This window comes from Phalangium opilio, unplaced genomic scaffold (genome assembly GCF_054372755.1).
Source record: "Phalangium opilio isolate 3A_F unplaced genomic scaffold, DU_Popi_V2 ptg000061l_1, whole genome shotgun sequence".
Lineage (NCBI taxonomy): Eukaryota > Metazoa > Arthropoda > Arachnida > Opiliones > Phalangiidae > Phalangium > Phalangium opilio.
The window spans coordinates 4394733-4466821 of NW_028324178.1; the positions used below are offsets into that span (position 1 = coordinate 4394733).

General features: G+C 38.7%; 2 protein-coding genes across 2 annotated transcripts; both read right to left on the reverse strand.

The window, feature by feature from the left end:
* Positions 1-1494: 1494 nt before the first annotated feature.
* LOC149663967 (uncharacterized) lies at positions 1495-9348 on the reverse strand. The gene is made up of 5 exons (XM_089841969.1): positions 9308-9348; positions 8736-8864; positions 7179-7419; positions 5213-6326; positions 1495-5132 (listed from the first exon to the last, which is right to left on the reverse strand). Exons 1-5 carry the CDS (start codon positions 9346-9348, stop codon positions 1495-1497), a joined length of 5163 nt encoding a protein of 1720 aa, XP_089698095.1.
* Positions 9349-62507: 53159 nt separating this feature from the next.
* Positions 62508-63133, reverse strand: LOC149663968 (uncharacterized). Its single transcript, XM_089841970.1, has 2 exons — positions 62905-63133; positions 62508-62838 (listed from the first exon to the last, which is right to left on the reverse strand). The coding sequence occupies exons 1-2, from the start codon at positions 62952-62954 to the stop codon at positions 62508-62510; spliced, it is 381 nt and encodes a 126-aa protein (XP_089698096.1). The 5' UTR covers positions 62955-63133.
* Between the last annotated feature and the right edge of the window lie 8956 nt (positions 63134-72089).

Sequence of the window (72089 nt, forward strand, 5' to 3'; positions counted from 1 at the left end):
ACTGCAGATCTCGTAGTTTCGTCCGGATACTGTGATCTCGTAGATTCGTCCGGATACTGCAGATCTCGTAGATTCGTCCGGATATTGCTGATCTCGTAGTTTCGTCAGGATATTGCAGATCTCGTAGTTTCGTCCGGATACTGTAGATATCGTAGTTTCGTCCGGATACTGTAGATATCGAAGTTTCATCAGTAGATTTCGCAGTTTTGGTATAGTCTGGACTCGTCACTCTGGATATTGTAGGACTTGTAGTTTCATCTTGTACTCTAGATCTTGAAGTTTCATCTTATACTGTAGATCTTGAAGTTTCAAGTTGCACTTATAGATTTATCTGGAATTCTGGTAATTACTTGGAAAAATATACGATTATAACCTGAGATCCTGCTTTAGCGCGAGGGCCTCTTTCTCTAGCCCAATATGGCTTTTTTTAACTAGGTTTCCAAGCCTAATATGGGTTTCTTTAACTGGGTATCATCCAGACAACTGTTGATATTATAGCTTCATCCAGAACGATGTTGATCATTGAAATCGGTTTGAAAAGTCAGATGATGTCATAGATTCTCGGTTATTTAGAATGTAAACATATTCCTTTATGATAAGAATAGTAACATTCCCGATAAGTAGCGCTGAAAATGGTGGATAATTTCTCATCGCCAAATGCTTAATCCAGTTGAGTACCACCATCAGTTGATTGCTTCAAGTTAAGACCTTGTAAAAGTTGAAACCCATTATCAGAGAAGAAATCGATAAGCTTCTTGGTTTCAAGAGATGATGTCTCAAGAAGGTTAATGTTGAAGTCACCAACAATGACGCTGGGAATATCTTCATCATAATACTCCCCCACACATTTTCCAATACCATATATTATGTCGCGAATGTTGCAAGCTGGGGAAGAGTAAACTGCTAGTACAGAAAGGCGTAAATCATTTAACGATCCATACAGCCACAAGCATTCAATATGAGAGGTTGCTGTTGGTTCGGAAGTGTACATACGAATTCTGGTGTGAGTTACAGTTTCTTTGATATAAGCTGATACTCCATATGGTTTTCGTCGAGACTGACGAGGAAGGCATATACCATTTAGCTCCGAAAATCCAGGAATTTTAAAATTGTCAGTTTCTTTGGCCCAGGTTTCCACAAGAAATATCATATCCGATTCCACTATCTTGAGATCCGAGGTTACATCTTGTAAATGGCAATTTAAAGACTGTACGTTATGCACATAAAGAGACATTTTTTGATCCTAAATAGGTAGCATCAACGGGCAATCTTTTCGAAGTCGCTCCATCTCTAAGGCAACAGAGTCTTTACTTTTAACCACTGGGTTAGGCGCCGTGAACATTCCCACGATGAACAAACCGTTTGAAGTTTTGGCTCTGCTACAAGCGACGTATAATTGAGGCCTTTTCATCTTTCGCTTTTGATTAAGATGAACAACTACTTCGGAGTAGGTGTCTCCTTGGCTCTTGTGTACAGTAATAGCTTCGGCAATTACTAGAGGATACTGCTTTCTTGAAACGTAGATTTTTTTTGTCCTGAACGTCTAGTGAAACTTCTGACAACCTTCTCAACAGGCGTCCATAATTCATTAATATTATTGGCTATCATTAATCCTTGAGACTGGGCTCTAGTCTCTTTTCCAGTCTTGTTATCATTAAATTCAATCCAAACTCGAACGGGGACTTGTTCACCTTTTTGATTTTGACCATACTGTATTTTTCTTAACCTTCCAGTTGCACCATTTACTAGACCATCGGCGGTGTTCAAATTATTGGTGATCATGTACCTGATACCAACCATTAGGGTTAATTCTCTTGGTAAACCGCTGGTTTCTTGGGGTTTCAAGGTTTTTACGGCTTCAAGAATTCTTGTTTTGATTTCATTGCTAGCGTCACCCGTAGCCGAGTCAAATGCGACAGAGCATATCTTTTCACCATTTCGTGAACATAACTTTGATTCATTGAACGCATTTACTTCATCATTTGCTGCAAACAAATGAAGGGCTTCAAGAGGTAGAGGCCTTGAAATAGATGTTTCGAGGCTTCGAAACAAGTCAACGTCGGCGGGTGTCATCCCTCCCATGGACATTCGATTTAAAGCCATAGCGAATATTTGGTCATGTTTCTGTCTCATAATTTCGTCAAGCTCATACAACTTAAATTCTTCCCACAGTGAACTTCCAATTAGGGCCGCATAGGGGTTGTTCTTTTCTTTTAAGGGCATAAATGTGTAACTATCCCCAACTGGGGGTAACTGGTTGAAGTCTCCCACGAGAACAACTGAAATACCACCAAAATGCTTTGGAGATCCGAAGATTTGTTGGGCTCTTACATTAATATAATTGAAGATTTTGGCTCCACACATAGATATTTCATCTATTATCAGAAGTTTCAGGCCTAAAAGTGAGCATCTTTTTCTGTTCAAAGTGTCGTTGTCCAAAGGATTCATTTTGCCAGAAAATTGATTTGTTGGCAAGTTAAAGGCAGAGTGAAGAGTGACACCATCAATATTAAAAGCCGCTTTCCCGGTGAATGCCGTTCTTAGAACAGATAATCGTGATGGTTCGGCACCGGGTTTATTCTTTTCATGCCTGGATACGGCTTCAAAAATGGCTTGAATCAAGAGACTTTTCCCAACACCAGCACCGCCTGTTATCAGAATCCTCAGAGGTTCTTCTTGAGATGTTTTAAAATGATTAAGTACGTAGTAGAAAATTTCTCGCTGCTTTAAATTTAGTTTTCGAAGCATGCTGTAATATTCTTCATTGTTGACAAGAGTAATTGTTGGAGTGAAGTCGGCAGCGCTAGACTGTTGAGTATCAGAAGTTACGTCACAAACGGCTTCTTGAAGAGAGTTGACAAAAAATTGCGGGTCATCCAATGTGAAACTTCTATCACGCTCGTTTTGATGTTCAATCATAGGTTGAATATTTTGAACGTCATTTGAGTGTTGGTTTTCTCTTACTTCTTGAATCATTTGGTCCAGATCCAAGTCATCAACTTCACTTATAAATTCCCTTCCTACTTCAGATATTTCCTGCTTATGGGATTCGTAAATTTCTTCTACGTTAGCTTCTAGCAATTCGGTTTCCTCACAACGCCAAGGTAAAAATAACATAATTTCCACTCGACAGTAGTTTTTGAGATCTTTCACCATACTGTACTTTTTGAATCTGATTACTTTAGCTTGCATCCTTTTCCTGACGTATCCTGAAGAATCTTTCAGCTCAAGAGACGTCTCCACAGAAGTCGTTTCAATTTCTTGGTCTTCATCTTCGTTCAAATTTTGGGTTCTCCTATTGCGTTTGGTTCGGGAAAACTCATACCATGAGGCGAAAGCGGCTAGACTGAGATTTTCCAGTTCATCGGGTCTCACAATGTAGTGCTCGATGATTCCATCGGAAAAAACGTTATCATCAGGCAATAATTCCAATTCAGATGGTCTTTTCAAAATGTGTACCCTTTCTTCAGGGGGTGAAGTGTTTATGAAAATATGAGCACGACTGCTCCGGCAAATTGGAATGGAAAGTAGTATGTAACAGCATTCTTGGGCGCTAATTTCTTCACAATGAATAAACTTATTAGCAATAACTTTTAATCTCTCTTTTATACCACTGCCTTTATTTTTCGCTTCCTTGATTGCCTCCCTCAAGAGCTGTGACATCCCCTTTTGGGCTTTGCCGATGTAGAAAACTATATACATGAGACAGGCGTACGGGTCTAGGACGTATTGAAGATCCATATTAGCGCTCCATAACTCCAAAATCTTCTTGTTGTAAGGATTAATTCTTATTTCCTGCGGCGACCTTTTCAGAAGCACAGTGAGCCTTCTAATTGGATAAGTTATAGCTGCAATATATTGCTTTTCCGTTATGTTCAGCGTTTCCAAAAATTCTTCAAATGTTTCCGGTGCAGTTTTGACTTTCAATTTCTCGATACCATTTCGCACCAATTTGCTTAAGGCTTCAACCTCTTCAACGTTTTCGTTTTCATCACGCTTAGAAGGGTCGTAAATAAGGGTTCTTCCCATTGGCTGAAAAAGTATGCCAAAACGACACGATGACTGTCCACTATCGTTCTTCTTACGACAGGTTTTGGAATGCTTGTGAGTTTGCAGCTTGACCAAGTTGTTCCATTTTTCACTTCCATCCCCTTTCGAGCAGGTAATGTTGGAATCAATGAATATGATAACCTCTTCTAGATTGGAGTTATCGCTTCTCAATTGTGGTGCGTTTTTATTCCAGAGTAGAATATGGGCGTGTGGTGATCCCCTCATTTGGAACTCTATTCTAATGTAGTAATCATCAATGATTCCAATCGGTGACTCCTTGCTTCGCAGAAACTCGAAAAATTCTCTCAAACGATAATCAAAATATCGGCTGCAGGTGACAGGGTCCTCGTTGATAAGCTTAGCTCTTTCCATAAATCCCAACGTTCTCACATATTCTTTCGCAGTTTCTCGAGGGTGCCCGGCAATGACGCACAAGGACTCCAAAAGCTCTTCCCATTTCGTCTCAGCGGCACTCAGAGTGAGGAACCACGTAGGATTACCAAGTTGGCGAACCATAGCCAGAAGATTTTTCTCACGCTGTTGTAAATAGCCCGGGGAAGATCTGACGCTTTCCAAAGTTTTGTAACCATCATCGTGTTTCACCAAAGAATCCAAACTTCCTGGCGCTGTTAATGCTCCCGCTGTGTATGCTTGGCCAGCCTTGGACTTGGTTTTTCTCATGTAAATATTAGTAGCGCTCCGTAGTTTTGACGATACTAATTTAACATAGGAATAAAATATTTTTGGAATACTAGAGGCACAACGCCTATCGCTGCATCTGAACTCGCATTTTACTTGCTGTGTGTACGTTGCCTTTGGTGGTAGCTTCAAAGCTTGGCCAGCGTAAATACTCGGGAAAGAAAGGTATTCGGAGTCCTCATCATAAAGAATTGATTGTGGTGTCTGCCCTTCTCCAGGAGCATAAGCAATACTCTCAATCTGGGGTGTAATTAGATCTTCAGATGAAAGCAAAAGGGTATCACTGTTGCCATTGTTCAATGATGTTTCTTCATCAATTTCGTCCCATTCCTGGTCGCTGTCAGGTGCTTGTTGAGGTTCTACAGCAGAATTACTTGGTTGATCTGTACCAACAGGGGCGTGTGCTCCACTTCAGTTGGCATATCTTCCTCATTCGATACGAAATTATTTAGTTGATCTGTACCAACCGGGGGCGTGTGCTCTACTTCAGTTGGCATATCTTCCTCATTCGATACGAAATTTACACTATTAGATTCACTTAACTCCAAAGCCACTTCATCTGGAACTGTAACTTCATGTTTCAAATACAAAGGAGTTGTTATTAGAATCTTTAAAGCATCCAGTATTTTTCTGGGACGAACTGTTTCAAACATATAGTGGTGTTGATATTCCTTCTTCCTCATGAGTTTAATTTGAATAACTTGAGTGTCAGTGGGGCCTCTGGGCAGAATTGAAACAGAAGAGTCGATTGAAACTGGTACATTTACGACATTACCGCGAATGCCTCTTTGCTGATCAACTCCTAGTTTTCTTATTTGCATAAACGGTAATCGCGGAGAAATCATTCTACATTCAAGTTCTGTAAGATCTTTCAACTCCATGAGCAAATCAGGAAAAAAATAGCCGTTTTCTCTAGAGAGTGGTGGTACTTTCCTTCTAGAAACGTAGCTGTGGCAAGAACCACACAACAAAATATGCGACGGAAGCACTCTCTCGTGTACTCCTTCAACTGACAAGTATTTCACCGACTCTGTTTTTTTAACAGAAGTACGGAAAAATAGTCCAGAACAGCATTCGCATTTATAATCTGGACCATATGATATATTTTGCAGATAGGCGTTTTCGAAATATTGTGAGTGTTGTCTCCTAATCTGCCTTGTAGCGTTGTCCCTCTGCATTTCGGCTTCTCTATAGTTGGGATCTTGACGCCTGACAATTCTTGACAGATTATCTCTCTGGTTTTCGGCTTCACAGTACACAGGATTTTCACGCCAAATTTGCCTTGTAGAATTATCTCTCTGGATTTCCGCCTTAGCATAATCCATATTTCCTCTTCTTTTCTTCCTGGAAAGATTATCCGTTTCTAACTCAGATTGAGCATAATTTGAATCTGTGCGCTTTTGTCTCCGTTTCAAAAGATAAGTTGATGGTTCCTGCTGAGTTAAAGAACTCTGACTAGTTGATGGTTCCTGCTGAGTTAAAGAACTCTGACTAGTTGATGGTTCCTGCTGAGTTAAAGAACTCTGACTAGTTGATGGTTCCTGCTGAGTTAAAGAACTCTGACTAGTTGATGGTTCCTGCTCAGTTAAAGAACTCTGACTAGTTTATGGTTCCTGCTGAGTTAAAGAACTCTGACTAGTTGATGAGTCCTGCAGAGTTAAAGAACTCTGACTAGTTGATGGGTCCTGTAGAGTTAAAGAACTCTGACTAGTTGATGGTTCCTGCTGAGTTAAAGAACTCTGACTAGTTGATGGTTCCTGCTGAGTTAAAGAACTCTGACTAGTTGATGGTTCCTGCTGAGTTAAAGAACTCTGACTAGTTGATGGTTCCTGCTGAGTTAAAGAACTCTGACTAGTTGATGGTTCCTGCTGAGTTAAAGAACTCTGACTAGTTTATAGTTCCTGCTGAGTTAAAGAACTCTGACTAGTTGATGAGTCCTGCAGAGTTAAAGAACTCTGACTAGTTGATGGGTCCTGCAGAGTTAAAGAACTCTGACTAGTTGATGGGTTCTGAAGAGTTAAAGAACTCTGACTAGTTGACGGGTTCTGAAGAGTCAAAGAACTCTGACTAGTTAATGGGTTCTGAAGAGTTAAAGAACTCTGACTAGTTGATGGGTTCTGAAGAGTCAAAGAACTCTGACTAGTTGATGGGTTCTGAAGAGTCAAAGAACTCTGACTAGTTGATGGGTTCTGAAGAGTTAAAGAACTCTGACTAGTTGATGGGTTCTGAAGAGTCAAAGAACTCTGACTAGTTGATGGGTTCTGAAGAGTCAAAGAACTCTGACTAGATGATGGGTTCTGAAGAGTTAAAGAACTCTGACTAGTTGATGGGTTCTGAAGAGTTAAAGAACTCTGACTAGTTGATGGGTTCTGAAGAGTTAAAGAACTTTGACTGGTAGAAGGGCCCTGACTAGGAGGAGATTCTAACACCAACTGCCTCTCTCGCAACTTTTTGGCCGCATATCTCTCTAGTCTTCGAGCTTTTTCTCTTTCTCTGTATTCTGGATTCAAACGTAGCCTTCTCATCTTTTCCGCTGACGTTTCTTTCACATTAGATGCCATTTCTGAACTCTCTCGTATTTGTATAACAGCCGCGTTAAACGGCACAAAGTCAATTCTGATTTCAGACCGTTGAAAATGTCCTAACTTAGTTGATGACTTGTTAGATATCCTGAAAACAATCTTATTTTACGCGTAAATAGGCCTAACAAATAATAATATATGACAAAACTACCCGTTCAAAGAAATACTTACTTGAAATTAATTCTGAAAATAAACTATAATTAGTGGTAAATTAATAGGCCTAATAAAAAAATGAGAACTATGGTAACAAAATTCAAAACAAATACTTATTTCGAACAATAAGTTTTCAATTGGCATTCACAAAAAGCAGAAGAAATCTTCCACAGACGTTAAACGCAGAGCTCGCAAGAGAAAGGAAAGGAAAGGATGTTCAAAGCAGTGATGCCAGGTGGGATAAATTAAATTTCCCTTTCTAACCCTTAAAATTTCCCTTTTTGGACCAAAATTTCCCTAGTTCAGGGCTGCCAGATTCCGCGCCTAGAACCAAAAGTTTCACTAGTGCCACCGTGCGGAGAAAACGCGAAGCTTGATCTAGGGGAAACCTGTATTATCAGCGGCAGTGTATTTGACGTTTAAAATTATAATTCAGTGCCAAATGAAAATTAGTACTCGAAATTTCTTGCAATGAATGAACCACAATTTTCAGAAGAGAATATTATCACAAATGCCAAGTGTTGAAAACCTAATCACCCTAATATTAACCAGATTAGTTATGTAAACTCTTAAGCCTTAGTCATAACATGAGTATAAAAATTGGTAATAAACTAATACTGTTTTCGTTTATTTAGTTTTATAAGTTTTCTGTTTAAAATAAATTGAATTGAACTAAAAACTGTTCCATTTTATATAGCTAATACTAAACATATCTTTTTTTCTTCTACTGTTTAAGCCTATGAAATTAGAGTTTAGAAAAATAAACTAAACTTTGAAGGTAAAAATATAAGCTTAATTTAAATTAAGAGAAGTATATAAAGTCAAATCAGAATTTATTTTTTTAAAAAAATTTACAAGTTTTTTTTAAAAAAAATTTACAGAAAAAAAAAAAAGATTTTCTTTTACATTTTTTTTAGCCCCCTACCCCCGCCACCTCACGGCCGGCTGAGGATCTGCACTAGTGCCGAGAACCCATGGAATAGTACGTCATCCCAGTTCTCGAACACTAGTGCAGCAGGCGCCGGCACCTCCAAAAATCGTACCCGGCGGTACAATGCCAACTGCCCTAGCTCGAGGGTTACACTAAGGAAGAGAGAGAGTAAAATTAGTTATTACTTGTTAATATTATGTATAAGAAATGTATTTAGCTTACCGGAACCCTCGGCAGTCTTTAGACTAGGAGGCTGTAATAAAAATTGTAAAATTTGGTTTAAAATTTTTTACCGAATAAAACCTTTTAAAAATACTTACTCATCAGGGATGAAGATCGAATGATTATAATTGACCTGCCGAACCTGATTCAGCAGGTCATTTAAATAATCAGCATCCCCAATGACCTCCGAAAGTACCACCAGGTACAATTGGACTTGGTGAACGAGGCTACGAATAAATAGAAATTATAATTTCGCGTTATATTACCCCAAAGATAAAAGGTTCACTTACAAGTCACTATTGACATTTAAGTCAGCCTCTCCCGGCCGAGGCATGGCTTGCCACGGATAGTGTATGGCCGGGAGAGGTTGATAATAGTGTTGAGGTTCGGGCGTCGGCTGTGGGGTAGGCGGGAGTGACGGGCTAGTCGGTGGCGGTGATGGGCTGGGAGGCTGCGGTGATGGGCTGGGCGGCCGGCGCTGTGGTCCGACGACGCAGTGAGGGCGCCGCTGTAGGGGTTCGGGAAACCCCGAAAGGGATGTCCCCTGTGAGTCGGAAAACTCACAGGGCGAGTACGGGGTGTCTACACCATGCACATAACTATAGAGAAAGATTTTTTAGGTCTTCTCTCTCTCAAAAAAAAACTGAGTTTTAAAAAAGTTTTTTCTTACCTGGCTGAAGAAAGGTCCATTGGTTGTTGCTGGTTGTTCATGGCTGACTTTGGTTCGAGAGAAAGTGATGTCTTTGGGGTCTGAACCTAGACCTTTTATACGTTTTACTATGGTCAGGGCGTGTTCGAGATCAAACACGTGTCCCCAAGATGGTTAGCATGTACAAGGGTAAAACTTTTCGCGGGCAAATTGGTCCGAAGCCATGTCATTGGACCACAGTATATCTCCTTTTAAGGAGATTTTTGAAAAATTCCCCCCAGCATTTCTTTATTTGCTCATCCAAGCTTCTTTGGTTATCAGTACAAGCTTCTTTAACCGTATTTACCATCTCGAATAGTGACAGATCATGTTAAAGGCTTATAGAAGATACTATAGTGAAAGGCAGGACGATGTCAACGCGTTTGTGGTGCTGGCCTACCCGCGTGAACCGCGCTTCCCCGCGAGCCGTTTGGGGGACGTCCGACCGCGTTTAGGGGGGTGGGGGTCGCGAACCACGCGGGCGCGTTTTAATTAATCGCGTTTAAGTATGAATGATAATTACAAATTTGTTTCATTCAAGTATTAGACATGATACCATTCACTACACCTGGAAACTTAATTATTTTTGGTCCTTCGGGATCAGGTAAAACAGTTTTATGTAAAAGAATAATAGAAAATAAGGATAAAATGTTTCAACCTAAAGTTGATTTAGTTCTTTGGCATTATAGTATATATCAGAATGGTTACGATGAATTAAAAGAAATGGGTGTAATTATGCGTCAAGGTTTACCCGACGTCACTATATACGATGGTACTCAAACAACATTAATCGTATTAGATGATCTTATGTTAGAAAATAAAAATAATATTTTATCAGAATTATTTACTAAACAATCGCATCATAGGAAATTATTCGTAATTACCCTTTTACAAAATATATTTGAAAAAAACTTGAGAACAGCTTCCTTAAACGCTCATTACATGATTCTTATGAAAACAGTAAGAGATCTTATGCAATTAGTGGCCCTTTCTAAACAATTGGCACCTAACAACTCTAAATTTATAGTAGAATGTTATTTGGACGCGACAGAAAAACCGCACGGGTATTTACTTTGTGATTTAACCCAAAAATGTCATTCCGATTTAAGGTTTAGAACAAATATTTCACCGGGAGAACAAATAGTCATCTATACTCCCAAGAAGAAAACTATATAATTAAACAACATTTCCTAAATTCAATCATTCTTTACGATGTCACCACCAAGAAAGGTCAAGAGAACATCGTTGAATAAAAAGAAAAAAGTTTAGCTGCTAAAAATATCAATTTAATAGCCGCTTTGGGGCAATTAAAAAAACCACAAAGATTAGCTATTCTTAAAAATTCTAATAGAGAAATTATTGATTCAATTAGCGAGTGTTGTCATAACGCTTTACAAGGCGCCGTCAATTTGAAACCAGACGTTTATAATAAACTGTGTAAGCATAAGAAACATATTCGTAAAATTGCTTGCAAAAATACTCATTGGAAAGACAAAAGAGCTATTTTATCTAAACAAACCGGAAGTGGTTTTTTTAGCGTCCTTTTTCCAGTAATTTCGAGCCTTTTAGGCGGATTATTTGCAAAATGAATAAACAGTTAGTTTACGCTAATAAAATGACCTTAGTGCCTTTGGAACAACAGCAACAACAACACGAACAAAGTCCTAACCCACCACCCCGTCAATTAATAACAACAACAAACAATGATATTTCAAAAAACAATGCAGTGTTATCAGAGTTGGATAAAGAGATGAACCTAATTATCTCAAATCCTACTTTAGATGAAAGAACCAAATGGGTTTTTTACGAGGAAGCCTTGAAACGATACCAGATCATCTTGAAACCACGCCCATCGAATAAACACGACACCTGAATTAATATGTTTCCACTGAAATATAGGGGAGCAGCGAAAAAGATATTTGATCATTTGACAAGTAACACCCATAGTATACGTTGGGATGATGCGGGGGTTCTTTATGTGAATGACCTTAAGATCCCTGATTCAGATAAAGTTCAACTCATATATTTTACTATACAACCTATGCTCTTCAACAAATACAGGGTAACTCGTTCGCTTATGGGGATTCCCCCTACGGGATGGACAGAATTTGAACCTTTTGTTCAAAACTTTCTACCTCCTAAAAGTAAACTAACGCGTCCACCAGCACATCCCTCATCAATCACGACATCGCCCAGCTCTGTACCCTTAAAAAATAGGCTTCGACCACGATCGTATTTAAGAGCGAAGAAGAGATTAACTTTTGACAATGAAGCCAGCCCCTTAATATTAAAGAAACAACCTTTTAATACCAAGGGTACAGTATGGGAGGTCTATCGCAGCTCCAAAAAGATGAAATCTTAAAGGACACTTATCTCAACAGCAAACACAGGTCAGGGTTCACGGGTTTAGCCCCCTTGTACAAGGCGGTTCAACATCTTGACATTTCGAGAAGCGATGTCAAAGCCTTTCTAGAGGCCACTGACGTTTACACACTACATAAAACTGCTAGAAATAAATTCAAAAGACGTAAAATCCCTGTATTTAACATCTCGGATAGAGTCGAAGTTGATCTAGCTGACTTGGGGTCAATCGCCAAGTACAATGATTACTACAGATACCTTATGGTAGGAATTGATTGCTTTTCCCGAAAAGCTTTTGTGGTACCCATGAAAAGAAAACACGCTGCCGAAGCTACGAAAGCTCTCGAAATAATCATCGAACGAAGCAAACCTAAAGCCATCTGGTCCGATTTAGGAAAAGAATTTATTAATTCAAGTACGCAAAAACTTCTAAAGAAAAATAAAATCAAATACGGTTCTATGACGTCAGAAAAATTCCACTGTCCTTTTGTAGAAAGATTAATTAAAACTTTACAACATCGAATATTCAAAATGTTGACTCATTTCAATTCTCATAGATATATAGATCATTTGCCAGACATAGTTAAAGGCTACAATGCCTCTTATCACTCAGTAATAAAAATGGCACCCGATAATGTTTCCCCATCTAACGTTCTGGAAGTCTACAAAAACATTTACAAGCCTGAATTGAGTAAAAAGCCTACTAAAAAAGATGTCAAATTTCGTGTTGGTGATTTTGTAAGAATAAGTAAGCTTAAACCAGAATTTTCTAAAGGTTATGAACATAATTTCTCGACGGAAGTATTTGTCATTTCCTCTATTCTGAGTTTCAGAAAACCAGTGTTATATCGTCTGAAAGATTTGGACGACAAGCATATAAGCGGGTTGTTTTACTCGGATCAGCTCATTCGAACAGTGGAGCCCAAACTGTTTAAGATAGACTCCATACTCAAGAAACGTAAACGTAAAGGGAAATTAGAATATTTTGTATCGTTTATCGGTTTACCTAAATCACAGAACTCTTGGGTAACAGCCGAAAATGTCGAGAAAATCTGAATTCTATTTAACGCTACCTAGCGACGCTAGTATGGACATCTACCCTAATAACACTATGGGTAGTTACATCACTAAACTACCGGATCCTATTAATTTACAAGGACAGTGGGAAATTTCGTTAGTAGAGATAATATATACAAACAGCTTCTACAATGTAATATACAAAAACAATAAGAGAAAAACACCTGAAGATTCATTGGATGATGGCAACTTTAAAAAACCTAAAAACCCCAAGTCATGCGACTTAACATACCAGGTTGAACGAAAAGATGCAAAACTGACCAGATACGAAATCTATCAGCTGCATAATATACCGGCTGGTCATTACAAATCACTAAACCACGTTGTGGAAACTATCAATACTTCCAAAGTATGCGAAAAAACAGCTTCTTTATTTCATATTAATGAAACGACGGGACATGTAAAACTAAAAACCGATGCCACTGGTTATACAAAAATTATCTTCAAGACCCACAAATCATTAGCCGACATCTTGGGGTACAAAGACCATCTCAATATACAAGGTTTGAGTGATAGACCAGCCAGGCTAAACTACCACGTACCATCTCAATTATATATTTATTGCGACCTGGTAGAAGGGGAAATTGTCGGTAACATCCACGCCCCCTCTTACGTATTATACCCATCGAAGACAAGAAACACGGGGATGCCGTGTGCCTTACTTTTGTCTCACCCCATTACGTCCCTTTGTCAAAACATTATATTAGCGAGGTTGGCATTTATATAAAGGATCACATGGGTGAACCGGCTTTATTTCAGTTTGGACTGTTGCACTGTAAAGTTCATTTAAGATGCGCAAGTCCAACGCGTTAGATAACAAAAGATGTGTCTACACGGATTATTATACTCAACAAGCGATGTCAGGTGGTGGTCTGAGTTTTTACGTCGGCAAACAAGGACAACACGGCCACGGCCAAAATGGACACGCAATAGGGTCCTTCTTGAAATCTTTCGGTAGATACGTATCACCTTTCTTAATTAAAGGGGCAAAGTTCCTTGGTAAACTGCTTCTGGGCACATCTTCAGAGATTATAAACGATGTCGCCGCTGGAAAGGATCTGAAAACTTCCGCTAAAAGAAGGTTCACCGAAACGCTGGATGATGTACAACAACAATACGGTAGAGGGGGTGCCAAACAAAAGAAAAGACTAGCTAAAAAGAAAAAAATACCAAAGAGAAAGAAATCTATAAAACAAAGCAACACAAACAAATTTAATTCAGATAAACGTAAACTTTCATTCAAAACGGTTCGCGATATTTTCTCTCCCTAAAAAATGACCGAAGCTTGCAGCACGGGCTTCGATATTTTCGCCACCCCTCCCCTTGAAACGGCCATCGAAAATTCCAAATGGGTTCCGTATCAACCTTTGACTTCCTTGAAAGGGGACCAACCTATTGAATTTGAAGTAACGTCTAGCGGCAGCGAATACGTGGATACAGCCTTAACAATGCTGTACACCAGAACTAAAATTGTAAATGAAGATGGAACCGCTTTAACAGCCACTGACGAGGTTGGACCCGTAAATAATTTCCAACACAGTCAATTTGAGCGTGTCGATTTGGAGCTGGGTGATTGCGCAACAACACCCGCTGCTAGTAACTACGCGTACACGGCTTTGCTTTCGGCTCTGACGTCATACGGTCCGGCGGCTAAAGAATCTCATTTGGGGGCTTCTTTGTTTTACAAAGATACAAGTGGAAGCATGGATTCGCTTACAGAAAATAAGGGTTTTGTTAAACGACAGAAACTCACAGCATTATCAGAGGAAGTTGAGATGTATTCCAGCCTTTACGTAGACATGTTTAATATCCCTCGATATCTGATTAACGGTGTTTCTATGAAATTAAAATTACACAGAAGCAAACCTAATTTTTGTCTTATGGGTAAACTTCCCGCCGCAGGCATTGGTTATAAACCCGTCATCGTGGAAGCCATATTATACGTCTTAAAGTTGCAATTAGCCCCTAAAATTCTAATTGCTCATGAACAAGCCTTAAGTATTAAACCAGCCCAATATAGTTACACTAGAACGGAAACTAAAATATTTACAATCTCGCCTAATATCTTAAACACATCAATCGGAAACATCTACCTGGGTACCCAGCCCTCAAGGATTACAGTAGCTATTGTAAAGCATACTGCTTACAATGGAACATTGGATAGTAACCCTTTCGACTTTGGACATTGGAATGTCAATCATCTAGCAGCATTGATCCATTCCGAACAATATCCATCCAGAGCCTTAAGACCCAACTACAGTAAAAAGCAATTTGTCCGAAGCTATTACACTTTATTTTCGGGGTCAAACTGCCACTACAATGACAAGGGAAACAATATCTCTATGGACGACTTTGCCTCGGGTTTCGCCATTTACTGTTTAGACTTAACACCTGATGGTTACGCGAGTCATTCAGATCATTGGAGTCCCACGAAGCAAGGACAATTAAGATTAGAATTGGGATTTGAAAAACCCACACCCACTACTCTTAGTTGTATCGTATTAGCCGAATTCCAGGCTTTGTTACAAATAGATAAAAATAGAAACGTGTCAATCGTTTGTTACACAAATATTGAACGCCGATCAGATAACACGCTTTCTACGATTCACTCCACATTTCCTAGGTGTTTACCCAAGTGATTTATTGCCCGAAAAAATTGACAAGTTTCCTTCATCCATTATAATAAATTTAGACAATCACTATAAAGACGGGTCCCACTGGGTATGCGCTTACTTTGATGGAAACAGAAGGGGTTATTACTTTGACTCCTTGGCTTTAGGGAACTTTCTCCCCCCGATTAAAGAATTTGTTAAAAGAAATTCAAGAAAATGGTCCTTTAACAAAAGAAGACTTCAAAACTTGTCAAGTTCGACATGCGGACTATATTGTATTATGTATATAATACAAAGAACAAAAAGAAAGAGCCACAAATCATTCATGAAGCAGTTTGGACGAGATCGGTTGAAAAATGACGTCATTGTTACAAATATGTTGAAGCGCGCCCGTAAAGATTAACTTAATCCTTTTGTTAACAAATACTCTTTGTAATCTCTTTTGTATTTTTAAAAAATAAATGTGTCACCTTTTTTTAATACTGTTTTCTTTTATTTCATATATTAAGGAATTTGAGGGGGAAGGTAAAAAAAAGGGGGGGTAGTAAATTTAGGGGGGATATAACTCAGATATTCCTATAAGAATTTTCATTCAGCATCATGAACTCCGAGCTGCAAAGATATCACTCTTTTTACTCCTGGCCACAAGATGAAAACTATAAAAAAGCTTTAAGCAGAGCGGGGCTTTATTCGTTACATACTGATGATCTAGTACAATGTTTCGAATGAAACGGGATTTTGCTAGCATGGAAACCGACCGATAATCCTTACGAAGAACATTTAAAACATTTCCCTAAATGTAATTTTATCAGAGGTAGGCCTACTAAAAATATACCCTCTACCATTGATGAAACAGAGACGTACACAAAAATATAAAAGTCAAGACTGAGGAAAATCCACCGGAAAAACCTCAAGAAAACCCGGAAGAACTTTATCACACCTTTAAAGTCAAAACTAAAGATCTCGAAAGATTAGTTTTGGAACTCTACGTTAGAAAACAACTTAACGCGTTGTATATTAAAGAAAGGCTTAATGACTTACGTAAGATTTAAAAATAATATTAAAATTTATCTTCTTCCTAGTAGTGATAGCTATACAAATAGCCACGGATCCAAGATGGCCGCCACCCCAAGATGGCCGCCCTCTCCTCATCCACCAGACTCAAACCAAACTTCCAGACAAAGATTAAGCTAAATTCCTACCTGATCAACCCTACCTTCCAGCATGCTATGACTCTTTAGAGGGGTTTTACCCACTTTTCCCCCAAAACAAGCTCGGCTAACCCTCGGAGGGTGAAGTTCTTTTTGCAAGATCCCCGTTTAAATTTAAGACCCAAGATTACGTTATTGTATGAGAAAATCTTACCTGACATACCCTGCCTTCCACCGTGCTATGTCACCGTCTATGAATATTAACGGGGGTCGGTTTTACCCCATTTTTCCCCAAACAAGCCCGGATTAACCCTCTAACCAAAGATTGAACCATAAAAATCCTACCTGACTTACCCTGCCTTCCACCATGCTATTAAGGGGGTTTTACCCCCCTTTTAATAGCTCCAGACTACCACGAGTTCCTACCTTGTGTTATTTTCAACACCCATGACGTCATCTTCTTAATCAAAACAAAAACAAGCTATATTCAACCTTGGCGTCATCCTCCAATCTTACCCTGCCTGCTAGGGTGCTAGTAATGGGCGGTACCCCTTTAATAAACCCAAACCAGCCCGGACTTTAAAAAAGCTTACCTCCAGTCCTACCTTCCAGCGTGTTATTAAGGGTAAATGACCTATTTAATAACCCTCCAAACAAGCTCGGACTACCGGCCCTACCGGTAAAGCTGCTTTCAACCTGGGCATCCATGACGTCATCCTTCCAACTCAAACTAATATGAAATTATTGGCGCCATATTTAAAAAACTTCTCTCCAGCCCCGCCTTCTAGCGGACTATTTTAGTAACCATTAATAGCCGTAACCCGTTCAATGGACATAAACAAGTTGGGACCATCCCTACTAGTAAAGGATGTTTTTTTCCCTGGCCAACTATGATGTCATCCTCTCAACTAATATTAAATTATTGGTACCATATTTATTGGCCTTCTAGTGGGCTATTTTAGTAACTATTAAGGTAATTCATCCATAGAATCAATTAAAACAAGGCCGGACCAGACCTAGTCAGAGAGGGTGCTTTCAACCTGGGTGACTATGACGTCATCCTCCAGACTATGACTCAAACCAAAACTTAATTATACATGACCTCGAGCCCTGCCTTCTAGCGGGCTTTTTTAGTAACTATTAAGGGAATTTACCCATGGAACAAATCAAAACTAGCCCGGATCAGTCTAGGTTTGCCTATGTAGAGGTTGTTGCCCACGAAAAAAAAACCAAAACAAACAATCCCTGCCAGCTTGCTATTTTACGCCTTTGACTGTACTTTAATTTAAGGGTTTCCAAACAAGTCAAAACACGCACAAACTTGTCCGGGCCAACCAAGTTTTGTCCAGACAAGTTAAAACTAGCCTAAACTAGGCTGGGCCAACCAAGTTTCGTCCAAGTATAGATTTACCCCCCGTTGATTGGACTAATAATGGGTGGATTACTAATGGTTCTGCTACCGTTTGATTACTTACCCATGTAGATGTTCCAACGATGATGTTTTAACTAGGATACCCCGTTGGCTTAGCGAAAATAAATGTTGTAAGAGGTTAGTTGGCAAAAAGCAAGGTTTTTTAATGCGATTAACGAAGAGGTAGCGGGTTCGAATCCCGGTGGAACAATAAATAAGCCCGGATTAACCTGAATTCGTATTCAGGGTGTTACTGTTTTATTAATTGTACTTAGATTGGATTATTTACCCTGACTACGCCATTAATACGGGTACCCAATTAACCAGTCTTAACTAACCGGGTTTACCTTGACTCGAACACGTACACAACGTCGCTGTTTAAATTTTCCCGCCATCAATTTAGTGTCTTTTATTATTCGTCGGCAAAAAAACTTGATTTTGAGACAAATCAACTTTGTTTCCTTCTAAGTCAAAAGTTAATGAAAAAACAGACACACATTTTAAAAAAAAAAACAAAAGATATTTACTCTTGCGTCTTGTACAAAAATTAAATACAAAATAAACAAATGAGTAGCCAAACAAAGGCGTTATTTGCGTTCTTAAAGTGTCCATATATTTATACAAAGGAATTCATTTCTAAATACCTAAATTTTCCATTTAGCCGTTAAGAGTGAGAAATTTGGAGTGGCGCGAGTTTTATTCGCCTCAATATAGCCAGGGGCAAAAAAAAAGAGATTCTAAAAAAAGAAGGTCATTCTTCGCGTCTTTAGTGAGAGATATTTCCGGAAGCGTTTTACCAATTTTAACGAGACTAGAGTTTTAAACTAGATACAGAATAAATCTTTATACATTTTTTAGCTTTAACAACGACAAATAAGACGGGAAAACTAATATTTTCATCTTTTTGTCAGGCGAAAAAAAAAACCTCAAATATTAGCCAATTAGTACGATCTTTAAGGGAAGATCCTGCTCCACATTCCGAAAACTCAAAACATTTAATCTGCATCAAGAATGCGTAAGGCAGAGCAGGATCCCCCCTTATTTTAGCATTCCTTAACTACTTTACGAGAGCCACCAAAGAACCCTCATCAGACCCCCCTGGATTATGAATCTCGACAAGTAAACAAGCGGGTTTTTTGTCGCATATAAAAAGATTTCCTGTAAAGCTTTTACAGAAAAACCCCATTATGTGACAAGAAACTCGCTTCCTTGCCTATTGAAACTCATAGATTAAAGGTAAATGATAACCCATTGGGGGGCCCGCGTAATTCCCGGAGAAAAAATCCGAGCCACATCTCGACAAAATATTAATAATCCTCAAAAAGCGGGCTGCAACAAAAAGAAGAAATTAGCTAGAGTCTGGTACGTACCAAGTGGCTGTACATACCTAGTCACGCTTCGGAACTTAGCCATCAAAAAATCCCTGTTTTTTTGAAAACTGTTAATATAGAAAACATTTGGCTGCGAATCCATAATTTTGGAAGTGACGAGCCCCTCTTTATCGCTTTTTACGGGCTAACGATGGCATTAAAGTATCGCCAACAAGATTCGCGATACCGCCGTCGAATTCAACTTAAATATTCAAGAAAATTTTCTCACAAATATATATTGCTAAGCCTAAATATATTTCTTTAGTTTACGCGCCAAAAATAAGAGATTCTACCCCGTTACTCACCGATTGTAAAGAGAGACGCATTCAGGGTTTCAAAAAGTTTAAATTGTTAACATTTAAAAAACCCGTATATATACCGGCAAAAATTAGGTTACCCCACCCTTTTTTACGTCTAGTCTTGTACTCGCCTTGATTTTCTTTTTTTCCCCACTACAGAAAACTAGTTTTTTTTCGGAGTAATTTACTTTCTCTTTTAGCGGCGAAAGACTCGCAAATAACCCTGGAGGGAGGAGTGAAATATTTTCGTAAACGTTTACCTTACTACAACATAACTAGGAATGGTTTAAAGTTACACGTTGGGTGGGTCAAAGAAATGGATAAAATAAGGGAAGGATGTGTCTCGCTTTAAAAAAATCACCCATAGATTGCTTACCTGTCCAATTTTTTCTATTACAAGGAATCCCAGTTAGATATTATGCCAGAGGCAAACCTCTGAAATTGATGCCAATGATAATTACGTCAATCATAGAGGTGATTAAATTGAATATACTTTAGGGAGTGGAGGGGGGTTTAAAAAACTGTTGCTTAGTAACTCATTTCTTTAAGCTGTAAAATTAACATGTTGAATAAATTTGTTTCCTTTTTTATTTTTATACTAGAGCTATCTTTGGAGTCTGTAATAAGTATACAAGCCTCTAAGTAAAAAATATTATAGATATTATAGGATAATTCATTTAATCTTTTGTGACTTAATTATAGTCCTTCTAGAGATTATGTTTATAAATATATCGAAATAAGCAACCGTTACTCTTCCAAACAAATAAGGAACATGACTAGAAGCGTAGATAAATATTAAAATAAGCTAGCCAATCATTTTTGACAAGTTATGTACTTTGAAATATAACTCTAAGGTAACGCAAAAGAAAAAATCCTAATGTATTTATGGCTGAAAGGTGAAAAAAAAAAACAAAGCGACTATAATAGAGAAAATTCTTGACATGTCCTATATGACAAATTAATTGTAACACTGTTTCGTGTGTTTCTCAGGTTTTCGAGTATTAACTCGTACATTTTGATTTATGGCAAGCAAAAAAACACCTTGTATAATGGGAGGAGAAAATATTAAATCCTCCGCTAATAAATTCATAATTGACTTTTACATATATATTTATAAAGTTAGAAATCTCTATTTAGCTCAAGGTCCTAGTTTTTTTGTATGCAGAAGCTTGTTTGGGCGTGTTTTGAATAATTAAATTTGAATAAGCCAATACTTTCAAGATTTTAAAATTCAATAAATAGGAAAAAGTTAATTAGGCATAAAATTAGAAATCTCTCCGAGGTCTAAGATTTTTTCGTATGCAAATAATTCAAAGAGATCGTGTTATATAAAAGGTTAAAAAGGAGTTACTTTGATAGAAGCCCGAGGGGACAAATATTATTCGTATGCAAAAGCTTGTTTGGGTGTGTTCTAAATAATTTAATTTGAATAATTCACATAAGATCGCATTATATAAAGAAAAAATTTTAATGAAGGTTAAAAGTTATTATTTTTGGGAGGGAGAAAAAAGGTTTTTAATATGATATAAATCTAAATAATTGTATATTAATATTAAACTATAGGAGTATTTTTTATATAGGCAGGTATGGCATCATCCTTTATAATTTTTAGTATCAACTCCACAATAAATAAAAATGTATTTTTGGGGGGCATAAATAATATCGATTTTTTGGAGTATTTAAGACCAGAGTCTCGATACTTTCTTCATTCGAAAATTTTCTAGACGCTTTCTGTCGCTTTACAAGCTCTTAAACACTTGTAAGTAATGTCTAGTTTAATTCCTTGCGGTCGCTCTATGATATGGAGGGTGAATAGAAAGCTCTATGACAATCCTGATTTAAAGGATTTTACTTGGGATGATTTATTTAGAGATGTTTGGGATAAAAATACTTTAACGGACGCGCAGAAAAGGAACATTTGGCGTAAAATGACAGGGGCATACAATGCTTCTTTCTTAGTGTTTACGATTCAAGACGTCTATAATCACCATTATAGACCTGACGCGAATTTACTCCACGCTCTCGTTAGAGGTTGTTCCAATTACACGGACCATATGTTTTTTAAAGTCGAAAACGATGGTATCTTTACTAGCTGGTGGTTCAGCCCCAACGCGAACAAATTTTGGTTTTCAAACCCATTTTGCATACAGGAGCGAAAAGAACGCGATAGAATAGAAAGCTACGAAATACAATACGATATGGCAGTTGATTATATCTTCAATGCTCTGGAGGATTTATGCTGGTTGAGACTATTTCGCCAACACAGAATCCTGGAAAAACCCCATGTCCAGTTTGCATTGCGGCTCATTTCTAAACACCTTTTCCAAGCTCGCGTTTTTGTCAGCGTAACCCAATTTTTTACGACTATTAACAACCCCCAAAACAATAGCTCGGTCCGAATAAGTAGATTTACAACGTGGATAGTTCCCCCGCAAACCTTTTCTAAAATAGAGTGTCCGTACGGACCCATACATCACGCTTCGGTGAAATGTACAGCGCGTTATTGGTATTACGGAGGCTATTGTTTTCACGAAGAAGCGTTCTATAGACGTGTCTTAGACATGTGTTTTAAATTATGCTTGCTGCAACTCACGAGGATAAATAGACCGTGCCCTAAAGAAAAGACTCACTTTCGACAGTCCTTAGCTAGATGGTATTTAAAGAAAGCCATGTATATAGCGGGCGTAGCTCGCCTATATTGCAATACCACCTGGTGTTTAACATTATCAGACATTATGCAAGGACTGATAGACAGCGACGCGTTACCCTTTTTAGTAACGTTGATTTAAAATAATTGAATGGTCAAGCGACGGTGAAGATTTAAAACGGCCGGCGGATAAAGACAAACAGTGAGCTCAAGAATTACAATAACAAACTGGTCCTTAGATTTGATAATTACCCGAATTATATGTTTTTTAATATTAAGGCTGTTAATTTATTCTGTAGTATATTAGAATAGGGTTATAATTAACTTTGCGTAGTTATATATAAGTTCCAGTTTAAATAGTACAGAGACTAGTTGCGATAATACAATTGTGGTGAAATTTTTTTTATTAGAAATTCTAATCCATCTTTAAAGCGCCTTTATTCTCCAAAAAAAATGTAAGTAATATATTTGATATAAATATATTTGATATAAATATATTTGATATAAATATATTTGTATGTATTTCTTTTTAAAAGTTTGGTGATAATTTAGGGTCAGCGTCGAGAGCTTTGTGGACGTTATTAAGAAGCAAGGCTCTGCCCTCATGCCCCGTAACGGGCATCTTTATTGTCCACATTGCGAAGGGACATTAAAGGATATGCCCGACTATGGCCAATTAAATTACTATTGCACGACGCGCGAATGTAATTATTTTAGAAAATGCGTTTTAGTCCAGTGCAAACAATATATCAGTTTTGCCAAGCGTAGCGACCAGCGGCATTTGCTTAGCACACGGAACTTTTGTTCACTTTGCGGTGAATTTAAGTACCGTGTAAAAGACATATGCCCGTGTTACGAGTGGTCCTGTGATTGACAGGTAATTCTCAATTGGTACTATTATTTGTTTTAAAAAGTGTAAATTTTTGACTGAATGTTACTGTATAAAATTTAGGTTAAGTCTCAACACAAGGATGCTGTTGTTTTTTATTTTTTAATTAATTTTATATTTTTTATGTTAATTATTTTAGTTATTTAAATTCTATTTTTCTATGTTAATTTTTTCAGTTATTGAATATTTTATTTTTCTATGTTAATTTTTTCAGTTATTGAATATTTTATTTTTCTATGTTAATTTTTTAGTTATTTAATATATTATTTTTGTTAGTGATTAAAATATATTAGTTTTAAAATAAATTATTTATAAAAATATGGTTTTATCATTTTAATTATTGTATTTTGACATGCAAATGTATACATTAAAAAAAGGTTCATATTGATACAAGACGTATTAATTCTCATCTAAATTACCTTTATAACCTCAAAAAAAATAATCGCACTAAAGTTTACTTTAAAATTAGACAGATCTTAATGTCTGGAAGTTTTAAAAAACCTTTAATAATCTCTGAATAGCGGGAACAGGCAAGAGGTCTTTAAAAAACCTGTTCTCATTTTTTAAAGAAATGTCTGGAAATTAGTTTAGCCTAAAGTGTTTAAGAGAGTAGTAATGCGGTAAAATGTTGTGTCTCGTGTGATGATTTCATAAGCGAATAATATTACAGCCATTTATAAATACTGGACGACATAACACAGCGATGCATCAGCAATTTGACCCATCATATTAGAAGACGTTTAAAAAAATCTCCAGTTTAAGCAACAAAATAAGCAATTAAAACAAGCCTAATGATTCTCTTTCGGGGACAAACAACTTGGAACTATTTTCTGTAACGAATTGCCTTCAATAATTTAAGCGAGGTCAACTTGGTCTAAATTATTTCGATGCTGGAAAAATTAAATATTAACATTGGATTTCATTTAGAAAGCTTTTCACGCTTCAAAATTTGAATTTAGTTCACAATTGGTCAGTTATCTAGGGTAAAAGTTAAGTAATACTTCAGGCTTTTTCACGCCAGCGAATGTTTGTAAATTTGTTCTAGTTTAGACCGTGCTGCTGACTTGGGTGTAACAATTTTTTCAAATATATTAGTACTTCTTCCGCCACTTAGATGTACAAAAACAACTAAATTCAATTTGATAAAATACGTTTTATGTTAACGGAACATTTATATTCAACAGGGCTCGTTCGTTAAGGTGTTAAAAATTTAATAATAAATGCATGCATTTTTTAAAAAATTGAAAATAGGCAGAGATTTTGCATGACTTTTTTTTCCTTCATTACATTTGCAAGTGTATTTGGAACTATCTTGAGACACAGAACAAAAAATATCCGTACATTCGCAACTAATATCCAGAACACAATGCGCGTTATTTTTGGCTCAAATTTCCTTCCCCTCTCACTCGCAACCATCCTCGCATTTTTCCGTTTTCACTTAAGACCAATCCCGGGTAACACTCGCATTTATAAGTACTGTTATCGGAAGAATTGGGGTTGCAAACGGTTTTGATGTCGGAAAAATTATCATTTCCCTCGATTTCGCATATATCGACGCACTACAAATCGGAATCAGGGATCAAACCAATGGAACATTGGCAATAATACGTGGCGTTATTAGATTCATTAATGTGACATTCCGCATTAAGATTCTGACATTCAATATCCCCTTATGCTTCGCCAATGTCAACGCAAATGCTAGCCTGACTATCATAGTGACCAGCTGAGCATTCGCAGTAAAATGTAGTATTTTCATGACTCGATACGACGCATTCGGCTTTAAGCTCTGAGCAGGCATTATCTCCCATAGTTTTACAAATATTTTCGCATGTTTGGGTATTATCCTCGAACAGTCCAGCATGACATTCGCAGTAATACGTTGAGTTATTAGTTTCATCAACACGGCATTCGACTTTAAAATCCTGGCATTCACTGTCACCTTTTACTCGGTAGATATCACCTCAAATTAGGTTTTTTTTTCATCTTCGAATAGCCCGGCGGGACATTCACAGTAATAGGTTGATGTGTCAGTTTGATTAACGGCATTTTGCTCTACGATTTTGCCACTCACTTTCTTTTAAAAACATTAAAAATCCCCAGCGATTTTTAAAATGCATGAATTTTTTAGCGTGACATTCGGTATTAAGATTATGACATTCAAAAGCTGCTAAAAATTTTATAACAAAGGCATGAATTTTTTTAAGAAAAATTTTAAAAACCCCCGGTGATTTTTAAAATTTTAAAAAATTTTAAAATTTAAAATTTTTCTTAAAAAAATTCATGCCTTTGTTATAAAATTTTTAGCAGCTTTTGAATGTCATAATCTTAATACCGAATGTCACGCTAAAAAATTCATGCATTTTAAAAATCGCTGGGGATTTTTAATGTTTTTAAAAGAAAGTGAGTGGCAAAATCGTAGAGCAAAATGCCGTTAATCAAACTGACACATCAACCTATTACTGTGAATGTCCCGCCGGGCTATTCGAAGATGAAAAAAAAACCTAATTTGAGGTGATATCTACCGAGTAAAAGGTGACAGTGAATGCCAGGATTTTAAAGTCGAATGCCGTGTTGATGAAACTAATAACTCAACGTATTACTGCGAATGTCATGCTGGACTGTTCGAGGATAATACCCAAACATGCGAAAATATTTGTAAAACTATGGGAGATAATGCCTGCTCAGAGCTTAAAGCCGAATGCGTCGTATCGAGTCATGAAAATACTACATTTTTCTGCGAATGCTCAGCTGGTCACTATGATAGTCAGGCTAGCATTTGCGTTGACATTGGCGAAGCATAAGGGGATATTGAATGTCAGAATCTTAATGCGGAATGTCACATTAATGAATCTAATAACGCCACGTATTATTGCCAATGTTCCATTGGTTTGATCCCTGATTCCGATTTGTAGTGCGTCGATATATGCGAAATCGAGGGAAATGATAATTTTTCCGACATCAAAACCGTTTGCAACCCCAATTCTTCCGATAACAGTACTTATAAATGCGAGTGTTACCCGGGATTGGTCTAAAGTGAAAACGGAAAAATGCGAGGATGGTTGCGAGTGAGAGGGGAAGGAAATTTGAGCCAAAAATAACGCGCATTGTGTTCTGGATATTAGTTGCGAATGTACGGATATTTTTTGTTCTGTGTCTCAAGATAGTTCCAAATACACTTGCAAATGTAATGAAGGAAAAAAAAGTCATGCAAAATCTCTGCCTATTTTCAATTTTTTAAAAAATGCATGCATTTATTATTAAATTTTTAACACCTTAACGAACGAGCCCTGTTGAATATAAATGTTCCGTTAACATAAAACGTATTTTATCAAATTGAATTTAGTTGTTTTTGTACATCTAAGTGGCGGAAGAAGTACTAATATATTTGAAAAAATTGTTACACCCAAGTCAGCAGCACGGTCTAAACTAGAACAAATTTACAAACATTCGCTGGCGTGAAAAAGCCTGAAGTATTACTTAACTTTTACCCTAGATAACTGACCAATTGTGAACTAAATTTAAATTTTGAAGCGTGAAAAGCTTTCTAAATGAAATCCAATGTTAATATTTAATTTTTCCAGCATCGAAATAATTTAGACCAAGTTGACCTCGCTTAAATTATTGAAGGCAATTCGTTACAGAAAATAGTTCCAAGTTGTTTGTCCCCGAAAGAGAATCATTAGGCTTGTTTTAATTGCTTATTTTGTTGCTTAAACTGGAGATTTTTTTAAACGTCTTCTAATATGATGGGTCAAATTGCTGATGCATCGCTGTGTTATGTCGTCCAGTATTTATAAATGGCTGTAATATTATTCGCTTATGAAATCATCACACGAGACACAACATTTTACCGCATTACTACTCTCTTAAACACTTTAGGCTAAACTAATTTCCAGACATTTCTTTAAAAAATGAGAACAGGTTTTTTAAAGACCTCTTGCCTGTTCCCGCTATTCAGAGATTATTAAAGGTTTTTTAAAACTTCCAGACATTAAGATCTGTCTAATTTTAAAGTAAACTTTAGTGCGATTATTTTTTTTGAGGTTATAAAGGTAATTTAGATGAGAATTAATACGTCTTGTATCAATATGAACCTTTTTTTAATGTATACATTTGCATGTCAAAATACAATAATTAAAATGATAAAACCATATTTTTATAAATAATTTATTTTAAAACTAATATATTTTAATCACTAACAAAAATAATATATTAAATAACTAAAAAATTAACATAGAAAAATAAAATATTCAATAACTGAAAAAATTAACATAGAAAAATAGAATTTAAATAACTAAAATAATTAACATAAAAAATATAAAATTAATTAAAAAATAAAAAACAACAGCATCCTTGTGTTGAGACTTAACCTAAATTTTATACAGTAACATTCAGTCAAAAATTTACACTTTTTAAAACAAATAATAGTACCAATTGAGAATTACCTGTCAATCACAGGACCACTCGTAACACGGGCATATGTCTTTTACACGGTACTTAAATTCACCGCAAAGTGAACAAAAGTTCCGTGTGCTAAGCAAATGCCGCTGGTCGCTACGCTTGGCAAAACTGATATATTGTTTGCACTGGACTAAAACGCATTTTCTAAAATAATTACATTCGCGCGTCGTGCAATAGTAATTTAATTGGCCATAGTCGGGCATATCCTTTAATGTCCCTTCGCAATGTGGACAATAAAGATGCCCGTTACGGGGCATGAGGGCAGAGCCTTGCTTCTTAATAACGTCCACAAAGCTCTCGACGCTGACCCTAAATTATCACCAAACTTTTAAAAAGAAATACATACAAATATATTTATATCAAATATATTTATATCAAATATATTTATATCAAATATATTACTTACATTTTTTTTGGAGAATAAAGGCGCTTTAAAGATGGATTAGAATTTCTAATAAAAAAAATTTCACCACAATTGTATTATCGCAACTAGTCTCTGTACTATTTAAACTGGAACTTATATATAACTACGCAAAGTTAATTATAACCCTATTCTAATATACTACAGAATAAATTAACAGCCTTAATATTAAAAAACATATAATTCGGGTAATTATCAAATCTAAGGACCAGTTTGTTATTGTAATTCTTGAGCTCACTGTTTGTCTTTATCCGCCGGCCGTTTTAAATCTTCACCGTCGCTTGACCATTCAATTATTTTAAATCAACGTTACTAAAAAGGGTAACGCGTCGCTGTCTATCAGTCCTTGCATAATGTCTGATAATGTTAAACACCAGGTGGTATTGCAATATAGGCGAGCTACGCCCGCTATATACATGGCTTTCTTTAAATACCATCTAGCTAAGGACTGTCGAAAGTGAGTCTTTTCTTTAGGGCACGGTCTATTTATCCTCGTGAGTTGCAGCAAGCATAATTTAAAACAAATGTCTAAGACACGTCTATAGAACGCTTCTTCGTGAAAACAATAGCCTCCGTAATACCAATAACGCGCTGTACATTTCACCGAAGCGTGATGTATGGGTCCGTACGGACACTCTATTTTAGAAAAGGTTTGCGGGGGAACTATCCACGTTGTAAATCTACTTATTCGGACCGAGCTATTGTTTTGGGGGTTGTTAATAGTCGTAAAAAATTGGGTTACGCTGACAAAAACGCGAGCTTGGAAAAGGTGTTTAGAAATGAGCCGCAATGCAAACTGGACATGGGGTTTTTCCAGGATTCTGTGTTGGCGAAATAGTCTCAACCAGCATAAATCCTCCAGAGCATTGAAGATATAATCAACTGCCATATCGTATTGTATTTCGTAGCTTTCTATTCTATCGCGTTCTTTTCGCTCCTGTATGCAAAATGGGTTTGAAAACCAAAATTTGTTCGCGTTGGGGCTGAACCACCAGCTAGTAAAGATACCATCGTTTTCGACTTTAAAAAACATATGGTCCGTGTAATTGGAACAACCTCTAACGAGAGCGTGGAGTAAATTCGCGTCAGGTCTATAATGGTGATTATAGACGTCTTGAATCGTAAACACTAAGAAAGAAGCATTGTATGCCCCTGTCATTTTACGCCAAATGTTCCTTTTCTGCGCGTCCGTTAAAGTATTTTTATCCCAAACATCTCTAAATAAATCATCCCAAGTAAAATCCTTTAAATCAGGATTGTCATAGAGCTTTCTATTCACCCTCCATATCATAGAGCGACCGCAAGGAATTAAACTAGACATTACTTACAAGTGTTTAAGAGCTTATAAAGCGACAGAAAGCGTCTAGAAAATTTTCGAATGAAGAAAGTATCGAGACTCTGGTCTTAAATACTCCAAAAAATCGATATTATTTATGCCCCCCAAAAATACATTTTTATTTATTGTGGAGTTGATACTAAAAATTATAAAGGATGATGCCATACCTGCCTATATAAAAAATACTCCTATAGTTTAATATTAATATACAATTATTTAGATTTATATCATATTAAAAAACCTTTTTTCTCCCTCCCAAAAATAATAACTTTTAACCTTCATTAAAATTTTTTCTTTATATAATGCGCTCTTATGTGAATTATTCAAATTAAATTATTTAGAACACACCCAAACAAGCTTTTGCATACGAATAATATTTGTCCCCTCGGGCTTCTATCAAAGTAACTCCTTTTTAACCTTTTATATAACACGATCTCTTTGAATTATTTGCATACGAAAAAATCTTAGACCTCGGAGAGATTTCTAATTTTATGCCTAATTAACTTTTTCCTATTTATTGAATTTTAAAATCTTGAAAGTTGCAACGGACTACCCCGGGGAAAATTAAACTGGCCGGTCGTGAAAAAGGGGGAATTCCGTTACAGGACGTTAGGTAGCCCTAATTAAATTAAGGGGGACCTTGTGACAACGTTAAGTCTTAAAAACGGGAATTGTAAAGATAGGCCTACTTAATTAACTTCCTCCCGTTGAAATTTAATAAAAAGAATTTCATTCATACCTTCTGCTCATGTTGAATTCGAAAAAAAGAAGATTTTAATGACTTTTTAAATTTACATAAAGAAAAAACTTCGCGAAAGTTTCCCTTAGGATGACGACGTCGCGAGAACAAAACTATCGCGGTGCGAGACAGGGCTTCCGGCGAAGTGAAGTGAAGAAGAAACGAAGAGGAGAGAGAGAGAGAGCCGTGGGTCTTACACGCGCTTATATAGGAAAAATAAAAGGGGGGGTAGAGAGAAGGAAGAAGGAGGTGATGTAGACGACAAAAGGAGCGGACATAATCCGAGGACTCTATCCGTCCCTCTTGTCGTCTGCAGCGGTTTCTGGACGAAAACCGCTGCAAACGCCCCCTCGAAAAAAAGAGAATTAGAATAGAAAAATGTAAGGGAGGAGAGAAGGAAAGGGGTTTACGTAACCCGTTATAACGAGAAATTTTTTTTTTTTTTTTTTTTTTTTTTCATTAAACACAAAATTATTAATAAATTTTTTTTTTTTTTTTTTTTCATGTTAAAGTTAAGTTTTAGTACGCGACGCGTGTGTTGTACATTCCAAGTTGGCGGTCTTTTTGGACGAATTTTCTTGGGCATAGTGATGATCGGTGCAATCCCTCTGCGTTGCAGGCGACGCATTTGTAGTGAGGTGGAGGTCGGGTTATCAATGGAAATCCCTGGGGAGTGACTGGATATAACCTGACAAGGTCTCCTTGTGAAATGTTATCCCACGTGACTGGGTATAGCTCCCTGTTCCTGGGCGGGGCGCGTTGGTATGGTTGTTCTTGCAGAAATATTTTAGCGTAATCGTCCAGTTCGTAGAGGTTTTCTTGGGGGATTGGTATGGGTCCATAGTCCAGAAAGTTGGTCTCTAACTGAGATACGGTGGGTCGACGGACAACAGGGGGAACCGGGATAGTGGCGGCGGCTTCGGTTTGTTCTCCTTCTTCAATGTTTTCCCCGGCAATGGTGGGATTCGCAGGGGGCTCCGGAGGGATTTCTTCTTGGTTGTCAACGGTGGCGACAGGGGGCTCGAGGGGATTTCCTTCTTCCTCGGTGTCGAGGGTGGGTGTACGTTCTACGTCGGTTCCAGCGACGATTGGTGGAGGTTCCCTAGGGAGGTTTCCCGTTTCGGCAACTTCGATTGAGTTAGCGATTCTTATTTCAATGGGGATTCCATCCCTTTCTTCTTCCTCTGGAATTTCCACTCTGGCGGCTCCTGCTTCCATGTCTGGTCCCTCTTCGGGGTCTGGGTGAAGGATTAATACATCCTGAAAGCGAGGTTGGGGATTTTCAGTGGCGTTGATTGAATCTTCTTGGTGAAAAACCCGGGCGGCTGGGAGTGATACTATTTCAAAGTCTCTCACTAGGGGGTCCAATAGGAAGTCTTCTGGTGCGACGGTGTCGGTTCTTTGTCTGCTCATTCTGGGTCCCGTGGTCCAGTACAACGGTGCTCTCGGGCTATCTCTGAAATTTATAACATCATTAGCAATTAAGAACGTAAATACTAAATAAGAATAATTCCCAAGGGAAGAAGTTAATTATGTGTAAGGCTTTTGGATACTAGACGGCCGTTAGCACGGTACGTCGTGGGTGAGCCAAGCGGACTCTCTCCCAAGGAGGTTTTGCTATCGGTATTCGTTTGAAAGTAAAGTCCTCTGGTGCTAAATTGACGATTCCTTGTTCGTGTAAATATTGGGATATCTCGTTTCTCGATCTTAGTATGCGGCTTTTTGGTCCTGGGGGATAGTAGTATACGTCCATGTCTACTTTTCCAGGTTGGACAGTGTGGCGGTAACATAACTCGCGAACCCAACCCTTTTTGAATGGTTTCTCGTAATTTGTCGGAAGTTGGTCAGAAGACAGTATAGGTTGATAAACTTCTCCGCTACTAGGGGATTCTGAAAGTTCATCTACAGGAATTAAACGTTCAGGGGTCGAGGAGATGAGTGGTTCAGGATTTGTTTCTCGATGATGTGGTTCTCCTTCCGGACTTGTCGATAGTGAATGAAGTTTTGGAGCCTTTCTCTTTGGTCTTGTCGAAGAACTCCCTGTTGTTGGAATTCTGGCTCGTTTTCTCCTTTTTTCTCTATCGGCTACTCGGTCTATTTCGTCTGAGGATGAACTTAGTTGATCTGGTTGTTGGGCTTGCGGCCGTCTTTCTCTTCTTTGAATAGGTGGATTTTGAATAATTAAGGGTTCTTTTGTAGTGGTACTACTTGATGACTTCCTTAATTGTTTCTTCTTTCGTCCTATGGAAGAAGATGTGGTCGTTGGGTGACTTCTCTTTCGGAGATCGGGGATCTCGGGTTCGTCACTGGAAAGACTGCTACTTATTGATTTTCTTACTGGTCGTCTTTTAGGTCCAGGAGCGGCGGATGAGGTAGTCGGATGACCTCGTTTTTCCGGTTCCGGTTCGGACATTCTATCGTCATCAGTAGAAGTGCTCAGTTTTCGCAGCGTTTTTCTTCTAGGTCTGATTCCTTCTGTTGTCGTTGTTGTGGGGTGATCTCTTTTCGGTCTTTCGACTATCGGAATTGAAGGGGGATTCACTTGAATTGTCGCTGGAGGAGTTAGAGGTCCTTGAGGCAATGGCTCGGTTTCTGGATGCGTCTCTCCTTGATTGACAATGTTGTCCTGTAGTTCCACTTCCGGCGGGATTTCTTCTGGTTGACGTATTTCTGGTTCTTGAGTTTTCTTTTTCGGTATTCTGTCAACAAATCGGAATGGGCCTATCATTTCTTCTACTTCCTCAAAAGACTCTGAGGAAGGCTGAGGTCTCTCTTCTAGTACTTCTGGGGGTGGTAACCTTTCTGGAGACTGAGTTCTTGGTCTTGGTGGAGAGGGGATCTCTTTTGGTCGAGTAATGTCATCTTCCGGGATATTTTCCTCAGGGATGTTTTCGGCCTGTTCGATTATTTCTTCTCTGGGAGTTTCTGAGTCTTCATTCTCCTCCAAGGGAACTTCTGAAGTTTGGTAAAGTTTGAGTTGAGCTATGTTTATGGGACCTGTTTTCTGTCCAGAGATCATGTCTTTGAGGATGTACACAAGGGGACTTCTTTTTTCTTCGATTTTGAATGGTCCAGTCCACTTTGGGCATAGTTTTCCCATCCTTCCAATATTTGCGTTAGATAGGGGATGAGTTAACTTCCATACTATCATTCCAACGTCAAATTCGAGATCTTCTCTTCTTAAGTCGTAGTATTTTTTCTGCTTGGCTTGAGCCAATTTCGAGAAGTCCTTAGTCAACTTCCATTGGTCCTTTAAGATCTTCAAAGTCTCGGATCTGTCTTCAAATTCCTCTAATGGCATTCCAATGTCAATGTCCCATGGGAGTCTTGGTTCTCTTCCCATATTGAGGTAAAATGGAGATCTCCTTGTCGTTTCATGTGGAGCTGAATTTATCGCGAAGGCGAGAGCGTTCAAAGTTTCGTCCCACGTTCGGTGATTGTTTTCCACATAGATTGAGATGGTCTCTCCGAGAACTCTGTTTACTCGTTCTGTGATGTTCGACTGAGGATGATATGGAGAAGTGTGGATTGGTCTAATGTTGAATAGCTTGCAGGTGTTTTTCCATAGAGAGGACACGAACTGGGTTCCTCGATCGCTCAGGATCTGTCTTGGCGCTCCCCATCGGCAAACAAAGTTTTTTAGAGCTAGGGCGCAAGCATCCGCTGTTATTCTTTTCAGAGGTACTAATTCGACGAACTTGGTCATGTAGTCTGTGAACACGAGTAGGAATTTGTATCCTCTTCGGCTAACGGGAAATGGCCCCATGATGTCTACTCCTATCTTGTCGAAGGGTCCAGTCGGGACTGTGGATATCATAAGCCCGGGAGTTTTCCTGTTGCTTATCTTGTATTGCTGACATAGGACGCATTCTCTGACGTACTGTCTTACGTCCTTGTCCAGATCGGGCCACCAATATCTATGTCCAACTTTTTCCTTTGTCTTGTAGTTTCCTCGGTGGGCGGAAAGTGGATGATCATGGAGAAGTCTCATGGTTTCTCTTCTGAGCGATTTTGGTAGATAGATTCTTGCTGGACGAGTTCCAGATGCTTTTCTGTATATCAAGTTGTTGACCATCTCGAAATCTGGGTGTTCTGGCGGGTTTTCTTGTCGTAATAGTTCAATGATTTCGCGAATAACTGGGTCTTCTCCTTGTGCGGTAATGATGTCATCTCGGTCGAAGATGTGAAAGTTCGCGTGCGGAAATGGAGGAAGAATGTACGCATGATGAGAGTGATCCGAGGGGACATTCGAGTTTTCTGATGATGTTTCTTGATTTTCCTCTTCAACGTTGGAGGCGACTGACATAGCAAACAGTCCTAGTGGGGCTCTTGAAAGGGCGTCGGCGACAATATTTTCGACTCCTTTCTTGTGTTGGACCTTGAAGTCGAAGGTTTGGAGATACATGGCCCATCTGACGAGTTTAGAGTTCGGCTCCTTGAGTCCGAATAGCCATTGTAGTGCTTTATGGTCGGTTACGACGGTGAAAGGTCTACTTTCCAGGTACGGGCGGAAATGTCCTATGGCCCAGTATATCGCGAGACATTCCTTCTCGGATGTGCTGTAATTTGCTTCGGCATTTCTTAGGTTTCTGCTGGCATAGGCGATTGGAACTTCAATTCCGTCTTGGATCTGTGATAGCATTGCTCCTAGGCCCGCGTCTGAGGCGTCCGTAGTTAGGATACTTGGCGCATCTGGCTTGTAGGCTGCTAGAGGCGGGGAACTGCAGATGGCTTCCTTGATTTTCTGGAATGCTTCCTCTTGAGCGGGACCCCATTCGAATTTGACTCCTTTCTTTTTCAGGTGGTTGAGCGGGGTGGCTATCTTTGAGTAGTGTGGTATAAATCTGTGGTGCCATCCAGCCATTCCAAGGAATCGTTGAAGTTGTTTTAACGTCTTCGGTTTTGGATAGTCCTTGATGGCTTCCACTTTGGACGGATCGATGTAGATTCCAGTTTCGTTGATGACGTGTCCCAGGACTACTGCTTCTGACTGGGCAAATCTGCATTTCTTCAGTTGAAGAGTGAGGCCTGCGTTTTTCAATTTGGTCATGACGTATTCCAAAGCGTTCTTCTGCTCCTTCCAAGTTTCGGATGCGATCAGGATGTCATCTAAGTATACGACGATAGAGAAATTTTCTCCATCTCGGAATACCTCATCCATCAGACGCTGGAAAGTGCTTGGGGCATTGCAAAGTCCAAACGGGAGAACGTTGAATTCGTATTTTCCGGCGTGAGTGATGAAGGCGGTCTTTGGTGAACTTCCGGGCTCCATTTCGACTTGCCAGTAGCCTGATTTCAGATCCAACGCTGTGATGTATTTGGGTTTCCCCAACTTACTTAAGGTTTCGTCGATACGAGGAATAGGGTAGGGATCCTTTGCGGTGATTGCGTTTAGTTCCCGAACGTCGATGCAGAAGCGGTACTTCTTTTTTCCTGTTCCGGATCCGTCGTCTTGTTCCAGGATTACGACTGGTGATGCCCATGGTGACGTGGAGGGTTTGATGATACCATCTTTTAGCATATCGTAGATGTTTTGTTCGATGATTTTCTTCTTTTCGTCGCTAACGCGGTAGGCTCTTTTATGTATAGGCTTAGCGTTACCTGTGTGTATTTCATGGACTACCAGACTGGTCCTTCCTAACTTGTCGCTGAATAGTTCCGGAAATCTGAGAAGGAGTTCCTTCAACTCTCTCTTCTGCTTGTACGAGAGAGAGGTTGAATCAACTGCTTCGTTGACGTTATTTACCATTTGAGGTGACGGGGGCAATTTGTCCTCTGACACCTCTAATAGTTTAAGTGTTAGTCCATTTATAGAGCATGTTAAAGTTCCAAAATCGATAATAGTATTCCAATCTTCTAGGAAATCTTGGCCTAATATTGCGTCACATAGGAGTGAAGGGACAATATGAAACTCTTGACTAAAATTCCTAATGATGTCTTGTTCAAATTTTATTTCAAAGTCTAATACTGTTGAGCCTTTAGTAAAAGAGTACTGTCCGTTCCCCATGACTATGCATTCTGATCTTTCTGACTTAGGTTCTAGTTTGTTTTCTCCCCTAAATCTTTGTATGGCCCTCCATTGGTCTAGGCTTATCATGGATACTTCAGCACCATTATCGATTCTTGTAGGTAGGATTGTGTGTTCAAATTTTATTTTTATTAAATGAGGGTTCCTCTTTGGGAGTCCTCTTCTTTGAATTGTGGCCAAGTGAAGTGGCGTGGTCACAATTCGGTCTTCTTTTTGATGGACTATTGAGTCGCGGGAGGGAAACGTCCTCTGATATTCCCCCCCGAGTTGGAGTTTCCCGGAAACTGACCTCGATTTCTTTCCATTCTGGCTGACGGACAATCAACCTAAGCCACCGCAGTTGAAACAGGTTATTTGTCGTGTTCCCTGGTTGTTTACCGGAGGGTTTTGTCCTTCCGGGTTCTGGTCCTGTTGACGTCTGGGAATTGGTGGAAGGGCTAGCTGTCGAGGTTCACGTTCCCTTGGTTCACTAGTTTGATTTCTCGATTCAAAGACTCGTGTTCGGCGAGGATATTCGTCTCGTTGTTGGTTTTGTTGTCTTGGTTGATTTCTTGATTCGGGGTTGGATTGCCTCGTTTGGGGATTGGGTCTCGGGAAAGGAACTCTATAATGTTGAGCTGGGTAGCTTTGAGGGACATATTGGACGTGGAAAGGATTTTGGGATCCTTCCGGAAGAGGGAGGGTGGTGTTCCCATGAGGAATGTACCGCTCAAAGTTTGTGTCCGTGTTTGCGTAATATGGTCCAATTTGTGGGATATACCCTTGGGGAGTTGTTACTGGCGTATAAACTGCTGTTGGGGGAGCTACCTGCTGTATAACTGGTTGTGAAGACATTATCGGGGGTTGGGGTATCACTTGAGATGGGGAGACTATTTGGGGTTGTATCTGATATACTGGTTGTTCTCTGATTATTATGGGTTCCTGATATGTCTTGACTTGAGTCTCAGGGGTTTGTTGAGCTTTTTCCTCATTAGGATTTGTCTTACTTGGGGGTTGACTAGCTTTGGGTTTATTTAAGCCTAAGGTTTGTTCGATTTTTAAACAAGCGTCATGTAAATCCGCGGTAGTGTACAGGGGGATAAACATTAGAAGCCCTTTTAATTCATTTCTTAAATTCCGCTTTATCATTACGAGTAATTCATTATCCGGTATTGGGGGATGTAGATTTTGGTTTACCCTTGCAAAATAACCGAAAAATTCGTCTACTGACTCATTGGGTTTCTGTAGCCTATTATTTAGATCTATTCTAACCTTAGCTTCCTCATCCTCAATTTTATAATGTCGTTTCAGTCTCCCTTTAAATTCGGGCCATCCCATTCCTTGAGGGAGGGAGCGAAACCAGTATAGGGCATTTTCTCGTAAGAGGAGGGGCATAACATGCATTCTCTCGTCCTCGCTAATTTTGTGGAAAGTCGCGTATTCCTCGAACTGTCTGAGAAACTCCGGTACACTTTCGTTTTGCCTGCCGTAAAAAGCTAGTCTATCCGGGGGATCTAAACCTTTTACGCCGCCTTGGCTAGCGATGGCCATATTTGCGAAAGATTGTAAAATAGAGGCTAGAAATGCAGCCTGTTGAGCACCTCCACTACTTGTATTATTCTGTTGGGGTTGAGGATTTGACATTCCTGGGGGCTGACTATAGCCTTGACCAGGAGGGGGTTGTGAAATCCCTTGTGGGATATTAAGTGACTGTCTAGGGGGTCTCTGTGTTTGTCCTACAGATACTGGAGTAGCTATATTCTGTCTAAGAGAGGCATTTGTGTATATCACCGAACTAGTATGTGGAATGGTTCCACAAGGAGGGGTATTAGGTACTGTGATTGGTATAGTAGACATAATTGGGTTATTCATTTGACTAGTTGGGGCCCAATTACTCATAAATCTCTTGGCCCTAGTATATGCGTTATCTTGAGCTACTTCTACTCTGGGTGTGGGTTGACTAGTTTGTAGGGGTTCAGGTACATTTACCAAGTCAGGGCTACTCCCTCCATACCTATTTTGAATGTTATTTGCCCTATAGGGGTTGTAAACTTGGCTTGTGCGACGGAATAAGGCTAAGTTTCTAGCGCGTTTATTCGATTCGTCCTCAACTGACTTGGGAATTGTTTCCTTTTGCGAGGGATTGTCTATCCTTTCTTCTTGGTTGTATAAAAATCTACTTAAATCATAATTACTATCCCATAAGGGTTCCTCATTTTGGTTTGCCGCGTGTGCCATGCTCGTTTCAGTTAGCCGAGAGGGACGTAGGATATTACTAAACACGAGGTTATGCTTAACTTCTGGCCACGTGTATCCCGAATTTTCCGATTCACGGGAGGAAACCGAAGAAATATCCGAATCCTTGCGTTCGCGATATAATTTTAACTTTGGGCACGATTCGGGATGACTCATTAAAATTTTCAAAATTATTTAAATCCAAAAATCTATCTATTCGAAAAATAATTTGGGATATCACAAGAGTTTATTCTAAAAATAAATAATACTAATCTAAATAAATACTATAATAATTAATTTCGATGATTGAAATCGATTTGAAAAATGTGGAAGCACGCCTTCGAATGTTCGAGAAGGAAATTTTCAAGATGGCGGCTATCTAACTCAAACTAGAACTAGCCTGTAACTAACTCGCGAATCGGGCCCGACCACCCCGCCGACGAAGAAAAGCGACGGGACGGGAAGAACAATAACCGAGGGTTCAAAAAGACGGGCACGGCACCATTTGCAACGGACTACCCCGGGGAAAATTAAACTGGCCGGTCGTGAAAAAGGGGGAATTCCGTTACAGGACGTTAGGTAGCCCTAATTAAATTAAGGGGGACCTTGTGACAACGTTAAGTCTTAAAAACGGGAATTGTAAAGATAGGCCTACTTAATTAACTTCCTCCCGTTGAAATTTAATAAAAAGAATTTCATTCATACCTTCTGCTCATGTTGAATTCGAAAAAAAGAAGATTTTAATGACTTTTTAAATTTACATAAAGAAAAAACTTCGCGAAAGTTTCCCTTAGGATGACGACGTCGCGAGAACAAAACTATCGCGGTGCGAGACAGGGCTTCCGGCGAAGTGAAGTGAAGAAGAAACGAAGAGGAGAGAGAGAGAGAGCCGTGGGTCTTACACGCGCTTATATAGGAAAAATAAAAGGGGGGGTAGAGAGAAGGAAGAAGGAGGTGACGTAGACGACAAAAGGAGCGGACATAATCCGAGGACTCTATCCGTCCCTCTTGTCGTCTGCAGCGGTTTCTGGACGAAAACCGCTGCAAAGTATTGGCTTATTCAAATTTAATTATTCAAAACACGCCCAAACAAGCTTCTGCATACAAAAAAACTAGGACCTTGAGCTAAATAGAGATTTCTAACTTTATAAATATATATGTAAAAGTCAATTATGAATTTATTAGCGGAGGATTTAATATTTTCTCCTCCCATTATACAAGGTGTTTTTTTGCTTGCCATAAATCAAAATGTACGAGTTAATACTCGAAAACCTGAGAAACACACGAAACAGTGTTACAATTAATTTGTCATATAGGACATGTCAAAAATTTTCTCTATTATAGTCGCTTTGTTTTTTTTTCACCTCTCAGCCATAAATACATTAGGATTTTTTCTTTTGCGTTACCTTAGAGTTATATTTCAAAGTACATAACTTGTCAAAAATGATTGGCTAGCTTATTTTAATATTTATCTACGCTTCTAGTCATGTTCCTTATTTGTTTGGAAGAGTAACGGTTGCTTATTTCGATATATTTATAAACATAATCTCTAGAAGGACTATAATTAAGTCACAAAAGATTAAATGAATTATCCTATAATATCTATAATATTTTTTACTTAGAGGCTTGTATACTTATTACAGACTCCAAAGATAGCTCTAGTATAAAAATAAAAAAGGAAACAAATTTATTCAACATGTTAATTTTACAGCTTAAAAAAATGAGTTACTAAGCAACAGTTTTTTAAACCCCCCTCCACTCTCTAAAGTATATTCAATTTAATCACCTCTATGATTGACGTAATTATCATTGGCATCAATTTCAGAGGTTTGCCTCTGGCATAATATCTAACTGGGATTCCTTGTAATAGAAAAAATTGGACAGGTAAGCAATCTATGGGTGATTTTTTTAAAGCGAGACACATCCGTCCCTTATTTTATCCATTTCTTTGACCCACCCAACGTGTAACTTTAAACCATTCCTAGGTATTTTGTAGTAAGGTAAACGTTTACGAAAATATTTCACTCCTCCCTCCAGGGTTATTTGCGAGTCTTTCGCCGCTAAAAGAGAAAGTAAATTACTCCGAAAAAAAAACTAGTTTTCTGTAGTGGGGAAAAAAAGAAAATCAAGGCGAGTACAAGACTAGACGTAAAAAAGGGTGGGGTAACCTAATTTTTTGCCGGTATATATACGGGTTTTTTAAATGTTAACAATTTAAACTTTTTGAAACCCTGAATGCGTCTCTCTTTACAATCGGTGAGTAACGGGGTAGAATCTCTTATTTTTGGCAAGTAAACTAAAGAAATATATTTAGGCTTAGCAATATATATTTGTGAGAAAATTTTCTTGAATATTTAAGTTGAATTCGACGGCGGTATCGCGAATCTTGTTGGCGATACTTTAATGCCATCGTTAGCCCGTAAAAAGCGATAAAGAGGGGCTCGTCACTTCCAAAATTATGGATTCGCAGCCAAATGTTTTCTATATTAACAGTTTTCAAAAAAACAGGGATTTTTTGATGGCTAAGTTCCGAAGCGTGACTAGGTATGTACAGCCACTTGGTACGTACCAGACTCTAGCTAATTTCTTCTTTTTGTTGCAGCCCGCTTTTTGAGGATTATTAATATTTTGTCGAGATGTGGCTCGGATTTTTTCTCCGGGAATTACGCGGGCCCCCCAATGGGTTATCATTTACCTTTAATCTATGAGTTTCAATAGGCAAGGAAGCGAGTTTCTTGTCACATAATGGGGTTTTTCTGTAAAAGCTTTACAGGAAATCTTTTTATATGCGACAAAAAACCCGCTTGTTTACTTGTCGAGATTCATAATCCAGGGGGTCTGATGAGGGTTCTTTGGTGGCTCTCGTAAAGTAGTTAAGGAATGCTAAAATAAGGGGGGATCCTGCTCTGCCTTACGCATTCTTGATGCAGATTAAATGTTTTGAGTTTTCGGAATGTGGAGCAGGATCTTCCCTTAAAGATCGTACTAATTGGCTAATATTTGAGGTTTTTTTTTTCGCCTGACAAAAGGATGAAAATATTAGTTTTCCCGTCTTATTTGTCGTTGTTAAAGCTAAAAAATGTATAAAGATTTATTCTGTATCTAGTTTAAAACTCTAGTCTCGTTAAAATTGGTAAAACGCTTCCGGAAATATCTCTCACTAAAGACGCGAAGAATGACCTTCTTTTTTTAGAATCTCTTTTTTTTTGCCCCTGGCTATATTGAGGCGAATAAAACTCGCGCCACTCCAAATTTCTCTCTCTTAACGGCTAAATGGAAAATTTAGGTATTTAGAAATGAATTCCTTTGTATAAATATATGGACACTTTAAGAACGCAAATAACGCCTTTGTTTGGCTACTCATTTGTTTATTTTGTATTTAATTTTTGTACAAGACGCAAGAGTAAATATCTTTTGTTTTTTTTTTAAATGTGTGTCTGTTTTTTCATTAACTTTTGACTTAGAAGGAAACAAAGTTGATTTGTCTCAAAATCAAGTTTTTTTGCCGACGAATAATAAAAGACACTAAATTGATGGCGGGAAAATTTAAACAGCGACGTTGTGTACGTGTTCGAGTCAAGGTAAACCCGGTTAGTTAAGACTGGTTAATTGGGTACCCGTATTAATGGCGTAGTCAGGGTAAATAATCCAATCTAAGTACAATTAATAAAACAGTAACACCCTGAATACGAATTCAGGTTAATCCGGGCTTATTTATTGTTCGACCGGGATTCGAACCCGCTACCTCTTCGTTAATCGCATTAAAAAACCTTGCTTTTTGCCAACTAACTTCTTACAACATTTATTTTCGCTAAGCCAACGGGGTATCCTAGTTAAAACATCATCGTTGGAACATCTACATGGGTAAGTAATCAAACGGTAGCAGAACCATTAGTAATCCACCCATTATTAGTCCAATCAACGGGGGGTAAATCTATACTTGGACGAAACTTGGTTGGCCCAGCCTAGTTTAGGCTAGTTTTAACTTGTCTGGACAAAACTTGGTTGGCCCGGACAAGTTTGTGCGTGTTTTGACTTGTTTGGAAACCCTTAAATTAAAGTACAGTCAAAGGCGTAAAATAGCAAGCTGGCAGGGATTGTTTGTTTTGGTTTTTTTTTCGTGGGCAACAACCTCTACATAGGCAAACCTAGACTGATCCGGGCTAGTTTTGATTTGTTCCATGGGTAAATTCCCTTAATAGTTACTAAAAAAGCCCGCTAGAAGGCAGGGCTCGAGGTCATGTATAATTAAGTTTTGGTTTGAGTCATAGTCTGGAGGATGACGTCATAGTCACCCAGGTTGAAAGCACCCTCTCTGACTAGGTCTGGTCCGGCCTTGTTTTAATTGATTCTATGGATGAATTACCTTAATAGTTACTAAAATAGCCCACTAGAAGGCCAATAAATATGGTACCAATAATTTAATATTAGTTGAGAGGATGACATCATAGTTGGCCAGGGAAAAAAACATCCTTTACTAGTAGGGATGGTCCCAACTTGTTTATGTCCATTGAACGGGTTACGGCTATTAATGGTTACTAAAATAGTCCGCTAGAAGGCGGGGCTGGAGAGAAGTTTTTTAAATATGGCGCCAATAATTTCATATTAGTTTGAGTTGGAAGGATGACGTCATGGATGCCCAGGTTGAAAGCAGCTTTACCGGTAGGGCCGGTAGTCCGAGCTTGTTTGGAGGGTTATTAAATAGGTCATTTACCCTTAATAACACGCTGGAAGGTAGGACTGGAGGTAAGCTTTTTTAAAGTCCGGGCTGGTTTGGGTTTATTAAAGGGGTACCGCCCATTACTAGCACCCTAGCAGGCAGGGTAAGATTGGAGGATGACGCCAAGGTTGAATATAGCTTGTTTTTGTTTTGATTAAGAAGATGACGTCATGGGTGTTGAAAATAACACAAGGTAGGAACTCGTGGTAGTCTGGAGCTATTAAAAGGGGGGTAAAACCCCCTTAATAGCATGGTGGAAGGCAGGGTAAGTCAGGTAGGATTTTTATGGTTCAATCTTTGGTTAGAGGGTTAATCCGGGCTTGTTTGGGGAAAAATGGGGTAAAACCGACCCCCGTTAATATTCATAGACGGTGACATAGCACGGTGGAAGGCAGGGTATGTCAGGTAAGATTTTCTCATACAATAACGTAATCTTGGGTCTTAAATTTAAACGGGGATCTTGCAAAAAGAACTTCACCCTCCGAGGGTTAGCCGAGCTTGTTTTGGGGGAAAAGTGGGTAAAACCCCTCTAAAGAGTCATAGCATGCTGGAAGGTAGGGTTGATCAGGTAGGAATTTAGCTTAATCTTTGTCTGGAAGTTTGGTTTGAGTCTGGTGGATGAGGAGAGGGCGGCCATCTTGGGGTGGCGGCCATCTTGGATCCGTGGCTATTTGTATAGCTATCACTACTCTTCCTTACGAAGATAGAAGGAATTATTTTAGAATAAATCAAATGCATTTTAAAATGAAAATTGAAAAAATATCTTTAATATTAGAACCTATACTTTTAAAGAAAATAAAATAACTTTTTTACTTTATATTATGGTCTTTATTCCTACAAAACCATCTTTTGTTATAAGCTTACTCATACAGATAACTTATTTTATGTTACGGTCTTTATAAATTTATTCCTACAAAGCCATCCTTTGTTATAAGCCTATACAATCAATCAAATGTTGACAGGTAAAGAGAGGAGATCGAAAAAACCCGACTCCTCCCCCTTGAGTGGCCGCCATCTTGTACGGTATAATGGCTGCGTATTCTCTGCTGTCACAGTAATTTATTTAATAATATACTGCAATGGGTCTTGAAAATGTTTGTTACACACAGCAGTTCACGTAAAACTTATTAAGAACAATTTGAATTGGCAAAGGTACACACAGAACCCTATAAATTAGCAAAGGTACACAAAGAAACCCTTGAATTTGCAAAGGTACACAAAGAACCCTTTAAAATTGCTAAGGTACACAAAGAACCCTTTGCAAAACACTCAGATTTCAATGAAGTAAGTAAAAATAAAATGTGGGTAGTAAAAAATAGGCTTCTCATTAACTTGAACAAAAAAAACTGGAAAGAAATAAAAATAAGTACAAACTTTGTATGAAGTTGGTTTAAATAAAACCAACTTTATTTTACAATACTTCTAAATATAATTTGAAGCAATAGAAATAATTATTTACCGGTTTTTATAGGAGAATACGAACCTTAAGCCTGGCATCGGAAAATTGCCTAAAAGTGAACTTTAAAGAGGGCAAAGAGCTAAAAATCATGATGGCGACTGTGTGTTGACACTGGTGTAGAGTAGTTTTACTTGTTAAAGCTGTCACATAAGGGTGTTTTATCATTTTTAACCTGCAAAATTGTAATTATAATTAAATCATAGAATTGAACGTTAGGAAAAAAGTTTATTCTACCTTTGGAGAAAAAATATAGAGTTTGTAGAGTTAGTAGAAGGTGACAGAAAGAGATGTTCTGTGGTAAGAGACCAAGTCTTAAAGTGTAAGTAGATTCACTTAGTAGTTGTTAAAGGGAAGAAAACTATTTGAAATTTAAAGCATTGTTCTTGAAAACAAGTGAACTAAACTGAGATCCTCGAAACTAACGTGTTTGTTGAAAGTTTCTGGAAATTTCAAAACATGCTCCTGCGAATCTGCGCTTTCAAAAAATTTAAACACTGTATTGGACTGCTTTTGTTCGAATGTTTTTTTTGCTCTGTTTATTGTCGAGCTAGGGCTGGGGACAACCATACAGCTCCAAATGGGAAGGAACAGAAATAGTGGTTGTGTAACAAATATACAAAAATTCTATTTTTTTTAAATAGGAACTTTAGCACTGGGATTAATATTGTCACGGGAGGTATCACATTGTTACATGTTTAACATTTTAGCAAAATCATAAGGGTTTTAAACTGAATTAAATGTTTAGGTGGGCTCGAAGTTTCTTCTTAAAATTATTTATCGAGCGAGTTGAGTCCTTAGGAAGGGCATTCCAGCGCGGAACCGTTCGACGGAAGGAGTCTTGCAGGAGACTTGTACGCGAATGGTTAATAAATAACCTGCGACCATGTCCCCGGGTACCTATTGTGTTGGCATGGACGGTAAAGAATGTCTGGGAAGGTTGACAGAGAAGCTTGAAAAGGCTAAGAATGTCAAGGTATTTGCGGCGAGTTGCAACGAGGGGGTTGATACTTTGGATCTCTGTGTACACCTGAGTTCAAAAGAGTTCAGCTTTGACAGTGCATTGAGTTCAAAGCCTTCGGAACTCAGAGTTCAGCTTTGACTGTACATTGAGTTCAAGACATATGTACACCTGAGTTCTCAAGTGTCTACCCCCTCGAGTTGCAAGGGGTTTCAACCCAAGGGCATTCAAACGGGTAGGACGAGGTTTAACTCGCCGTGAGAGCGGAATACGGCTATCCCTTCCAAGCACGTCCTCAAGTAAGTTAATGTCCCGATTAGAGCTAGGGTTCCGGACTTGACTGCTGAAGTCAAGAACTGAACGTACGTAACACTGGAACAACCAGGTTAAGAGAGGCTCGTAACTGGAAGGAAATTACTCAAGGAGCTACCCACCAGCACCGCCTGAGAGCGCCCTGTCAAATAACTAGCCAACCAACTTAGTAAGTAAGGGGAGAGCCCTAGGCTGTAAGCTTAGAAAGGAAACGGGCATGAGGAACCGTATCCAAAGTTTGGCAATGTCTAGGTAAATGGCATCGACCCTTTTTCCAGATTCAAGGGCGGTAGACCACTCACGGAATGCCGACAAGAGGTTGGTTTCAACTGACCGATTGTGGAGAAATCCGTGCTGGTGGGAGATAGATAAGGGGTGACATTTTATAACACAGCCCAACGAATACATTTTTCAAATACTTTGCAGACCGATGAGGTTAAGCTGATTGGTCTATAATTTTCAGGTGCTGATTTGGCACCTTTGCCCTTACAAATTGGAAACAATTGCAGTTCGCCACTTTTCGGGCACAGATTTCACCATTAGAGAGGTGGTCAACAGCTTAAGTAGGGTGAGGGCTAAAGAGTGACAGCAGTTTTTTAATAACCGGTTAGTAAGGCCACCAGGGCTAGAGACACTTTTGAGCTCTCGCAATTGGAGAGTTTTCTTAACTTCAAAAAAGGTGGGCAAGTATTCATCCATTATAGGAAATTGAGAAAAGTTCGAATTATCTGGTGAGTGACAAAAGTTTGCATTAAAGTTTTTGACTAAGGAGTGGTTTAAACATTCGGCCACATCAAAGTCAGAATCATATTTATTGCCATTTGGGAGACGGATTCCCAGTCGACTTGGCAAGGGACGTATTCGCGAACGAACAAAGCGGTAAAAGGCTCAAGGATTATGTTTTATATTTGACGTTTGACGCCATTGCATCCGCGCACGACACTGGGAAAAATGTGACCGAACAAGCAAGAGTTGAGCCTTATATTGGTTAAGGAGCTCATTGTAGTGGGAGATATCACCCGTAGTAGAGGCAGACCGAAGCTTTTTCCAGAGGCGTTCTTTTTTCCATAAGGAGCGTTTGGCCAAGCGCGAGACCCAAGGGCGAGTAGTGTGTGGCCGAGGGGAAAACAATGGGACAGTGAGAGTAATGCACTTGAATAACTGCTCTTTGAAGTAATGCCAGGATTTTTCAATTGGTAAATGATCGAGGGTGGACCAATTAACGTTATACAATAGTGAATTTAGGGCGAGAAAATCCGCACGGGTGTAGTCAAAGTCATGGACAAAGTGACGAGGGGCAACAGTAGCACCCATTAGGGGGTAAAGTGAGCAAATAATCACATGGGCACTGCCCCCAAGGGGTGGAAATTCCCGAATATCAGGTTTTAAGAAGTCAGGTGTTATGACTAAGTCAAGAATATTGCTACCCGGTACTCGTGTCTGGCTAAAACGAGTTGGGAATCTGACGTGTTGATGAAGGGCCAAGGTTGTTATTAATTGTAGTAGTGAGTCATGGTCGTTCGAGGGTTGTGGTTTAGAAGAGAGACTATCCCAGACATTGAGCGGGAGGTTAAAATCACCCATTATGATTAAGTCTGACCTAGAAGAGGCGATAGAACGAATATTGTCGAATTGGACTGAGGTAAGGTCTCGAGAAGTGTTAGGAGCTCGGTAAATATAACTAAGGGTGATCCAAGTTTTGGACGAGGGCGACTTAATCTCAAGCCACAGTGACTCTTCAAATTGGTCATTTAGGGGGAGTTCATGGAAGAGCACCGAACTTTTAACATAAACGATAATTCCGCCACCTGGGCGGCCGGGACGATCTTTTCGAATAAATGAGTAATTTGGGAGGTTAAAAACCGCATCATCAAGTTTACCCGAGGCCCAGGTTTCGCAAATACATATACAGTCCGCGTCACGCGCAGACACAAGGGAAAAGAGTTCGTCACGTTTACCGTAAAGACCCTGAGAGTTTAACGATAAAATTGTTAGACTGGAGTCGCATGAGGTGGGCGAGACGGCGGAGGGTATACGTAGTTTCACACAATTTTAGGTAGTATCGACGTTGCGGGACAGTAAAGACCAGGATCATGGTTGACAAGGTTGAGAGACTGACCCCTTAGGTCCCCGAGAGAAACATACTGACGGATGGTAGGCGTTGAAAAGAATTGAGAGGCCACAGGGTCGTTCGTAGAGTAATGCACCAGTTTCCCTGACGGATACAGATGTCTGTCTGACCTTTGGCCCTTCGATCATTGAGCTCGGCCACAAGGGACAGGTGAACCTCACGTTGCTCGGGATTACGATGATGAGACGCGGGTAATTCAAAGTTATTATACCGACGCCATTCACGAACGGTTTGCACAAAATATTGGCGGTGACAGACAGAACGAAAAGAAAATCGTAGAGGGCGGGTATGTCCATTGGAGTAAGGTCCAATACGAAGTACTCTTATAGCATTACACTCCGGTTTGCAAGCATTTCCTGCAAGATATCATTGGCAAATAATATCTCTGGAATCGTTGCGATCAGGTTCTTGGTAAAGTAAGGCGTTGAATTTGCGAGAGTGAGAAGAGGGTTTCTCATGATGGCCAACAAGATTACGGTGCGGTTGTAAAGTGCAATTTGGCCAAGGGGTAGCAGTTGGCAGATGAGAAACTGTGGCTGGAACTACAGGAAGTTGAAGTTGTGACTCAGTGCTTCCTGGGGTAGGATTGTTCGCAGTTGTGGTACAGTCGTTTAAAACTAGTTGCTTCAGCTGTGGTGACTTTGGACCAAGATCACTGGTATTTTCCACGATGAAGGCTTTAGGCCGAGTGGTAGGAGAGGAATTAGAAACAGACGAGGCAGAAGATGACTGCTCTACCAGGGTAGTGATAGAGTCAGCAAGTATAATGTTAATTACATCGGCTCTTAAGGCAGAGACCTTTGACGAGTCACCGTTAATATCCCCACGAAAAGTGGTAATTTGCGATTTGCAGTCAGCAATATCTTCCGACAGGGACGCAATAAGAGAGGGGATATCAGGGATATGGGAGCATTCTGCTGAGAAACGTGTAGGCTCCGGCGGAGAGACATTTTGGTTAATAAGTGGCAAATCCGAACCTTGAATTCGACCAGCGAGAGTGGAAAACTGTTCGCGGAGCTGTGAGAATTCTTCAGGTAGCGATGACAACTGTAGTTTAATTGAAGAGTAGTCCTCGTATAGTTTCGCCAATGATCTATGAACAGGGGGACCTTTGTGAACGCACGGTGGGCACAGAAATATTAAGTTATCACTGTTAGTGGTGGAGAGATGAGAGTATATTTCTTCAGGTATGTTTGCACAGGAAATATGACACCAGTTTAAGCAGATTTCATATTGCATTGCCTTGTGAGAGCCTTCAACAGAAAGAGTACATGTTATACAGGCGTTTATAGACTTTTTAGATCTCGGTTTGCAAATCTTGCGATTGCGCAGCTTTTTTGGTAAGGTGTTGAGCTTAGGGCGTTTAGAGCAGCTACGTTATTGTTATGTTATGTTAGGTTAGGTTTGGTGTGGATAAGTTAGGTTAATAATATTTTATAAATCATTTAACTGTGGTACGCTTTTTCCAAAATATTGATGTTTAGCTTCATTGACTTCTCAAAAAATATGCCTTTTCCAAAACATTACTGTTATGTTAGGTTAGGTTTGGGTTGGTTAAGTTAGGTTAGTAACCTTTTACAAATCATTTAGCTATGGTACGCCTTTTTCAAAATATTGACTTCTCAAATAATATGCCTTTTCCAAAACGTTACTGTTATGTTATGCTAGGTTAGGTTTGGTTTGGTTAAGTTAGGTTAATAATTATTTATAAATCATTTAACTATGGTACGCCTTTTCCAAAATATTTTGTTTAGCTTCATTGACTTCTCAAAGAATATGCCTTTGCCAAACATTACTGTTATGTTAGGTTAGGTTTGATTAAGTAATGTTAGAAATATTTTATAAATCATTTAACAATGTTACGCCTTTTCCAAAATATTGATGTTAAGCTTCATTGACTTCTCAAATAACATACCTTTTCCAAAACATTACTGTTATGTTCTGTTAGGTTAGGTTTGGTTTGGTTAGGAGGACGTCTCTTCCTCTTTGGAGCGGTTATACACTTCGGCCAGGACAGATAGGATAAAAAAGGGCTTGACCTGGAACATTTGAACATAAAGATGAAAATTGGTACATGTGTTGCTTTTGACCCAACAAAAAATATACTGAAAGTCCCCTGCTGTAGAGCGCGAGCTTTCGCCGCCATCTTGGAAAATGGCCGCCGGGAATGCCAGCTTCAATGTATTCCACATTCATCTTCAAAAATTATGAAAATTGGTGCATATTATGATTGGAACCACCTAAACATCATGGTAAATTTTTCAACTCAGTTTTTCATAGTTTGGTCGCCATATTGGAAAATGGCCGCCGTGAATGCTGGGTGCACTATATTTCACCATGTTGTTGGAAAATTATGAAAATATATTGATATTATAATCAGAGCTGTGTGAACCTCATTGTAAAATATTGAAGCCATTCATGGGATAGTTTGGCCGCCATGTTGGAAAATGGCCGCCGGGAATGTTATTGAGATACAGTTTATTTTTCAAAAATTATGAAAATTGGTAAGTATATTGCTGAAGACCGTCTTTACATCTACTTGAATATTGGAGACGTGTTGCTAATAGTTTGGGCGCCATCTTGGTAAATGACTGCGGGAAATGCCAAATATATTACCGATATATAAATTTTTTCAATATTTCTTAATTGAGTAGATTATTTTCACGAACGCATTAAGCATCATAAAAATTACTATTTCCAAGTCTAAGTTATCGACCCCATCTTTAAAAATTGTCGCTGAAAGATTACTTTCCTAAAATATGAAACACAGAAAACTAAAGTTACATTACTCAGATGTTGATTATGAAATTTCGTATAATATGGGGTTTATACATTCTAGTGTCGTTAAGGATTAGATTTAAGACACGTTTTGAACATTTCGTTCATATTTACTGTCATCCTGAAGATTTTTTTTTATTTTAACTAATGCCTTGACAATGACCGCACATTGCCGAGAAATCCAATCCCGATCGTTTGCATTCACAGCTCTTTAAACAAGATGGTCTGCAGACTTTGTTTACAAGTAGTAAGTGTTATAAGTTCATCTGATGCAGGAAGGAGAGTGGTGCGAATGGGTCTTCGAATTTCGCGATCGCAAACCCATCCCCAATGCTCGGGACTAAATAGTTTCTTAGCTATTGTTGACTTAATATTGTCATTAAAAACTCTCAACGTATTTTTATGATGTTGATTATCTGTCATTACTTCAAACCATGCCTTATCATAAGCACGCCTTATCATAAGCACGCCTTATCATAAGCACGTCTTATCATAAGCACATCCAGTTACAGCATGTAAATGAAAGAAGTGTTCTCGGAACCTTTTTTCTCAAATGTCTCGATTTGAAATTCTCTTCTTCGTGCGGATTTGGTTTCTGATTTAAGAATGAACACGTTCCAATTCGGGTGTGATAGTCTAGCAAAAGAACCAAGATATTCCGCTACTACAAGGGCTAGGAAACGATTGAAACCCCGAAGAATATGGATGGGTTCGCGATCCCGAATCCTAAGACTCATTCACACCATTGAAGGCCAACTTTTAATACTCATTATCTTTAAGTGCGGAACCTCAGGTGTAAAGAACTGTGAATGTAGACGATCCCAATTAGTTTGCTCAGCAATGCTTGGACATTGTCGTGGTACTAGCTTTCGCCCCCGCCCGGGTGTTGCTGTGTTTCATCCCCAGATCTTGGCAACCCTCTGGGGGCCGCGGATACATTCTTGGACCGTATGGCACTGCTGTGCTCGGAGGGAAATCCCCCGTCCCCTCGAGCCTTCTGCTGCCTTAGTCCTGCCCTGTCACCGACCTCCTCCTGGCTGGGCTCGCCGCCGACGGTGTAGCGCTCCCGTCACCTGCTTCAGGGGCGTTTGTCGCGTCCGCTGGCTGTAGCACGCGTGCCTTGACGGTGGTTTCGCAGGTTCCATTTGGGTACAATGATGATAGACGTTTGAGGGTGCGCTGATAAGGCCCCCCAGCTAGGTGCAGCGCCTAATCAAATGTTATCTGATGTGATGGAGCAGAACAAAGGGGCCTGTCGTGGCTGACGGGGCCCGAGTTCGGGGTGCCGGTTCGGGAGTTGCTTGGGTTCGCCCTTGGTTTAGGCCGTTCCATGCCTCGTTCCCCAAGGTTTTTCTCGGCCACTACGCCCCCGCCCAGGTGTTGCCTTTGGCTCTCCCAGCTATTGGCAACCCCCTGAGGGTCGTGGACACTTTTTTGGGCCGTATGGCACTGCTGTGATTGGAGGGAACTCCCAAGTCCCCTCGAACCTTCTGCTGCCTTAACCCTTCCCTGTCACCGACCACCTTCTGGCTGGGCTCGCCGCTGACGGCGCCCAGCTTCTGTCACCTGCTCAAAGGGCGTTTGTCGGACCCGCTGACCGATCCCGTGTGCTTTGACGGCTGTTCCGCAGGTTCAATTTGGAATTGGGGGGGAGGGCGCTGTTAAGGCCCCCAGCAAGGTGCAGTGCCTAGTCAAGTTCTCTGACTTGTAATTATTGTGAAGAAATCTTCAGGCTGACGATGAATATGAACGAAATGTTAGAGATTTGTCTTAAATCTAATGTTTAACAACACAACAATGTATAAACCCCATATCAAATTGTATTCCCATATGTTGAGAATTACAGCTTTGAATAACTTTTCCTTCTTTCAGAATTTCGGATAATAATTTTTGAGGGACCATTTTTAAAGATGGCGTCGGTAATTTCGACTTGGGATGGCAATTTTTTGTGTTTATTACGTTAATGAAAATAATCTACTCAATATAGGAATTTCGAGAAGATTTTTCTTTTTGAAATATATTTAGCATATCCAGCAGTAATTTTCCAAAATGGCGCCAATCTATCAGTAGCACGTCTTCAATATTCAAAAAAGATGTTTAGACGGTATTCAACATAATTATTACCAATTTTTATAAATTTTGAATATTATGCTGCATCTAAATAACATTCCCGGCGGCCATTTTCCAACATGGCGGCCAAACCATCTCATGAATGGCTTCAATATTTTACTTTGTGTTTCACATAGCTCTGATTATCAAAATAGTAATTTTTTTTATAATTTTCCATCAACATGGTGAATATACTGCATCCAGCATTCATGGCGGCCATTTTTCATTATGGCGACTAAACTATCAAACACAGAGCTGTAAAATTTTACTATGATTTTCATGTGGTTCCGTTCATGATGTGTACCAATTTTCATATTTTTTGAAGAACAATGTGGAATACATTGAAGCTGGCATTCCCGTCGGCCATTTTCCTAGATGGCGGCGAAAGCTCGCGCTCTAGAGCAGGGGACTTTTAGTATATTTTTTGTTGGGTCAAAAATAACACATGTACCAATTTTCATCTTTATGTTCAAATGTGCTAGGTCAAAGCCTAATAGTCCTGGGCTATTATGGAATGAAAAAATAAATAAATAAAACCATCAAATTCTGCTCTATTTGAGTCTTTTTGGGTATGCAATATTGGATTAATTGGAATAGGAGCACTGGGATTTGGGTTGAATGAGGTTTTGGGTCAATGGGAATTGGGTGAAATGGGGGGGTAACCTTCAGATTCCTTTTAACTCGAATATGTTAGTTTTCTGATAATGGAAGCTTACCAATTATTTTCGATAACTTTATCTTACAATAGATAAAATACCGCCCCTTTTTGGTGTAGTTCTCTCACCCTTGCTAAACGAGATTTTCACCGCTTTTTGATCTAAAACTCTCAACCATGTTAATTGTCTATGGGATTTTAACATATAGAAATATTTCACCGCCGCTGCACCGCTCTTCCACCGTTTTTTTGATCCAGCTCTCTCAGTTTTCTACTACTCACTTAAATATGACATTTAGTCACAAACCAATAAATTGGGCGCAGTTTCCATGAAAATCTAAAGAACTTCAAAAATATCTTCATCAAATTATCTAGTACTGTTTTGGCTGGATTTAGTTTCAATATTACTGGGAGTCGGACTTCCATAAGAGTCGGCAGCTTGATTTTCATACATCTCCTCTTGGGTATCAAAATTACTTTCAGTGGCTATGGACGCTTCACCAATGACACCAATTATATTGTCTTGCGTCTAGTTGTTCAGAATGATCAAGCCCCTCATTAGTAAATAGGGTAAAAGACATCTTCTATGTTTCTTCTTGACTATCTCCAACTCTTTGGTAAATCGGATTTTTGGGGCTACAGACGCAAATATCGGATTTAAATGTCTTTTGCGCTTCTTTTTCTAGGGGTAAAAATATTCTTTTAGATGGCCGTCTGAAAGTCGCTTTCACAACGGTTTGTAGTATTTTCAATAGTTGAAATAACGTTTTCGTCGTGCTCAAGCGAACCATCATCTGATACCAAGGGCTCATTTAGCGGTTGTAAAACCGTCATGATGTCAAAAATAATTTTTTCTGTCGTTAATGTGTGATATTTTCGCTTGACAATCTCCAACGCATTGTCGAACTGACCTCTTTCGTTTTCGGAGTTGAATGACAAAGCTAAAGTTTTACGACGTGGTGTTATATCCTCTTATGAATAAAATTTAGCTGTTGCATCTGATAAAGTTTTTCTTTGCTTTACGAACTTTTCCAATTTTTCCGCATTTTTCAAAAGCTAAGGTATTTTCCATTATTACTTAAAATCTAACGCGCCAGGCGTTTACTTTCTTCGAAATAAAATTAATAACTGATTTCAGTGAATATCCTGTACAACTGTTCAAGAGACACTAAAGGTTCCAACTCTCGACTAAGAAAGAAACTTTTATTTACTACGCATTATACGTCCGTTACTGTTGAGCCAATAGAGGGAAATAGGATGATAGAAAACCAAGGCTTGCCGCTTGGGTACGGTTGTTAGTCGCGACCTTTCCATAGGGCGACCCATAGGGCTGCCACACACATGGGAATCCCCTTTTCTCCACTTATATTGGTATCGAAATATTCTTTCGTTGGGAGGGGTCATGTTTCGAAAGTGCTTGAACCACTAGTTGTAAACAAGCTAAGAGCATTGAAAACCGTAACAATAATTTGCAAAGTCGAATTGACTTCACACTTCCCAATAAGTAGAATTCCACTCGAAGACGAGGGCATCGCCACACCCTTCTGTCTCGTACTACACTGTAAAAACGTTAGGTTCATCTTTGAATGCTTAGGTGTGCATAGCCCCGACACGGTGGTGGTACGCTTTAACGTTCTAATCTCAATAATTTTTTGCGTTCGAATTTGAACAGAACTCTACACTGTAAAAAATAACGGTTTGAAAAGGGTTTATTTAGGGTTTATAAAATCTCTGAAAACCCTAGATGGTCTTAAAAACGACTCAAACCGGTTTAGTAAGAGTTTACACTAAGAATCCAAACCCCTAATGGTTTCGATTTTTATTTTCAAACTCTAATGGGTTTATATATAGTACTACAGGGAATCTGCTCCAGAAAGGTTTAAAATTAAACCATTTAAGGTTTAATTCAATAAATTTAGACAAAATATAGGAAATGCAATTTATAACGTACAGTATAATAAAAGTTATTATCACACTTGCGTCAGTGACCATTTAGGTGTTTTACCATATTTTCCACCCTCGTGATTTAAATATACAAGTAATACGTTTCAAACTAAATATTGATGTATTTTGTAGATGGTGTGGGTATATTATAGGATATTTAAATGTAAGCTGGATCTTTAAATATTCTTTAGCGATCAAAAATATGGCAGCTTTGGTCTGATTTTTAGTCGTTTCAAATTCAAGTTTGATATGCAAAGACAAATAGGATTATTTTGTTTCTGAAACCTTCCGTTAGGTGGGGTCCTAAGCTAAGAAATTTAACCACCAAGAAACCCTTTTTTATTGGAAGAGGCCTGATCGTTCTATTTTGGGAAAATAATTTCACTCATTATTCGAATTTCTTTCCTGGCAAGTTGGGTAGAATGGCTGATTCCGATCGTCTAGATAAATATGAAGCTGATGTTTTTTACATTGAGCGGAAAATTTTCGAGCGCTCAGAGTCCTTGGGGGGGGCTTCTTCGATTTTTACCTCTCCGAGTGTCGTATGTCACGGAGATGTTCTGTAACGATCGTGTGTGTCTGTCTGTGTGTTTGTGGCTGGGGTACGCCAGGAACAAGTGTGGCTAGATACCGATTAAGCAAAGATTTTCGATAAAAAAATTACATTGGGGCTTTTGTTTGCGGGCCCGGCTCTTGGGAGTATTGGTAAACAGCATTGAAAGAATTCACCCTGTTATATCGCGCCAACCCTCCAATTTGGTTTCATTTGATGGACAGCTGTAGCGAAGCCCATTTGTTGAAAGCGTTTCAAATTAAAATATTTTCTCTTTACTCCGGTGTTTGGGGTTAACGCGGGGACGGGGATAGGAATGCGGGCAAGGTAGCTAGAGTGAAAGATTTATTTTTAGACGGAAGAGGCACTATGTGTAAAGGCTGGGTTGCTGTTTACGATCCGCGAGTGTGTATGTTTGTGGTTTGTGTGTGGAATTTGGATACACATAAAGACCTTTTTAGCTAGGCGTGGTAAGACCTTAATGTACCCCAAACGAATATTACCTAGTCTTATCAGACTTTGGGTTTAACATGATTACACCACGATATTGAAATCGTTCCCTTCATGTAAGCTATGACCAAACGTAACGTAACGATTAGAGTTACGAAATGTCAAACTACTCCAACCAATCAGATTTAGTCGTCGACCAAGGAATTACAATACTGGGCTAACATTTTCCTTCACTTACAAATCATCTGCTGTTCGTGTAATGATGTAGAATGTATATGTTCATGCCAATCAGTAAGTATGTGCAGCCTATTCAAGAACTCTGTTGTTAGTGCCGGTGATGTCAAGGTTAAGCCCTTTGCTTCAGAGCCATCTATTTATTTGCAAAGTAATTCTTAAACGTTGCTTCTCTGAAAACATTTTTTCAGATTTGGAGCGGGTTGCTTTGCGTCATGGGAGTCTTAACGATGATTGATATCATTCACAAGCGAGTCAAGGGAATGCCGGGATCAATGATGTCCGTCGCTGCTCAAAAACTCTTTCTTTATTTCGGAGCCATTTTGGGAAAAGGTAGACTCTCCAGAGTCGAACCATTTATTGGGCCGGGCCGGGTCGGGCTTTTCAAATTTTGGAAATTAAGGGGCAGTTAGTTACAAAATTTTAAAGCGCGAGCCCTGATTCTTATGCCAAGCAGAGCTGCGGTGGTCTAGTGTGACGTCACACAAGCGAATTGTTGGAGAGAGATAAAATTTCGAAGGGAGCGTGAGCCCCCTTGCCTGTCACGCACCGTCGCACGCGTAAACACTAAACACGAAAGATTCCGTATAAATCTATTAATTTTGCACACCATCTATGATGTACGCGAAAAGTTAAAACTACATCCAATCAAAAGTGAAAAAGAAACCCTAGTGGTTTTTCTAGAGAGCATTTTCTATCCATTTTCCACAAATTAGTGGATAAACGATTATTTATAAACAAAGTTGTGAACATAATAAGATTTAACAAGCAAGTTCTGAGAACAACTTTCGAGCATCGATAAAGATAAGATGACGTTGACAATGGAGAGATAATGCCGAGTTCTAAAAAATCCGTCCATATACATTAAACCCAGTATTCCACGCGGAATAGCTAAGGTAGTGAGTTAAAAAAATTTCGAATTTCTCTGAAGTGTGAATGTGGTCCAGAAATTTCGAACACTTTTTGTTCGATTTGCAAACTCTGGTACAACAATGCACACAGTCACACCCACACGTCCATTACAGTAAATGGTTTTAGTCAGTGGATTTCAACCAATCAGTCTTGTTCTATTGGTTTGTGGTGGTGCAGGCTCCGACATTCCTTCGTCACTGGCGATTCGCTTCAGCGTTGGAGTTTACCTCTTGATAGTAGAGGTCTTCGTCAATTTGTTCAACGGAGTCTTGAAAGCCAATTTCTCGTCTCAGAAGAGACAAAACATTAACAGAATTCCCGATTTCAACGGAGTCTTGAAAGCCAATTTCTCGTCTCAGAAGAGACAAAACATTAACAGAATTCCCGATTTATTGAAAATACCTGACGTCAACGTTTGCATTTCTTTCTTACTAGAAGACATTGTTAAACAATCGGTGGAGATTTTTAAATACTTTAATCTCATTTCAATCCTAACAGACTGACGATTAAATGAAAACTCTCTGGAATCAGCGAGCAAATTGCTTTGAACCGAGAGGCTTACCGTCAGGAAAGCAAATATGGTTTGGAGATTTACCTATTTTACAGATGGGCTTGTTAAAACAATTTGATGAGCCAAGGCTGAAACTATTGCATTTCCATCTTGGTTCGGCCAAGTAATTGGAACAACCGCTAGTATTCTCAGTTAACAATGCAACAAGAATCCTAAAGCTCTGAAGTACATCAACCAAAGGTTCGTTTACTTTCTTAATGCAAGACTAGTCTACGTTTAGGTGTTTCTCTTTCGCACATTGACGATGATCTTTCTCATATCAAACGTAGCTACTTGAGTCTTCTTCAATAATGCCGCACCTCAACTGGCGTTCGCGCGTGCATTGACTAATAACGCTTGAAAGTTGCTAATTAGTATAAAATCACGTTTGAACAAAAAAACTCTTTCCACAGTAAGTCCAAATTGTGGTCCACGAGCCTCTATACTTTAGTTTGCATTAAATGATTGATATCTAACCAAAGAGATTTTTATATCTCCAATATATATACATCACTAGGATCAAACGAGGATTGTTGGGAATGTAAACCCTCGCTTTGCAGTCCCCCACCAGTTCCGCTTGCGGTATATACTGCGTGGTATACATTATGCACAGGACGAGGAGAAGAAGCACAAACGTGTTTTTTACCTCTCCGAGTGACGATGACGTCACGGAGAGGTATTACACCGGGCGTGTCTATGTGTCTGTCTGTCACCGCGTTCGCAGTTGGTGAACCGGAGCAAAGGTGTTCGCAATTTCCGCACTGCCTTCGCAAGTCGCAGAAATTGATAATATTGTTGCTCTAACACCACCACAACGCACTAGTTCTCCATCTGTAACACATAGACGCCTTACTCTACTTCCTGGCTCCTATACACCACCACCTTCTGCTCCCTCGTGCATTCCACATGCATACCAGCCTGTATTTACTGGCTCCTATAAACCACCACCTTCTGCTCTCTCGTGCATTCCACATGCATACCAGCCTGTATTTACTGGCTCCTATACACCACCACCTTCTGCTCTCTCGTGCAATCCACATGCATACCAGCCTGTATTTACTGGCTCCTATACACCACCACCTTCTGCTCTCTCGTGCAATCCACATGCATACCAGCCTGTATTTACTGGCTTCTAAACACCACCATCTTCTGGTCTTTCGTGCATTCCACATGCATGCCAATCTGTAGCTTTGGCTTCTACTCCATTATCATCGTCAAGGTTAAGATATACACGGCGATCAGCTAGGGTTACGAGAAACGTCTAGCCTCCCTAAGGTGGGATCGCCACCAAAGGTTTTCGCAGTTGCGCTTTTTCTTATCGATTACTGTTAATCAATCGCCTTATATACCCGAAATTTCCAAAAATTTCGAAGACGGTGTGCGCTACAAGTTAAACCTTAACAATAGCTATGTTTAAAATGATTTTAGGAATAAAGTTTCTTAAATCGACTTAACTAAAATTAAGGTAGAATACTGACGATTAAAATAATTAATACCAATTATATTAATTTATTAATTTATGAAAAACCTCCACTTCCGAAAGACACCCGTCAAAGTTTATATAAAGCGAGTAATGAAGATTGCATCTGAAGTTGAAACACTACGCCTTTCATAGTTAATATAAAGCGAGTAATTATGATGTCTCCCATTCTAATACAAACCATGAGAACTATTCAAAGTTAGTAAAGGACGAGTAATGACATTGTTGACAAGAAAAGTTAATAAAAACCGAGTACCAATGTTTATAAAGGATAGAGACGGTTGGACAAATTAAATCAACAACGAAAGCTATATTGGGATACACTTAGAGCTTATTTAAGGTACTGATGACATGCAAAGCATATGCTTAAGCTATAACATTTTATAATTGTATAAAAGTTTACAGTTTCATTTGTATTGCTATAAATGGAATTTACTCTGTGATTTATTGCTTTAATTGGTGACTCACTCTAACACCAAAACATTTAATCGTTTCCAGGTGTTTGCCGTAATGTTTGGACAATTCTAAGATGTTTTTGTAGCATTCGCAGAAATCAAGAAGTATTATTAGAGCGAAGTATTAACATAATACGTACTATATTTATCAACATTATCGACCTCGTAATCAAAAATTTGTGGAGAACGTAAAACGGTATTGAAAGAAGCATCATTCACAACGCATTTCGTGTTAGAAGTAAAAAACAATCGAAACGTTTTTGATCATTTGGGTTACAATTGACCGACACGAAAACGATCATTTACAATTCCTAAATACCCATAGGAATACATGGTAAAATGAATAAACCATCGAAACGAAATTAGCCCGTTAGGTTACATTTTATCAAAACGAAAAGCGTCATTTGAAAAGCATTTCAAATTGTTAAAAACGTTTCGATAAATTTTAGCTTAATTTATCAAAATTATTCTATGTTTCACCAAAAACACTTTTTAATTTAACAAAATCTCACACACTGATTAAGAATTTGGGATTCATACCTTAACGGTGCATGCTTCAGCTAGGGGTGGAGGTCAATAGATATCTCGAGGGCATAATAAAATGATTGTAAAAATAACTCTCTCTGACACGATGAAGGGTCCGCTACCATTAGGGGCAGGAGGCTGCTACGTTCTCCCCATCCCCATTGTATGTTGTGAGTTGTTATGGAGTCAAGTACTCAAAGGTTGGCAAGAATACGCGAGATCTTGGAGATCAACCCCCTAAAAACTACTTACTTTACTATTTTATTTTATTGATCTTGGGAATGCTGGAATTCCTTAGTCTATGGTTTCAGAACTTTGACATAAAAATACGCCTACAGTCTAACATTGCAATAGTTAAGGACAATAAATATTTCGTAATAGCTACGTAAGAAATTTAGTATAAAAACCCCCTGTCTAGATAGAGTAGAGTATCATTATTCGAGAAGACCTTAAACTTACAAGATGGAAAATCAAGAAACCGGCAGAAGGAAGATAGGTGTGACTAACGAACGTAAAATTAACGGAAGATTCCATATATCTAAAGAGTTGTTCTTAGCAACTGGATTTGTAAACGGTACGTTGGACCCCGAAGTTCGCCTATGTAGGAAACAATCTTTAAAAAGCTTCGCCATTTCAACAAGTACATGGGAAAAGCTGATTCCACGTTTGCACGTATTAGCGAGTTGGACAGCCGCCCATGAAGCCAACAATTTTGATTGAAATCATGTTAAACGATAACCCCAATGAAAAGACAATGGTTGTGGCATACCATAACACATGCCATATTAAAGACATGTTAAAGGACGATTTTATTGTTTTGAACAGTATGGAGACAGTATGGAGACAGCGACCCTGAATCGCGTTTCGGGCGCTGTAAAGGAGCATCTTATTAAGATAAATGACCATGAAATTGTGTTTACACACATGGCCGATATTATCATAGAGTTTTACAACGCCATTTATGAGAACTTATACGGGGATTACGAACGCATACCTTGTTTGGATGGTCAACCCGAGAAATTCGACGCAGTGGTCGGGTACTTCACTAACTTTATAACGTCGCACCAAGTCGTGACGAAATTTAACAATGTACTTGAAGAAGAAAATCTTGAAAACTACTTTTTTAATTATAATTTATTTTCTGTAATTTCGGGTCAAATAACTTATTTAAAAACCCGAATGCATTTATTAACTCATTTTTAATTTATATCTACTTGCTAATTTGCTTTTTTTTGGTGTTTAAAATAAATTGAATTTAAATCCGAAAAAAGTGGTCCATTTGTATATAACTAATACCAAGCGTATCTTTTGTTTCTTTTGCTATTTAAGCCTAAAAAACTTTGACGCTAAAAAATATAAGCTTAATTTGAATAAAGAGAGAAGTATATAAAACCAAAACAAATTTTTTTTATTTTTAAAATAATTTACAAATTTTTTTACATTGTTTTTTTTGCCCCCCCCCTCCACCCTCTCGTTCACGGCACGAGTGCACGAAAGCCACTGAATATTTGGTCATCTCGACCTTCGTACACTCGTGCATGGCCCGCGGGGACCTCCAGAAACCGTACCCGGCGATACAGGTGCAACTGGGAGAGTTCCAGGATAACCCTGTGTGAGAGAGAGAGGGTTAATAAAGTATTGAACGACTGATAAAAAATTAACTCACCGGAACCCTCGACAGTTGAATGCCAGGAGGCTAAAAATTAAAAAAATTAAATTTAGATAAAATCACAAAATAAAAGGGTAAAAACTCACTCGTGAGGAATAAAAGTACAGTTGTTGTACACGACCTGCCGAACTTGGTTCAACAGGTCGTGCATGAACTCATTATCCTCGACGACCTCGGCGAGTACCGCCAGGTACACCGTGATTTGGGATATGAGACTATGAGTAAACAGAGATTATAATTTCATGTTATAATGAATAAATTAAATGAATCACTTACAAGTACCCATTGATGTTAAGATCTTCCTCTCCAGGCCGGGGCATTACTTGCCAAGAATAGTATATGGCCGGGAGAGGAATGTAAGGCGCTGGCGAGGGAGTTCTCGGTGGGTTTGGTGGTGGGGACGGACTGAGCGGTGGGCTGGATGGAGCCGAGCTGGGCTGTGGTGACGGGGTAAGCGATGGGCTGAGCCTTCGCTGCGGCCCAACAACGCAGCGAGGGCGTTGTGGGACTCTGGCCCCGGACTCAGGGGTCCCCGATCGGGATGTTCCCTGCGAGTCCGAAAACTCACAGGGGGAATACGGCGTGTCGATACCGTGGACGTAGCTATAGAGAAAGATTTTTTAGGTCTTCTCTTAAAAAGCTAAGTTTTTAAAAAAGGTTTTTTCTTACCATGTTGAAGAAAGGTCCATAGCGTCTTGTTGGGTGTGGTAGTGGCTCATGGTTCAGAGAAAATGGTGCCTTTGGGGGGTCAACCCAGTCGTTTTATACTTTTTACTAGGGTCAAGGCGTGTTCGAAATCAAACACGTAACTCCGAGGTATTTAGCACGTACAAGGCTAGAAAATTTTCGCGGGCGAATTGGTCCGACGCCTTGCTATTGGACTATTTTTCAGATGTCTTTCTTTATGGATACATTCGGAAAAACAGCATTTCTTTGATCTACCGTACAAGGGTCTTTGGTTTAACCGTATTTACCATCTCGAATAGTGAAAGTCCTTGTTAAAAGCTTAAAGAGGTTACTATAGTGAAAGGCAGGATTATGTCCTTACCTTTGAAAATGATTTCAACGCGTTCATGGCGTCTTACGGCCCTTTTCAACTAGTGTTTGTTCTATTGTGATGTATTTTTTCTCGAAGGGGTTTGGGAGGGGTCGACTATGTTTAGCCTTTGGTATTCTTTTTAAGGCTCTTTTAGTACAATGCAAGTAAAAACATTTTAGCTTCCGATCCCGTGCTTACCTAACATGTATATACCATAAAATGATAAAATTCTTGTAGAAGTCTAAAAAAACGTTCCTTTCGGACATAACTACTTCGCTGTAGGCAAAAATAGGGAATAAATTCGATAACAAGCTAACGCTATAGGGCAAGGCCATATAAACATTTCAAAAAATATAAGATATATAAGAATCAGTTGAGGGTACAACTCTTATTTGTATCTTACTACAAACGCTACAGGACAATACAAAGCTCGAAGAAGCTATAACACGCAGGCAATGGATGCTTTATCAACGCAAGGTTCCACTCTTAAATTAGAATGATTTCAACGCGTTCATGACGTCTTACGGGCCTTTTCAACTAGTAATAATTCAATTGTGATATATTTTTTCTTGAAGGGGCATGGTCGGGGCGAGGGGGGGCTATGTGCTTTGTTTGGTATTCTATTTTAGGATCTTTTAGCACAATTCATGTAAAAACATCTTCGCTCCCAATCCCGAGATTACCTAACAGGTGGATATCATAAAATTCCTCTAGCTTTTGTAGAGTGCTAAAAAGTGTCCCTTTCGGTCATAACCACTTCTCTGTAGGCAAAAATAGGGAATAAAATAAATTCGATAACAAGCTAACGCCATTAGGGAAGGCTATAAAAACAATTTAAAAATGTAAGATATATACGGAATCAGTTGTATCTTACTACAAGCGCTACAGGGCCATACAAATCTCGAGGCAGCAGGCCTGATAGTTGATGTTTTCTCAACGCAAGATTCCACTCTTAAATTCGGTTTACTTTTGATGTTTGGTCGATAGTGAGTTTCTTCAGCTCTTCAATTCGGAACTTATAGAAGATAATGCCTAGTTCTGTGCACCATCTGTGTGTAACAACATTTTTTTTGGAATCAATTGCTTTGCCACCGACCAAAGCGAAAATAATATTTTACATCTTCTGTAACTCCATAAATATGCATGGGAAACAAGATGCCTGGCCACTGTTAAGGCGTGGACCGGGTTTTCGTACTCTCCTCTTTTTTTCTCAACCTGTCAATATTTGACTGATTGTGTAGGCTTATAGTTTTGTAAGCTTATAACAAAGGATGCTTCTGTAGGAATAAATTTATAAAGACTATGATATAAAGTAAAAAGTTATTTATTTTCTTTAAAAGTATAGGTTCTAATAATAAGGATATTTTTTCAATTTTCATTTTAAATTGCATTTGATTTAACCTATAGTAATTTCTTCTGTCTTCGTAAGGAAGATGATAAATTTTAATATTATTTTTAAATCTTACGTAAGTCATTAAGTTTTTCTTTGATATACAAAGCGTTTAGTTGTTTTCTAACGTAAAGTTCCAAGACTAATCTTTCGAGATCTGTAGTTTTAACTTTAAAGGTATGATAAATTTCTTCCTTGTTTTCTTGGAGTTTTTCAGGTGTTTTTTCCTCGGTCGTGATTTTTATATTTTTGGTGTACGTCTCTGTTTCATCAAAGCTAAAGGGGATGTTTTTTGTGTGCCTACCTCTGATAAAGTTGCACTTAGGGAAATGTTTCAAATGTTCTTCGTAAGGATTATCGGTGGGTTTCCAGGCTAATAAAATGCCGTTGCATTCGAAGTACTGTACTAGATCGTCGGTATGTAACGAATAAAATCCCGCTCTACTGTCTCTTCTTTAAAAGTTTCGAAATTTGGCCTCTTAAGGAATTAAATATGTTATATTTAAGTGCCTAGTTGCTACCTGGCTGATGAAATATTTTATTACCTATTCCGTAAACACGTTCAGGCAAGGGCTTTAGGAGGTGGTTGACCAGTGCTATTGTATTGTTATCATTGGAATTTATTTTGGGATTTATTGCTTTTTTTAATTGTGTAGGCTGACTTCTCTCGTACACATTCATAGTGTTATTCATGACCGTGGGAAACTATAGGGTCACACTCTAAGAAATCGAAGTGTTAAAAATGTGTTAAAAGGGTGTAAATTTAGAATACTCTATTTTTTACACCGTAAAAACACCCAAAAAAGAGTTTTATAAAACCTTGAGTTTTTGTGGCCAATTTAAGGTGTAAATTCAGTGTAAAGTAACACTTTAAAAACACCCTTTGAAATTAAACATGGAAATTTATAATATGACTGGTTTCTTAAATAAGGTCTTTCATTTCCATTAATGTTTGAATATTAGAGTAAAAAATTATTTGTTTAACATTTATTTAAAGATGATATTCATGAAAGAACATATTTTTCCTTTAAGTAAAATAACTAAGAAATTGGTAATCAGGCGGTATTGTACCATTATAAAACACTGCTAAACGTGTTAGGCGACACTCTTACAGGTGTTAGGCGACAATTCTTAACGGTGGTAGGCGACAATTCTTAACGGTGTTAGGCGACACTCTTAACGGTGTTAGGCGACACTCTTAACGGTGTTAGGCGACACTTTTAACAGTGTTAGGCGACACTCCTAATAGTGTTAGGCGACACTCCTAATAGTGTTAGGCGACACTCCTAATAGTGTTAGGCGACACTCCTAATAGTGTTAGGCGACACTCCTAATAGTGTTAGGCGACACTCCTAATAGTGTTAGGCGACACTCTTAATAGTGTTAAGCGACACTCTTAATAGTATTAAGCGACACTCTTAATAATGTTAAGCGACAGTCTTAATAATGTTAAGCGACAGTCTTAATAGTGTTAAGCGACACTCTTAATAGTGTTAAGCGAAACTCTTAATAGTGTTAAGCGACACTCTTAATGAGATAAAATAAAACTTACTAGAAAAATTAAAAGAATAGAAAGGTTTTTCATTCTTAAATTCCTTATTTTATATTTAGAAGTTACAACGATTCCCTAATATTCTAATAATTCTTGATGTTCTATTATCTAATCTCATCCCTCATCCCTTTAAAAAGGGAATGACCATCGTCTACTACATGGATATTCACGCCAAGTTTTGCTGCGTTTCAAATTTCGTGGGAAATTTAGGTTCTAAAGCGAACCCCTTGCGTACCCAAAAAAATTCTCGAAATAGGAGCGCGCTCAGGCCTGGATTAAAAATGTTGGCGAAGTTACAAGGTTAGGTTTCTGGTTAATTAACGTTAAAGAGTTACCAATAATGAAAATATTTCTTCAGATGGTCATGTTTTTTCCCTCTCATTGATCAGAATTAACAATGGAAACCAACCTTGGAATGTACCATTTGACCGAACTCCCGCACCTAGTTCGCCTTTCCCAAAGTAGGAAACAGCGTCAAAAGACGACACTTTATAGGCTAATTTCCCTCCGATAATAACGGAGTAGCAAGAGAATACCTTGTTTAACGATTTGCTAGCTTATCTAAATATAAAAGAAAGGTGAAATAAGCCATAATCAATAACATATCCTTTGATATTATTGCAAAATGATGCTTCAAAGGATAAACTTATATTTAAATCGACGTAAATAACCAATTTACAGTAAATTGTTGAGATAATAATGGATTTTTAGTGAAAGGTTTGTTTGTATTTCAAATTTATATCAGCAGAAGCAAGCAATTTTAGATCAGAGTAAATTTTGTTATTATTAGGGTTTTCAAAATTTATTTTATTCAAAGGAAGCCCAGCACTTTGGGCCTTTTAGGAAGAGTGTGGGCGCCGTGTACACTTAACATTAAATTAACCTTCTTTGTTGCACCATCTATATTTAGTTTAGCTTTTGATTTTTTTTTATATTCATTTCCTTGGTTTTGAATAAATATAGACTAAGTTCATTAATATTGGCATTAGGCAACACCAGACGAAGCCCCGGTCACTACACGTGGAAGGCTGGCCAACTACCACTGCCTCTAACGGTGCTTCTTGGTGTGAGGGAAACTACCTCCGATGGCAGCCCTGCCCAGTGGTGTTTGGTTCTCTTATGGCAATCATCAAATGGTCTCTGATGGTTCTAGGTTTTAAAACCACAACGCTAGTATTTTTATTCTTAAAAAAATTAGGATTGAAGTAATATCAATAGTAGCGCCATGAACGCTGAATCTCTAAAGAGACTGATAAACGGGATAGAGACGTTTGCTCTGTAAAAAAATAAACCATAATGCACCTAAACTTAAACTTTTACTGGTATGATGTTTAAGTTTAAACCATGTAGAGACCATTTTTGGACCTCTAGTCTAGTGTTGACAGGCCAAGATTTGGGGCACTAGCTTTTCTGACATGTTTTATTTTTAGAAAAATTAGAGAACAAAAAGGGTTTTGTTTTTGTAAATAATGTTGTTGTTGAAATTAGGTTAAACGCGTTTCTGGTGCTTGAAAAACTCTTAGTGAAAAGAGATTATTAAATTTAACAAGAACGTCTTAATCTACTGCCTGAATATTACGGCCTCAAAAACCAATTTAATATTTATTGCAGTAGTAGAAATCGGAAACTTTCTGCCTTTTTTCAGAAGGTTTAATACAGGAATGTTTACCGATTTTTCATGCAGTTTTACATTGCATTTTAAGTTGATTAAATGGTCAAATTTATATGCAGACGTTGCACACTTCATCCTAGGAATACCCGTACTTAAAGGGGTACAATTCTGCACGTGAGAAGTTTCCGCCTTATATGGGAATAAGTTCTCTCAAGGTGAAACCTTGCTATGAATATAGCACTAAATGCTAATAATTCTGCGGAATAGCGAATGCTCAAACATTAATTAAACAGCAAAACCATACGAGTATTCGATATTTCAATTATGCCTCATGAGTGGTCAAAATGTAGCTATCCATAGTATTTTCTCCGTCAATATAGTATTATTACTACTACTATCCTACTAAAAAACTCCCACTCTTAAGGGTGTTATGCGACACTCTGAAAGGTGTTAAGCGACACTCTTAAATGTGTTATGCAACACTCTTGAAGGTGTTATGCAACACTCTTGAAGGTGTTATGCGACACCCTGAAAGGTGTTAAGTAAGACTATTAAAGCGGTTATGCGACACTCTTAAAGGTGTTATGCAACACTCTTATAGGTGTTAAGCGACACTCTTAAAGGTGTTAAGCGACACTCTTAAAGGTGTTAAGCGACACTCTAAAAGGTGTTATGCGACACTCTAAAAGGTGTTATGCGACACTCTAAAAGGTGTTATGCGGCACTCTAAAAGGTGTTTTGCGACGCTGAGAAAGGTGTTTTGCGACGCTGAGAAAGGTGTTATGCGACGCTGAGAAAGGTGTTATGCGACACTCTGAATGGTGTTACGCGACACTCTGAATGGTGTTACGCGACACTCTGAATGGTGTTACGCGACACTCTTAAAGTGGTTACGCGACACTCTGAAAGGTGTTACGCGACACTCTTAAAGTGGTTACGCGACACTCTGAAAGGCGTTATGCGACATTCTGAAAGGCGTTATGCGACACTCTTTAAAGTGTTATGCATTTTCTTAGAGTGTGTGATTTAACACCCTTTGGGTTGTAAACCAACACTGGAAATGGTGTTGAATTTAGCACCATCAAAAAGAGTTAAAAAGGTGTAGACTTACACCCCTATTTCTTAGAGTGCATAGGTTAGCTTAAGGTAGAGTTGAAAGTAACATTTTGAAAAATGTACAATTGTTTTATGACCTGTTAGAGAAATTCGGAATGTTGTTATTTAACAGACTTGAAGATAACAAGGGATATTTTAACAATTGAGAATCTCTAGAAACGCTTTACACACCATGTTTTTTATTTATAACCCCAATCAAGTATTGTCCCTTATTTGAGGTGTTTGTAGCGAAATTCTATTTATTGGCCACTCTTTTCTTGACATTTTATTTGACATAAAAAAGCCATCGTTCTTTTGTTATAAAAATGGTAAACTGTTGACAGTTGTGTGTCAAAAATGCACAGTGAGAAAACATCTGGTGACTGATAAGCAATAAATCAGGCTATTGTTAAACAATTGAGGAATGTGGGCGTGTCTATTAAGAAATTTCGTTAGCTTAATGTAGCATTTTTTGGAAAATATACAAAGTTTTTATGACCTGTTAGAGAAATTCGGAACGTTATTATTTATCATACGTGGAGATAACAAAGGATATTTTCGCAATTGATAATCACTAGAAACGTTTTACGTACCATGTTTTTAATTTATTACTCCAATAAAATTGTCTCTTATTTGCAGTGTTTGTAACAAAATTCTATTTATAGGCCGCTCTTTTGTTGACATTTTAAATAACAAGAGCATATCCAGCGATTTTTTTTGTTATAAAATCGGTAAACTATTAACAAGCGTGTGTCAGAAATGCATTGTGAGAAAACATCTGGTGACTGAGGAGGCAATAAATCAGGCTAATGTTAAATTATTGAGGAATATGGGCGTGTCTATTATGAAATTTAGTATAAAAGCGTCTGAGGAAATGATCACAATACACAGTCGATCTTCAAACACCGAGAGATAAACATGGATCCTGAAACTCTTCGTACAACTTTGAACGAACTGACTATAAATAGACCTTGGCCGTTACGTTTAATATAAGAGTTTTATTTTTACCTATGCGTCTATCTGCGACTAGATCCGTTGTACGGACCGCAGACTCCACCACAACTCGTAGTACAGGATGACTTAAATGTCATTCAAGCTTGCCTCGACTTACTCGAGTATATGAAAACAGTTGCTCGAGTACCAGAGGACTGTAATACTATAGATGAATTGGAAAACTTAAGGAATCTAATTCCTAGTCCCTTAAGAACTGAATACACAGATCGTCTAGCGAAACGACAAGAAGAAATTGAGCTGGGTATACAAGAAACACTAATCGCCGACTTCAACAACTCACAATATGACAAGGAGATAGCTGAGTTTTTAGACGGAAAGGATCAAGGACCACCCGAAAAGGAGATACTATTGAACGATACCCTACCGAGGGAGCACCGATCTGAAGAGGCGCTTTCTGACGATGATATCGACGTACAAGGGGGAGGAGGAGAAACGGACCCGCCCGCACCTATTGACAACCTACCTTCTTGCGAGATAATAGGTCAAAGTGAGAGATTTTACGAACATTTTAACATGTATGGTAGGGAGGTGGTTCTCAGAGTTACTGACGACCCCGTCGCTAGTGTATGCACCGTAACGAAATGCGTTCTTAGTAAGTATAGGCCTACAGATTACGTCCAAATTACTTTAAAGAGTGCGGCAAATATTTGCAGATCCGAACTAGAATTATCTTTTAGAAGAGCAGATCAAGTCGACGCTAATATTCTTTTTGACCAGCTTAGTGTTACGCTCTATGATGACGAAATGGAAGCATTTTTCCTAGGTCCTGTTAAAATTATTTTTAGCATTGTAAGAATACCGGAGGGTAAAGGGCGCCCTGTAGCACGAGGGATTAAACCTTTTAATCTATTCTGTAAAGATAGACGAGGTATTGTACGTATAGTCAATTCTGACAACCTGTGTTTAGCTCAAGCGTTATGTGTAGCTATGACTCATAGAGCTTACGCCGACGATACAAAGGGTGACAAGACTCTAAAAACGCGATATGTAACTATATCTAAAATAGATCCAAAGGGCACACTACAAAGAAATGAGGCTTTAGATTTATGTTATAAGGCCGATGTAAAAGTTAGTGAGTGTGGGACTGCCGAATCGTTTGAAAGGTTCAAATCTTACTTAAATCAATATTCGATTTTCGTCTACAAATTCGAAAATAGCGTCCCTGTTTTGATTTTAGGCGAAAGTGATCCATATGATACAGGGCCCCGCCTCTTTTTATTGAATGAAAATAACCATTATAACGTTATTACAAAATTAAGGCCACTTTTTAATCACGACCGATTCTGCGAAAAATGTCTCGTACCCTATTGGCGAATACAGTCCCATTAATGTAATGACTTTTGTTTTAGTTGCATGAGACCCACTATCTGCCAAGGCTCCCAGATAGCTTGTAAGTCTTGTTTGCGAAAGTTCTTAGGTGTTGATTGCTATCAAAGCCACTTAGCATCTTCCAGCGCTAAAAAGTCCCTATGTGAGCGCCTTTTTCACTGTAAAGACTGTTTAAAAATTATTGATTTTTCTCGAAGAACCGAAGCTCATACGTGCGATGAGATATTTTGTCAGGTCTGTAAGAAATATCAGCCCAGTAATCACTTATGTTATATCCAGGTTATCAAAGCCAAACCTCTGGAAGTGCCATCCGTTAAGAAACCCAGACCTAATCAGCCAAATCTTATGTACATTTTCTTTGACGTAGAATGCGTAAAAACGAAGGTGTGTCAGGAAAAGTTAGGAGCCTCTGAACACCAGGCTATCCTATTAGTCAGCATAACAGTGTGTGAGCTTTGTATAGATGAAACATCCCTAAATTTTAACTGTAATATTTGTAGTCAGTTTGGTAAGCGTAAGCAACAATTTTCAGGCGGTAATCCTATAGCTTTATTTTTAGATTATTTAATGCAATTGCATGCCGTTAAGAACGTCATCATACTGTCTCACTATGGCAGTAATTATGATAATCAACTACTAATTCGAGATCTCATAAATAGAGATGAAAAATTCGTTCCGTCTTTGAAAATTAACGGAACTCGAATTTTAGAAATGAAATTGTTTAACTTACTATCCTTGGACTCCTATAATTTCATCCCTGTAGCCTTAGCAAAGTTTCCCGCCACTTTCGGTATACCCAATACTGCCAAAGGGTATTTTCCAC

Coding starts and splice junctions, on each gene's coding strand:
- LOC149663968 (XM_089841970.1), bottom strand. CDS start 62,954: ATGAGCCACTACCACACCCAACAAGACGCTATGGACCTTTCTTCAACA. Junction 62,839..62,904: donor ATGGACCTTTCTTCAACATG/GTAAGAAAAAAC, acceptor CTTTCTCTATAG/CTACGTCCACGGTATCGACA.
- LOC149663967 (XM_089841969.1), bottom strand. CDS start 9,348: ATGAACAACCAGCAACAACCAATGGACCTTTCTTCAGCCAG. Junction 8,865..9,307: donor ATGGACCTTTCTTCAGCCAG/GTAAGAAAAAAC, acceptor ATTTATTCGTAG/CCTCGTTCACCAAGTCCAAT. Junction 5,133..5,212: donor AGAGCACACGCCCCCGGTTG/GTACAGATCAAC, acceptor CTGTTGGTACAG/ATCAACCAAGTAATTCTGCT.